The sequence below is a fragment of the Anopheles nili genome, chromosome 2 (assembly GCF_943737925.1).
Source record: "Anopheles nili chromosome 2, idAnoNiliSN_F5_01, whole genome shotgun sequence".
Lineage (NCBI taxonomy): Eukaryota > Metazoa > Arthropoda > Insecta > Diptera > Culicidae > Anopheles > Anopheles nili.
In genome coordinates, this window is record NC_071291.1 from 26,248,073 (window position 1) to 26,307,816 (window position 59,744).

General features: G+C 50.4%; 9 protein-coding genes across 9 annotated transcripts; 4 read left to right on the top strand and 5 right to left on the bottom strand.

Annotated features, from left to right (window-relative positions):
* Nucleotides 1-9,705: 9,705 nt before the first annotated feature.
* LOC128722154 (uncharacterized) lies at nucleotides 9,706-26,804 on the bottom strand. Its single transcript, XM_053815992.1, has 12 exons — nucleotides 26,667-26,804; nucleotides 23,813-24,627; nucleotides 23,582-23,748; nucleotides 23,272-23,511; nucleotides 23,012-23,205; nucleotides 15,770-15,870; nucleotides 14,512-15,457; nucleotides 14,291-14,433; nucleotides 14,063-14,219; nucleotides 13,546-13,977; nucleotides 13,156-13,474; nucleotides 9,706-13,073 (listed from the first exon to the last, which is right to left on the bottom strand). The coding sequence occupies exons 2-12, from the start codon at nucleotides 24,353-24,355 to the stop codon at nucleotides 10,082-10,084; spliced, it is 6,234 nt and encodes a 2,077-aa protein (XP_053671967.1). The 5' UTR covers nucleotides 24,356-24,627; nucleotides 26,667-26,804; the 3' UTR covers nucleotides 9,706-10,081.
* A 217-nt stretch (nucleotides 26,805-27,021) lies between these two features.
* LOC128731969 (39S ribosomal protein L1, mitochondrial) lies at nucleotides 27,022-28,329 on the bottom strand. Its single transcript, XM_053825128.1, has 3 exons — nucleotides 28,133-28,329; nucleotides 27,444-28,062; nucleotides 27,022-27,371 (listed from the first exon to the last, which is right to left on the bottom strand). Exons 1-3 carry the CDS (start codon nucleotides 28,327-28,329, stop codon nucleotides 27,099-27,101), a joined length of 1,089 nt encoding a protein of 362 aa, XP_053681103.1. The 3' UTR covers nucleotides 27,022-27,098.
* A 531-nt stretch (nucleotides 28,330-28,860) lies between these two features.
* On the top strand, nucleotides 28,861-30,776 carry LOC128730651 (adenylyltransferase and sulfurtransferase MOCS3). Its single transcript, XM_053823726.1, has 3 exons — nucleotides 28,861-28,866; nucleotides 28,996-29,131; nucleotides 29,507-30,776. The coding sequence occupies exons 2-3, from the start codon at nucleotides 29,012-29,014 to the stop codon at nucleotides 30,710-30,712; spliced, it is 1,326 nt and encodes a 441-aa protein (XP_053679701.1). The 5' UTR covers nucleotides 28,861-28,866; nucleotides 28,996-29,011; the 3' UTR covers nucleotides 30,713-30,776.
* Nucleotides 30,777-30,998: 222 nt separating this feature from the next.
* LOC128730653 (histone deacetylase 11) lies at nucleotides 30,999-32,228 on the top strand. Its single transcript, XM_053823727.1, has 3 exons — nucleotides 30,999-31,343; nucleotides 31,402-31,874; nucleotides 31,940-32,228. The coding sequence occupies exons 1-3, from the start codon at nucleotides 30,999-31,001 to the stop codon at nucleotides 32,208-32,210; spliced, it is 1,089 nt and encodes a 362-aa protein (XP_053679702.1). The 3' UTR covers nucleotides 32,211-32,228.
* Nucleotides 32,229-32,672: 444 nt separating this feature from the next.
* Nucleotides 32,673-33,901, top strand: LOC128721070 (RIB43A-like with coiled-coils protein 2). Its single transcript, XM_053814781.1, has 2 exons — nucleotides 32,673-32,795; nucleotides 32,879-33,901. The coding sequence occupies exons 1-2, from the start codon at nucleotides 32,673-32,675 to the stop codon at nucleotides 33,899-33,901; spliced, it is 1,146 nt and encodes a 381-aa protein (XP_053670756.1).
* A 229-nt stretch (nucleotides 33,902-34,130) lies between these two features.
* On the bottom strand, nucleotides 34,131-36,854 carry LOC128720477 (nicastrin). The gene is made up of 4 exons (XM_053814150.1): nucleotides 36,830-36,854; nucleotides 36,679-36,774; nucleotides 34,655-36,596; nucleotides 34,131-34,365 (listed from the first exon to the last, which is right to left on the bottom strand). The coding sequence occupies exons 1-4, from the start codon at nucleotides 36,852-36,854 to the stop codon at nucleotides 34,335-34,337; spliced, it is 2,094 nt and encodes a 697-aa protein (XP_053670125.1). The 3' UTR covers nucleotides 34,131-34,334.
* Nucleotides 36,855-37,558: 704 nt separating this feature from the next.
* Nucleotides 37,559-40,735, bottom strand: LOC128720028 (exocyst complex component 2). Its single transcript, XM_053813673.1, has 5 exons — nucleotides 40,627-40,735; nucleotides 39,737-40,566; nucleotides 38,033-39,669; nucleotides 37,903-37,959; nucleotides 37,559-37,835 (listed from the first exon to the last, which is right to left on the bottom strand). Exons 1-5 carry the CDS (start codon nucleotides 40,733-40,735, stop codon nucleotides 37,760-37,762), a joined length of 2,709 nt encoding a protein of 902 aa, XP_053669648.1. The 3' UTR covers nucleotides 37,559-37,759.
* A 1,626-nt stretch (nucleotides 40,736-42,361) lies between these two features.
* Nucleotides 42,362-44,130, top strand: LOC128731885 (adipocyte plasma membrane-associated protein Hemomucin-like). Its single transcript, XM_053825077.1, has 2 exons — nucleotides 42,362-42,731; nucleotides 42,944-44,130. Exons 1-2 carry the CDS (start codon nucleotides 42,419-42,421, stop codon nucleotides 43,990-43,992), a joined length of 1,362 nt encoding a protein of 453 aa, XP_053681052.1. The 5' UTR covers nucleotides 42,362-42,418; the 3' UTR covers nucleotides 43,993-44,130.
* A 6,315-nt stretch (nucleotides 44,131-50,445) lies between these two features.
* Nucleotides 50,446-56,841, bottom strand: LOC128731208 (F-box only protein 11). The gene is made up of 6 exons (XM_053824313.1): nucleotides 56,751-56,841; nucleotides 52,419-54,815; nucleotides 52,094-52,338; nucleotides 51,820-52,000; nucleotides 50,660-51,734; nucleotides 50,446-50,575 (listed from the first exon to the last, which is right to left on the bottom strand). The coding sequence occupies exons 1-6, from the start codon at nucleotides 56,839-56,841 to the stop codon at nucleotides 50,446-50,448; spliced, it is 4,119 nt and encodes a 1,372-aa protein (XP_053680288.1).
* Nucleotides 56,842-59,744: the final 2,903 nt, after the last annotated feature.

The window sequence follows — 59,744 nt, forward strand, 5'->3', positions numbered from 1 at the left end:
ATCCGTAGACAAAGGTGCGTGGATCTTCCTGGGAAACTCGAGACAGAAAATGCCCTCGTTGCATCGTGATCACCCTCAAAAAAAGAAGAAAAACTGTCTGGATGTAGAGCACGCGCTCAAGAGCTACTCGAAACACCGAGGCTTCCGCTAATCCAGTGACTCACACTCCAAAGCCTGCACACCCGAGAGGCTGCTCTCAAATTCAATTATCACGCCCCACAATGGGATCAGTTTATTGGAGCAATTACGCTGACATGTGCTCAGCTTCCGTAGCTACTGGCTGGCGACGACAAATCGGGATCACCACCGTTGGCCCGGGTGGCCATTGTTTGGTGGGTGCCCCTTTTATTTTTTCATTTCACCCTTGTGCGTTCACGACACGGTGGCCCACCTTCTCGGGCGATCGCGCGTTCGAAAGCAAGCCGGAGAGAGAAGCAAAAACGGCTGCTATCCAAACACCCGCGAGGCTCCATGATTCCCGTGATGAATTTACATAATCTCAAGTGCCCCGGGGTCCGCTCGAGAGCGTCCAGCGAAGCCAAGCCAAGCCGATGATGAGAACCGCCCGTTCGATGATGCCGATGATTAATCGCTTTCCCGGTCAGCGAGCGGCAAAGAAAGCGTCCACGGTGCGGGGCGCGTTTTGTTATGATTATTTTTATTGTTATTCTAACGAAACACACACACACACACGCACACGAAAAGGCGAAGACGATAGGGGCCAAGAATGCCGTGGCCATGGCGCACAAATCGAGAAGAGCCTCACGGAAGGAGCCCGATCCACTCGCGCGGGCGCGTTTGGGAATCAAACGAAAATCCTGCTCTAGTGGGTGCTCGTTTACATACTTACCGGCATCTCGGGGCTCTCGGGTGGAATCCTCGCCACCCCGTGAGCCTCTTTCCGCGCGGATTCACCATCTCGCGCTCCTGGAACGCTACTTGAACTCTATGGAATCCGTTCGTGGACGTCAGTCTCGCCGGTTCTGTCAGGCTCCGTGCGGTCCAGTTGTGTGGGACCGTCGTTGGGCATTCTCACTTGAGTGGGGGTGAATGAGGGGAGTGAAGAAGCCCTTCCATGAGGGGAGGAAACCTCCCGGGGGGGTTTTCAAAAGTGTCCGAAAACTCAGCCAACGAAAACAGGCAGCGCTCAATCGCTCCCGGGGGCTATTTGATTAGACATCAGGATTCCGTGTGGATTCGTGCCAAATATTCGCCCAAATTACGCCCTACGTCACACGCACGTGGTGTCCTGGCAAAAAGGGCGAAATGACCCCCAGGGGGCTAACGCCATCGCACGCGATTCCAACCGGCCGACGATTTGCATACGTAATGAAAGTGAATCGAAAAAAACAGGACTCCCGGACGCGCGACCGGTGCGCGTATCAAAAATCCGACCGATCAAGTGTGCCTCCGAAGGTCTCGTGGGTCCAGCGCCCTGAAGTGGCCCTGAAGTGGCCCCGGTTGGAGCAGTTAGAGCAGAAACAAAAACCCGACCAACGCGATCAAACCCTGGTGATCGCTATGGTTCGGCAGAAGCTCTCCAAAAAGCCGGCCCAAAAGCGGGCAGAATATAAAAAAACAGAAGAGGCACGTTTTTACTTCAATTTTTTTTTTCTCCAAAATCTGCTTCTCCAACATCTAGCGATGAAGCCTCAAGCGGTGCGTGTGTGTGTGTGTGTGTGTGGGTTTTTCTTATCTGCGGCATCCACGGTATTTTTCTTGTTACTCTAAACGTTCGTTCCAATCTGGAGCCTTCAACGTTACATCCGACGAGTTTTAGGTGCGTGATTGCGTTGTGAAGGTGCACTCGAGAATTTCAGTTTATTAGATCCCTATCCTTTCCCCTCCCTTCGAGATGAAATGAACAGGGAGGCCGTCCATCAGATGGCCGTCATTGTCCGCGACCGACACTTACGACTTCGTTTCAGGTGGCACCGAACGGAAGTACCGATAGTACACCGTCGCCGTTAGCAGCAACACCAGCGTTGTCTTCGCGACCTGCAAAACGGAGCGAACCACCGATCAGCGCCTATATATGACCCTATTAGCGCCCCTTCGATCCCACACTCTCACTTACGTTCGCTCGGCCACGGATAGTCCGGTTGTTAAGGTAGCGAGACCACCCGCGGATCGACGGATCATCGATCGGGATGCCGTCCTTATCGGTTTTAAGCTTCTGCTCCGACATGGTTGGCCCGTTGTCGCTGTCAAAATCGATACACTCTCTACACACGTCGACACGTCGCCAACGCCTACTGCACATGCTGCAAAGCGCTAACCCCTAGAGTCCCTAGCCTAGCAACGGAAACGCTGCTTGTACACCGGCGCTGGAGTAGGCTGATCGCATTTTGCCTCAAAACATCTTCCTAGTGGGTTTGGGCTTTTTTGATCATTTCGCGCTTCCCGGCCAAGGTCCCTGTCCTCCGGGGAGGGTGTTTCCTGGAAATGCACCTCTTTTCCCGCAAGGATCCAGGCGTCCGGCATCTCGCATGATGCCCACTGACGTTTGTCGAGGCCCTTTTCGGGCTGAAGGTGACCCCGGGGATGTGCCGAAGGGCGTTTTTTGTGTGTGTGTTGTGTTCGAGTGCTACTCATGCGGAAAAGGCTCGACTGTGGTGCCATACTGGAGTGACTGAAATTTGATCGATTTTCGGGTAACTCCAAACCGCGCGTCTGGGTGTGTTGGTGTGGATGTGTTATTTTTCTCTTCTTTTTTTTTGCTCGTTTTTGCTCCTTTGCCTCGCCAGCTCACGACGTTCAAAGTCCGGTTGGCGTGTCGTCTCGAACCTGAGCTGCTCCTGTAGAACATGGACTTTGGTGAAGTTCTAATTTTTCTCCATCTCTCTACCTTCTCTCGCTCTCTCTCTCTCTCTCTCTCTCTCTCTCTCTCTCTCTCTCTTCCTTCCACACTCTGATTTTGGGTTCATGTTTTTTTTTCCATTGCAGAGAGAATAAAAAGTGCAAACCAACGGTGAAAAAAAATATTGCAGGCGCACTTTGCTTACTACTCGATTCCAAACGGCAGAACCGTTCGATGTTAAACATTAAACTCCAATTACGTGTATTCTAACGTAGCACCTGCTGGGCTTACAGTTTGGTCCATCCCCACACTCGCCAGCCTCCGCCCTCAGCACGTGCCTTAGCCCTTTATTAGTGTCGCTGATGGGCAAACATTAATTACAAACGCATGCTCCCGGCCCGGCAGGCTACATTGTAGCGCATCCTAAGCTCCAAATGTCGGCACACAAACACCTCACAGGTCGGCCCCATGAACCGTATGATTAAAAGCTACTCACGCGGGGTTTCCGACTCGAGCGACGATTTGCAATGATTGATGGCGCGATGGTGAATATGCAAGGACCAAAAAAAAAGTGCTCCCGCCCGTCCCAGTAGCCGTGAAACTAGGTAGCCAGCCTCAGGTCGACGAGTGGTCGTCAAAGCAGAACAAAATGAATGTACCGAAAGGGATGCAAAACGCGAGCAGCCACCGTGACCGGGCCGATGTTCGCCGAAACCGATTTTTGATCACTGAATTAGTGACGTCTCATTTGGCAGCTTAACGTTCTAAACCACACACAGTTTATCTGAAATTTGACACACGCGCGTTTGCGCTCGACCCGGTGGCTGCAGTTGGATGGATCCTTTTTGGATGGATCCTTTCGGGGAGTTCCTATGCACGTACGCCTGCAGCAGAGTCACACGGCCAAGGAAGGCTTTATGGAGGGATCATTTTTTTGACCCTCCACCCATTGGCAATATCAATCTAGTAGCCAAATCGTGAAGACGCTTGTGAACGTGACTCGTAGCAGTAGCTTTGCTTATTGCAACCCCTGAATTTCTCATCATAAACTCCTGGAAGGGCAGAAACAACAGCATAAAGTCAACAAAAAAAACTCAATCGATCATTTAAATATGTTTCAGAAAATATGTATTCATTCGATTGCGTACGAGCATATTTTTTTATTGTTCAGTTTCATTCACTATTACGATATGCATCCCAGCACCGTGTCTATAGGCTTCCTCGTGACTTTTCATGACACCGCCCGGAACGAAAATCTGTTTGATAAATCAATCCAACGATCGGTCCGATCGACATCAAAAAAAGGAGCGCCTTCAATAGCCGAAACCGACTCCATTAACGATTTCACATAACCATTACAGGTCAATCGAATCCTTGTAATTTGGATTCGGCGCCCGGTAACGCCGACTTCAAGGACATCCACGAGACCACCCTGGACGCGGACACGCCACTTTCTAAACAGCCACTTTCTATTGACTGGTCGCCGAATGGAAATTGCCGTGAGTTGCGTGCATGCCCCAACGAAGAGAAAAAGGTCCTGGTGAAGGAAGGTTTCCAAACGCACCGCGTGCGTTTACGTTGGTAAGGACGATGGTATTAAAATTTTATTTCTATCGACTGCCCTAATTTGTCGAAACACACCCACCAAACATCGGAAAACGATCGTGGCCAGCCAACCGGGATGGGATCCTTTTGCGTCAGCTCGAGGTCCTGCACGGCTGGTACCCCTTTTTTCCCGCTGTCCGCAAGGATGCAGGCTCGTAAAAAAAAACAAAACTATTAACCTTCCGTCGGACCACTGGACTGAATGAAGGCGTAGGCGATGGAACAGACAGGCGAGCGCAGGGCAAGTGGCTGGAATGTTTATTTTTATTTTCCAAAAGAAATATTAAACAAAAGCGCCCTTTCCCGAGCCCCGAAACGATTACCACGCCGGCCGGAGCCGATCGCGCTAGCCTTTTATCGCACCACGAAGCGTTGCGGTGTAAGCCTGTAATTATCCTGTTCCTGCTGCGTTCCGCTCGTACCGGAGCGGTGCATCACCCTGAAGGTCCTGGCACGGTCGATAGCAAGCTCTCGGCTTAATCAGGACACTGTGCCGAGGGCGAACGCGCTCGAATCCGGTCCGATCATTATTCTACCACCGCAAGCTGTCCGCCACCGTCCGAATGACACCGGCCACGATCTGTAAAACAAACAATCCTAATCCAGACCCCGAGGGAGAATGGAAGCTGGACACAGGGATGCTGCTCGTTAAAAGGGCGCGATCGCGAATCTCGGTAATCATATGCAGTTGAGTTAGGCTGCATGCGGCGTGTCGCGCGTTTACACGCAACTTTGCCAATTGAACTAAGCTCCTAGCGCCTATGTTTCTGGTGTTTCAATTAGATGTTTTTTTTGCGAATTTCAACCCCCAGAGGGTAAGCGATTGGATGAATGTTTGCCGGCATACAAAGTGGCGTTAATTTGAACCTGTAAAAACAACAGCAAACGGTGACGGAAAACCCACGAAACGATCGTCATTCCCAGCGGCGTCGAACCGGTTCGCAGCAGTAAACCGGTTCACCGTTAGCTCCGTTGGCGTTGGCGTGCAGATTGCATACTTTTAGGGGCTTTTCGCCTTTTCGCCCGCTTTGGGCGTTGGCACTATTAACCGACCGGAAGCACACGCACACTCGTTTGGCTGGAAGGGTGTTGCGAACAGTTGATTCAACTAGATATGAATTAAGTCGGAGAAGTAGAATCTCACTTTTCTGAAACTAAGCGATGAGACCACTACTCCACTTATTCCATATCGTGATAATGAAGCGCCGCGCTTCGAGCGTTTCCATCCCGCCCTGGTTCCGGTTCCGTCAGACACACACACAAGACGGCGTGTACGATGAGTCACCGCCTGACGTCGAATCACGCCACCATTCATGGGTATGAAGTAGATCTGACAGCATGGGAAGGCTCTAGCGGGAGCAGATGCAGCCCTACTCCGGCTCCAGCTACACCTGCTCACCGAGAGCCTTATGAAACGTGGTCTGTCTATGATCTAAAATACCCACGATCGTAGCGTGAACATTTGCCGCACAAACTGTCCCCTAAAAATGCTCCACCCGTGTGGAGTATTTTCGGCCCTTTTCCCACATGCCTAAAAACACCACGTTTTCACGACACGCAGCCCGGGCTACGCTCACACTACGGCCGCGCATCCTGGTTAGAAAACCTTCGAACACCCCGCTTCCGGGAAAACCAAACACCACCCAAGATGGCTGCCACGTCGGTGGTGCCACTGTTCGCTCGAGTTTTGAACCCATTCACCGACGATCAACCACCGGTCCACCGAAAACCTCTCCACTCTAAGCGTTCCACGGCAATAGGAGTGCTTTAAAATGAGCACAGCTTTTATAACCGATAAACGGTCGAAGGTTTTTCGTACTGTCACCGCGTCGTGCACGCAACCAAAGGGCGCAACCAGACGATCGCCAGAATGAGACGCAACACCTTATCGCGAGGCGCAAACCGGCGCGAGGTGTCACAACGCAAATCGGCACCTCCAATCGATACCGAAATGGCCGCCCATCGGTACCATCACGCGGGTACCAATGTGTGCGAGAACCCTACCGACGCGCGTTATCAAATCACGCCGATCCCGGAGCGTCGAAATCGAACCACGGTTCCTGGCGTGATAACGAACACCAAGCCCCAAGTGGATGATTTTCCATGGTGCGGACCACCGCGGTCACAGATAAATGACTCAGTATCGATGTAAACGTGACATCGAGATATTTATACGGTGCGAGTGGGTCCAATCCAACCCCCGCCCAATTCACAACCCTCTCCGCAGTATCCGGCTAGGTCGGCTGATAAGGAAAATCGCTCATCGTCACCTCGAACCGCACCGCACAGCTGCCACGGTGTCGTACCACTTCCTGGTGCGGATGTGGGATTTTTTCGAGCGTTTATTTGACTGACACCCTTCCCGATGCCTAACCCCTAATCTTGAAAGGGGAGGGGGGCTGGAGGTTGCACACCCCCTCAGTCGATGGGTTCCAAAAAAAAATAGCCCGCCACTAACGAAAGGGAGTTTTTTTTATGATGGCTTCGCAGCACTTGCTCAAGCCCACTTTTCTTCCGGCCGTTACCGTGCGTTACCAGGACACCGATCGCCCCCGGGAATTGGATGTTGCGAAATTAAACCAAACCAACCAAACTTTATCGCCGATCGTCGATTGGTTCGCCGGTGTCACGAAGTTGCGCCATGAGTTGCAGCTTTTTTCCTTGTGGCTCACGCGTGTGCTTGTGTGCGCAGGCATCCGTGAGGTGTACCTGTCCCCGGAGCGCGGCACAGCTTTTTGCTTTTGCTCGAGCGACAAGAAGAAATCCTCAAGGATAGGATACGTGGAATGACGCCCTTTATCCCCGATATCGCTGGCTTTACGGACGTGGCTCAGCAGTTGGTGCGTGAGGCAACAAAACCACCCCAAATCGGGACAGTCACGTACGTTGCGCAACTGCACCCCGGTATTGCGGGTTGGGGCATTTTTTTTCATGTGAAGGAAAGGAAAGCTTATCGTGTTTCTCCGAAACCGGCGGATGCTTGTGCAACGGTGCGCTGATCGTGAACCGGAGAGACGAAAGCACAAGGAGTGGCGGGTGACGACACAAAGCCTGAAAGATAACGGCCAGAAGTTGATCAACCTTGCGCGGGCATCCCTATCGGTATCATAAATCGGAGTGGATGTGGACGAGAGCGGTGGTCAATAAAGTCCGTAATCTTCGTCCGGCTCTGGCCGTTCGGGCACACAATGCCGGCTAAATGAATTGTAAGAAGTTTGGGTTATTAGGCAGGATTTAGGGGCTTTTATTTTATCCCTTTTTTTGTTGGTAGGCTCCTTATCAGCTCAGCATAGTCTCCACACACAGTAGATAATGATGAAACGAACACTTTTTCGACATAATCCGAGGCGTTATCCTTCAAACCGAGTGTGCAAAATGAGTTTAAATCCAGGCGTGTAATTTTGATCCTACCAAAAGCCTCAATACAAACTAGTCGTCCAATTTAGCTTATGAAAATAGTTTGTTTTCCGATATACTGTTACATTGCGCTTTGCTAATCACGTCCGAACATGGACATTGTCTGGTAAAACATGATGAAAATTACACGCTCAGACGTGTAAAGCATTTTATTCCATTCTCGAGTTCTAGCAATAGAAAAAAAAGAAGCAGACGATTGCTTCATGTGCGGGAATAGTCATCCAGCAGCGAAGTTGATTCACGCTCCTCCAAAACGTGCGTCAAACCTAGCAACCACACATCCTGGCAACAAACGGACTACATTCGTGGAGGGTTCCAATCTCACAGCCTACTACTGCTTCACCGTACGCAAACTCGTATAATCGGCAAAATGGCGAAATTAAACCATTTCATTCGAACAAAAATTCGACCATGCATCCGGTAAGAAAATCCACCAACCATACTCGTACGTACTGACTTCGCCGAGGACAACAACAGAAAAAAAAGAAAAGTATAAAAATGGAATTTCGTTATCGCCGTACAAAATGATTGATACACACGAGCGCTACCATTTTCAGCCAGCGCTGTCCCCGCGGTCAGCTACGAGTTCCGTTCCCCTTCGTATTGCGCAGCCGGTTACTCTCGCCGAAGGGTCGCGTCTCCACCACGACGCCCTTTTCCGCGACGACGACGTGTTCCACGGTGCACCTTAAATAAACAGCGCCCGCGGTACCTGAGGCATCAATTGATAAGATAAAAGTGAAGCTCTTTTTTTATTCATCTCCAAGTCGCGCGTTCTTGACACGCTGGTGGCGAGCATTCGGTGGAGTTTAACGGCCGAATCACCGAAATGGTGACCTATGCTGAGGGGTTTAGTTCATACTTAGCATACTTAGAACCGCTGGCTCTCGAAAAGGATACACTCCCTTCGATGGTCGCATTGGAACAAAATGTATTTGTTACATTCTGGTGCAAAATTTATCAACCCCCGTTCATCAGGCGGGAATTGTTTCGTAAGCCACAAATGTTCCCGAAACGTCGTACCTCGAGAAGGTTTTATGAGTGGATCAATTTTACACCCGGCCCGATAAGATAGCTAAGCCTAAATCAATGTACCCCCAAGCCCTAAGGTTAATCTAACACGCCAGCGTGGTAAGGACGAGGCTCGTGAGATAGATAAACAAATTGGATTACAGTTCTTTCGCAGGGGTAAACATTTTGGGGGTCTCAATTTCAACCTTTGAGCTTACAAATGTCATATTTTTGCACTACTATTTGTGTATCCACCGATTGTGAAATGAACCGCCTGCTGTAGAGCGCACATGTATTTGGAGCACATACAATTGGGCCCGTTTGATCTGACTGGGTCGGTAGGTTGGAAAAACGTTCCCAGAGCTCTTACGAGACGGTGAGAATGCGACCCACTGTTTGTCCTGTCACCACCTGTCGATAAGCACTGGCCCCGTTGACACACTGCCGGAAGATGTTTGGTAATACAGTCATAAGTGTACGTATCTGCGCCAAACGGTGCCCGACCGCGAAACGGCCCGTCTGCCATCGCATTATCATGTGTACACCATCAATTGTACGGTATTTGGAATTTCCTTCGCGGTTGGAGGCCTTCCCGTACTGCACATTAGCGCTATCTAATGAGGTTGCGATCTGTATCTTGGTTAGGTCATGTGTGTTGTATGATTTACAGCATTTACTTCCCGAGGGCTTACGGGTTTAGAGGGTAGTTTATTTTTTTTTAAGAACGATCAGTCAAAATCAAAGCTGATGGGGATGATGAAGAAGTTCTACCTTTCGGATTCCAAAGCACTAAATGGTGTTGAATGGTTGGTAATTGATGCACCCACCTCGACAACGTTCAATTTAACCTCTGCAAAAATTTATCATTTCATTTCATTTATTTCGTTTTCATTCGAAGAAAAACATCAATGCCGCGTCCTACGGACGAGCGGAAACGTGGACAGTAGAACGAAAAAAAACCACGGAAGAGACGGAACATCAATAGAAACAGCAAGTTCAGAACATACGGGGCGCGGAACAGAACATATCTCTTGGACATCTTCACAGCCCGTCCAGGGCCGATCGAAAACCGATACCAGGATACTAACAACGCGGGCTAATCGGGAAATAATTTACATACACCACGTGGCTGTCTACAGCTGCGCCTTGTGATAAGTGTACACCCAACTACGGTCTGCCCAACAGGGCAGTAGTTTCTTGCTAAAGCGATAAGCTATAACTAGTATGTTCACTAGCCTACCCGCCCATTCAACCCGAACCCTTCCGATCCGGCTCGAGAAAGCCCAGACTGCGGCTTTTCTTCAACTCCTCGTTGCGTTCGCCACTGCGCCGGAACCGGTTGCAGATCGCCTGCACGCTACCGGACTTCTTCAACGGTTCACTTTCGCTGTCACGACCATCACCATCACCCGGTTCGCCTCGGCGACGACGGCCGGAACCCAAACTCTGCGCACTGCCCATCTTGGCCGTCGCTTCGCCACTAATATCCACCATCAGGCTCTGGCGGCAGAGCGTCGAAATGGCGTGCATCTTGCTGAGATCCTTACTACTGCGCCGTAGCTTCACCTTGCGCAGCTTCGACGCGAGATTCGAAAGACCACCGAAACGGCCTCCACTGCTGCTAGCTGCAATTGAACCACCTGCACCACCAAACCCGGTTGCACTGGTCGTACTGAGGCTATGGCGTGAGGTTGTTCCTATCACATCGCCTTCGACACACGATGATCCGGATTCGTCCCGTCGCAATACTAGCGATCCATCGGGGTCGACTGGTGATCGCACGCCAATAACACCTGCGCTAGCACTCTTCATCAGCAGCGTTAATTCGCCCTCTACCACGCTTGAGGATGCCGTGCTAGTGACACTGATCTGACTGACTCGATTACTCCAAGCCTGCTGATCCGCAGGTTCCGTTCGTGATGACACATCCTGTAGTACCGATCGATCACCGACAGGCGTTCGCAGGAACTCCTCTTTAGCCCTCTTGAGTTTGAGCGCTCGCTGGCTGAGTGGCACCAGAATACTGCGATTCTCCTCCTGGGGAGTTGTTGGAGCTGACCGCGACAACTCAATCCGTTGTTGGTCGAGATTAAGTCTTCGGCGTGCGATCAACCGTGGACTTGGAGGTTTGAGGGCTTTGGACGAGATCAACACCTCCTGGACGCACTCCTCGTTCGGGACGGATCGACACCGGGTGTACTTTTCGCCCCGGTTGGACACCTTCTTCATGCTACCTGTCGACGTGCCGGAACCGGTTGCGATTGGGGATTCGGTTCGTTTTTTGTACAGTCGCTCTTTCTTGATCGTACCTGTCGCGTTGGACGTCGCTTGACCGGTAGCTGAGGACGCGTTGGATAACTTCTGCTCCATCACGACCTGCTGCTCTTGTTCTATAGCAGCTCTTCGACTCTCCAACCGTGATAGCGTGTCACGCCGGCGAAGACTATCACACGCCAGGAACGTACCGAGCTCAGGCGATGGATCCTTGCGTGAGTTCTCGAGTCCGGATCGATCCAACGCCTCCTTACTAGCGCCCTCTATCTTGCTCGTACTGAACGACTTGATCACTCGCGTTCGATCACGAGTTTCACCATCCTCTGCTCCGGCACCATTGTTCGCTCCCCGACCCCGCACAACCTCCCGTTCTTTGTCCTCTTCCAACTGCTTTAAGGATTTGCGCAAACTCCCGGCACTGGCCGATTTCGAGAGCTGTATCGTCTCCTGGTACTTTTCCGTCTGCTTCCTCACGCGCCGATCGAGCACAGGTGATCGCCAGGCGACGGGTGAACACGATCCCGAGCTGTGCGGTGAAGCACCACTCTTTTCCGTGGTAAGCCGCTGATTGTACTTCGCTATCATCAACCGGATGTTGGGCGAAAGCTCCTTAATGGGCGCCCTCGAAGGATCCATCCGGCGCTGCATGCTCGGTGACTGTGGCAATGGTGGCAGATTCGTGACGACTTTTGGTTCCTGACTTGGAGCCACCACAACACTCACGGTCGCGTCCAATGCGTCATTCCGATCCGATGCACCTGATCCCGATTCGAGCTCCTGGCTGATGGCCACCGGTTGGCTTCCGGAACCACCCACAACCAACCCGTCACTTTCAACCGTGGTAAAGATTTTACGCTTCGTTTTTATCAACACGTTAGCCGAGCAGCTACCAACACTTTGACAGACCCCGATCGGGTGTGTGGCTTCCAACAACTCCACGCAGGTTTCCTGAGGTGATATCAGCACATCCTCCGACTCGCCAGCCTGCGTTACACCGAGCGATGCGTTCTGTGGGCGTTCCAACTGCTCGATCTTCTGACCCGGTTTGATCTTCAACACGTACACAACATCCTCGGCGACCTTCTCACCAGGTACGATTCCTACCAGCTTCTCCATGGAACCTGTGGATGGCTTTTTCGCACGGCTCGTTTTACGCTTCGCCTTTCGCGGCACATCCAGCGCGTAGTTCTGCGGGTTGTCATCGCTATCACTCTCCGTCTTGCTGCTTTGTCTCGATCCCATCCGCTTGATGCGTGCCTTCCGTCGGCTGCCATTGCTCAGATTGCGCTGTAGCTTTTCGCGCGCATCCTTTTCCGGTGAGTCCTTGCTTAGGTCCGCGCCAGTGGATGGAACACGCACAGATGCTTCCACCGGAACGGGTTCCGGTTCCGAGCTAAGCGGTAACCGATGTACCGGTCTGGGTTGCACCAACTCCACGGTGTTGACGCGAACCGCGTTACACACGAACGTCGGTGTAACGTTGATCGTGGCCATACTGCGGAAGGAATCATCTGTCCGCTGTATCGAGGTTGTTGCCTGCGCACCCACGGCTGGTGTAATACTGATCTGTGGTATCTCTTCGTCCTTGTTGCGTCCGTTTGCGTTGCTGGTGGCGTACTTCATGTACGAGTGGAGTGACTTCTTCAGTTCGGCCACCGAACCGTTGATGGTTTGCACGTTGCTCAGCACTTCGCCGGCGTCCTTAAGCGAACCATCCTCGAACCGGTGCAGGTACCGCAACACATCCAACGCGAGGTCCTTCATGTAGGCGAAAAATGCAATACTATTCCGCGAACCGGTCTCCACGAACTCGGGCAGTGTGGCGATGAGTGCCCGCAGGACGATCTTCAACCGGCGCACTTCGTCCCGATCTACCGAGTCCTGCTCGCTCAATCGTATCAGCAGCTTCGTGGAGTCCTTGAGGATGGTGCTGCTGTTGCTGGACGGTCTCGACGAATATCCAGGCCTGTTAGGGGTGGCAAAATAGAAAAGGTGTGAATGATCGTGTGTGCTATAACGCAGAAAGGATCCTGGTTTGTAACACCTACTCTTTGGCTTTCTGGTTCGCACCCAGTGAGACCGACCGTGTGCGTTCTTCCTCTGGCAGTAGCAATGGGTCTGCAACCTCCAACACCTCATCCTCGACCTCTACTAGGACCGCTCCCGGTTCCTCCCGGTCAGCCACCAGCTCCAGCTCGGGGTTTGACGACACGCGCCGGTTCGAGCCGCTATCCTTGTCGACGTCCTTCAGCTCATCGGCATCATTTAGCGACAGACTCGATGGTTGATGAGATATCGACGAAGCGGAAGGAATCGGCGCGATACTATCCATCGAGAGCGAACGCGCCAATGCTGGAGACTTTTCACCTGCAAGGAAACACCAAACACACTTAGCAAAAAACTTCCTCAGCATCCTGCAGGATCACCGAAACACCTACGCTTGTTCTCCAGCACAACACCGTGCGTCGTCTCAACCACCACCGGAGCGTAACCCGGATGAAGCAGCGCAATTGTGGACGCCTCCGGACCGATACCTTTCGCCTTTTCCCACTCGAACAGCTTGCGGGTGAACTTGCGCGAAATACCCTCGAACTTGATGAAGCCTTTGGTTGTCTGCACGACCAGCTCCTTTTTGGGCGCTTCTGAGGTGCTCACAAGTGCCTTCAGCTTCGATAGGCCAGCTTCGGCCTTCGGTTGCTGTTGGCGATCTTTCTCCAGCTCGTCGGACGTTTTGGACTTCTTCACCGCACCACCGGATGCTTTCGATTGTTGGCGTTTCATTGGACAGCCTCCCTCACTGGAACCACCCTGGGAGGATTGTGTCGTGTACGGTGGCACCTTGTTGGCCGCCTTCATCTGTTTCCATTCAGCTGAAATCGATAGACCAATTAGATAGACCATGGTGACCAGAATTAGACCTAGTATCCACAGACATAACGAGTTCCTGTCACTTACAGAGCTTTTTCTGGAACTCCTCCGGTAGGTCCTTCGCATCCGGCAACTGCTTCAAGCCCTGTCCTTCCAGCTTGATCTGTCCCGTCTTCCACAGCTGCCAATCGGTGGTCGGTTTCTTCTTCGTGTCGACCAGCTCCTTCGAGGTGCCTGGTTGGTGCTGCAAGCGACAAAAAAAACGAACAAAATCTCAGACCACGTCTCATGAAAGTCGCTCCAAAAGTCCTGTACCTTTGTGCGCCATTCGTTCAACTTCTTCTTGAAATCTGGCGTCAAATTGTCCTCCACGATCGGGGCCGGTTGGGGTTTCAAACTCGACCCATGCCCACCGGAACCGTCCTCCTTCAGCAGCAGCTGGCTCACTAGAAGCAAGGCTTAGAAGAATATACCCGATCGCTACAAATGTGTAGAGAGCCTGCTCCAAGCGGTCCCACCATCGAGCGGATACTTACGGGGGCTGCTGTTCAGCAAAAGCGCCGCCGGTCTCATCCGCTCCCACTCGTGCTGCTTCGCGTCGAACTCACGCTGCAACTTCTGCTGCAGTTCCTGGTACCGCCGTTCGATTTCCTCGCGCTGGCGCTGCAACGTCCGGTGTTTGGGCGAAGGTCGCCGTTTCGGTGTGTTCGGATCCGACACGTCCCCGCTCGAGTAATCCGGTTCGGCCAGTTCCACCACCCGATCGGTGGGGGCGAAAAAGTGAAACTGCTTCCCGGAAGGACTCGCCGGAAGTGATCCATCCGGATCGAGGCTCGCCAAACCCGCGTAACTTTTGCGCTTGGGTGAGTGTCTCGGTCCAGGGGAGGAGGACAACGAAAGGGCTGCCCCATCCGGAGGTTCACCCGGCGTGTCCTCCTGCCGTCCCAGACTCAACGGTTTGGGGGGTGATTTTCTTAGCTTACTAATACTGCTGCTGGTGCCGCTGTTGGTCGCCTCCACCGGGACGCCTTCAGGTACGGATGCGATATCAGGTATGTGTTTGCCTTTGCGAGAACCCCTGCTCGGTCCTGCAGGACTCGTGCCACTCGGTTTCCAGGACTCGGTGTCATCCCCACTCGAGAAGGTGCCCTGCGTGCCCGGAATGGATCCACACGGCGAGTTCGGTCCACTCGGTGCGCTATTATCACCGGTTCCGGTAGCCAATCCGCCAGCCGGAAGTAACAAAAAGGTAGGCGTCATCGCTGATGACCGGTGGCCGGGTGAAGCTTGACTCGAGGAGAACGAATCCGATCGATCCCGCTGAAGCTCGCAAGCGTCCATCGACTCGCAAGGACTCGCCTCTCGGCTACACCCGACACTGTTGGAGGGTTTCACGTTTCGGCGCGATTCGTTCGATTTTAGCGACCCACGGGAGTTCTTCACGATGCCTTTCACTTTGCTCCAGGCGGATTTGTTTTTGTTCTGCAATGGGTAGGAGGATAATGCAAAATGTTAGATGAGATGCATTCGTGTGATCGTGTGTGTCGGTTGGGGTTATGTAGACGTCGGACATTGAACCGGTACAGAAGAAGGATCTGTCATACAAAATGTCGATCGGTGGATTTTCCTCGGTTCTACCTTGCAGAGCCAGACTCAACTGATAAGGCTTTTGGTCTTCTTGCTTCTGAATAAGACCAGCAGAACCACAGGAACTCAACATCATACGTTTTGTATGACGACTTCTCATACTGTACTTCTGTCCAAGTACACTGACACAAACCTCCTTTAACTCACCTTATCCAGTTGCCGTAGCGGCTCAAGAATAGCCTCACCATCGAGCGACCTGGACCGTCGGGCGTCCTCCTCCGTACTCTTCACCGAGTCCCGCTTAGCATCTGTGAATAGCAAAAAAAAAGATCCGGAGACAGCGTGACACCAAAACCGCGTGACTCCACGTGACTCCAACCAAACCCACCCGAGCCCCGGGAAGAAGATCCACGACATTGCGTCCAGTAAACAATTAAGCAAATTGACGGTGACCAAACGATCGACGTTCGCAAGCCGTGGCCGTGCTGTCTCGAACCAACAGAAGCAGCTCAGCAGGCAGACCTCAGGCGAACGCGAGCATGTGCCGGGTGGGGCTATATTTAGCGAGATCGACGTGTCTTTTTCTCGCCGATTCCACACACCCACTGCACGCGCGGTGCGGTGCGGTTCCAGAGCAACCGTATTAGGCAGAGAAGCGGAAAACCCGAAAGAAGCCGGAAAAAAATACAGGACCTGAAGCAGAAATACGCCGAGATTCAAAGAAGCGCGTAGTCTCCAAAACCCTGGTCGCAGAAGGTCCACCCGATCGGCGTCACCATATGTTTTCACTTTCGAAATCCGCCATCCGCCATCCGCCAGGATCCACTACCTCCCCCCCTACCTGCCTCCCCCCCCCCCCCCGGATATCCTACCATATGCCGCGTCCTGCGCGCCGACGCGTTTGGATTCCCGAGTTTACGACTTGTTTACTTTGCGCTTAAACTGTTTACCCGCGCGCGCGTGTGGTTGTGTGCTTTTTTAGTGCGATTAAATGATCGTTTTCGTCGCGGTTCGGTTTTGCAACATGATTTTTCATTCCCCGTTTTCCGCACCACGCACACCATCACCTCCGGGTTGGTGTTTAGTGCTTTGTGGAATGGTTTTGTTGCAACCCGTCCGGAAGGCAACGGTTTTTCCACCGGAGTTCCGAATGGCGGGTTGCGTTTTTTTTTGTCGAATCGTTGCTAGTTCAGCGCTATCAGCTTTTGGGGGTGAAAAAAAACCAGGGCGTTATCCGGAGAGTGGCCAGTGGTGGGTTTGAAACATTTCTAAAATAAAGGAAAAGCGGCATCCCTGCGTTGGGTGCGTTTTCCCGCCTGCGGGAAATCGTTAAAAATCTCGCGCCCTGTGCGCCCAGGGTACACTTAGCTGCCGGGAATCCGGCGAGGGTGGGCCCTCGCGTTTGAACTCGGTTCGCTCGGGCAGGCGTCATATTTATTTTCCCACCCTTCCCGGGGCGGTCGGAAACACGTTTACGATTTACGCGAATTCCACCGCCACCGGTCGTGCGCTTTGATCGTGATCGTACCGAGGCGAGATGCGGTTTCGAAATTTCGACCACACTCAGCTAAAAGCTCCACTGCGTTTCGATGCGGGCGTGTTCGAGAGCCACGTGCCATCGGTCAGTTTACGCACATTTTGGGAGTCGGAAAATGAGTCGGTTTCATTCAATGGTTTGTGCTGAGAGGATCGTGTCTCGGTGGAGCGATCGAGGCACGATCTTTCACTTTTAGTGAAATGGTTTTGTTTGAAGTTTATCTTGAAACAATCACTGATGGGTCCCAGAATGATCCAACGCTCTTTTGGCGGGATTCAAGCAGCGACGATGTTCCAGAATTAAGCCACAAAGGTTTGCCAAAATTAAGGAAATGTTATTCAAAATATTTGAGCTCAAATTTGAGGACAATTGTACTTTGCTTCCGGAGCAATGTCATCAGCGAAACCCGCCCAAAACACCGTTGGGTTCCGTTCGTTCAGCATCTGCTTACATTTTACACCGATCCGCGATGGCATGAAGGCGTGAACCGAACGGAGGCACTATTTTTACATGACATCTAGAGCAGCAAGCGCGTCATCACGCGGGCCCGACCTTTGACACGCGAGCGGAACGCCAACGAAACCGATCGGGCCGGGGTATGCGGGTGCATCTGAACCACCCTTCCGTGCCAAAGGATGAACGATGGCGGGGTGATGCAGAAAAGGCACAAGCGTCCCACTAATGCGCCCTAATGGCCCAAACGCAGCGGGCCATCAAACGTTCATCGATCAAACGCGCGAGGCCTTTCAGCGTGCGATTAATGGCGATTTATTTATTGATCGGCTTGCATTTGGCAAAGGCTTGGTTTCGCTTGAGCACGCGTCCCGGCCGCGAACCATCGAAGGGACCGTTTGCCCTGGAGCCAAAGCAAACAAACCAACACTGGCGCTGCGGTGAAGCGATGCAACAATTAAACTAATTATTTGCCGCTCGTATTTATCGCGAGCGCGGATGAGTTGCAACCGGTTTGGAATCTTTGCGAGGGGGGTTGTGTAACGATCGCTGTGTGCACTGTGGATCGAGCTGGGTGCATTAAAAGTGGGCAGCGTGAATAATGTGATTTGTTCGCAAACGTTTCAAACGAATAAACGTTTCGTTAAAGAACAGAGCCAGTTATGAACAACGTCGAGGGGCATTTTTTCCATTTTTCCATCACAATCGGAGAGAACTAACCAAACTCTCGCATTTCGTAAACCTACTTCCTGGCCTCGTTTGCATCCTTTCGGGTTCACCCCCAACTCTCAGGAAGAAGGGCTGCAAATTCATCCACTAATCCCCCACACTGCACAAAACTGCGGGCGGTGACAAACACGCCATCACGATCGTGTGTCCAACAAAACAAACACCCATAGGAGGTGGGTGGAAAATCGCGCCCCCATCCCACCGCTTTTCGCGCGAAAAACTGCGCCGCGCGCGTGATAGAGGAACTTGCGTGGTGTGGAAAATAAATAAACATCAATGCCGCACGACGGCTCGCTGACTCGCTGTCTGACGAGATTTGGCGAATCCGATTGGCTCCCCAGCGGGTTCTGCTTTATCACGGACTTTATCAGCGTTCGCCAGGATGCGCCCGGTAGCATTCTGATCTCGAGCGCATCTCACAATGCTCTCAGCAAGCACGCTTTCAAGGACACGCTTGGAAAAACCCGACCACAAAAGTACACTCACCGGTGCGGTCGGAAAATCGCACACATTGCACACCGTTGCGGCCATGTTTGGGGCGTGCTTAAGCCCCGTCCATCGTACCTCCAGGGACGCCCGCTGGCCTGCACTTTTTGCGATTTTCCCCCATTTGCCTCCGTGCGCAGGGGGAAAAAAGGACCTGCCGGCCATTATTTATGGCCCGCTCGCCCCCAAAACGAGCAGTGGCGGGCGAAAATATTTCTTTCCTGGCCCATTCCGCGTTTTGATTTACGAGCTGTACTCCCGGGGGCGAGAAAGTACTGGCCCGCCCCAATTCCCCAGCCCCTTACACACATATACACACACACACACGCAAAACGAAACGCCTCAAACGCCAAGGGGTGGAAAAATGATCATTATCTATCGCCATTTCTGCCCGCCGCCTGGGACCGAGTGTGTGTTGTTTTTCCTTCGTTTTTTCCCTTTCCAATTCTCCACCACCCACCCACCTAAACGCACCCTCACCCAAGTGGGTTTGTTCCACTCACCGCCGTAGTCGAATTCCGACCGAATGGTGGATTTTTCACACACGCCCAACAGCCGAGACGGCTTCCCAGTCCGCCCAGTGCCAGGAAGTGAGACCGGCTGTAAATAGGCGGCCAGCGTGTGAGCTGGAATGTCTGGTCGCGCCATACGCCCGAAACCGCGGTACTCGATTGCGTAATCCCGCGTGAAAAGCGCCACCCTAACGGCCATTGTCCAACACCGAAATTCATCCGCGATTCCGATCGCCCCGGTGTCCTTCAGGGACCTTCCTCCCGGCACGCTGATACAGCTGGTCCCCGTCACGGAATCTGCGCACCGTTTTCCACCCCCAACGGCAAGTTCTTTTTCCACCGGAAGCCCGCCTTTTCATCGATACCGCGGTGTTACCGAATGCGCCGGCGAATTCGGGTTGCGCGATCGCACGGAAACCATACGGTCCCGGTCGAAGATCCGGATCGTAAATAATAACCGAACCGGGTGGTTGCCACAAGGATCCGCCTTTATCGACTGCCTTTTTGCCACGGTGCGCCCGTTCAAAGAGACGCCCCTAGGCTAATGGGTCCAGCCGCCGCCATTGTTCGCCATTTCACTAGCTGTTTGGGGTGTGTGTGTGTATGGGTGTTTTTTGCTTTATTTTCCCACCCCACTCACCGGGCATCTGATAAACAATCCCAAAGTGGTCGCGAACCGTACTCCAGGGCCCCCTTGTCGGAGCGAGCAGGAAAAAGGTGCTAGCTGATGCAAACCAGAACCAGCGAACTCGATGAAACGGATCATGCGATACGCGGGGGGAGGGGGGCGATTATTTTAAGCTTTGATTATTGTGCGATGCGCCTACAAAACCCCCGATCAGGGCACGTCCTCGCGCTAGCCCAGGAAACGCAGGAAACCACCAGGACGCAGGTGAAATGTCCAAAAACACGCACACCATCGCAACCGAAACGCGCACCTATCTGTGGTTCTGCGCGCAACACGGTTTGACCCAGTTTCCGTTAATGATGCGCTGTCGGGTGTGTCAATTGAAAGTAAAATCACCTGTTCACTACCCTTCGACATCACCACCACCCCCAAAAGCGCCAGAGAGAGAGAGAGAGGATGATGCAGTTCATCCCAACACGGGGATGCAGCGAAAACGCTTGAAGGAGAAAACTCCCTGTGCGGGGAGAGTTAGGAAAATCTCCGGTCCGCGGGTAGCGGTCACGAGGGTTGCTAGTAAACGTGCGTTTTCTTTATCGCTCCGTCCCGTTCTCGTTCTCTCTCTCTCTCTCACGTGCGCGCGCCCCCGAGATCGTTTTCCCAAACCCGCACTGAGAATCTGCTGGCGGTGTGGCGAATTGGCGGCAGCATGTGTAAAAATAGCGCGATTATGTCATAGCATAGCTTCACGCCTGGTGGCAACGCGTAAGCGCAAGACGCCTCAACACCCGTTCCACCGGTTCCTTCCCCTTCCCCCCACCGCTTTCACACGGAAACCAAAACCCACCCCAGCAGTTCCAAGGGTTTTGCGTCAAAACGGGCCACGCACATGAACCCGGAACCCTTTGCCGGATGGCACGCAATGCACGCTCTTTTCCACGCGTGTACGCAAGTCCGTCCGGTTGCGTTCCTGTGGTTCTGAAGCGGGGGATTATTTTTAAACCACTTCCCACCAAACGCGTCTTGGTGTTCTCGGGTAGGTTTTGTTGGGGAGACAAATCGGGCGCGGTCAATGCCGTTGGTGCAGCTTCGTGGCTGGCAACACTGTGCACCGCCTCATGGGGGGGCTCAATTGGAGGGCTAATCAGGCCCCAAACGCCCTACAGAGCCCGACGGCTGCCAGCCAGCTGGTGTTCGGCAACCGATGCGTGCCAGTGCAACGACACTGGTTCACTTTGCGCGATTGCGCCCTTTAGCTGCGCATCCCATCGCGTCCCAACCGTCAGCAAAGCGTACCCTCGATTTTCCCAATTTGGACCGCCACCACCACCGGTTGCTCCACACAGGTGTGGGCTAGGTAGCGCTAGCTAGCGAGCGAGCGGGAGAAGCGAGTTTTAAAAATAACCCCCAAATTCCTGCCACGCTCCATTCGATGCCGGTATTTCGGTGCCGCTGGTTCTGCACCCCAAAAACACGCCAGACATAACCCACATCTCACGGTGGGGGGAGGACGCCTGCTCGCAAGGATTGAAGAATAAAGGACCGTGACGCTGGGGCAAAAGTGCAGATCTTTAGCAGACCGCACCCAAAAACGCCACTCGTCGGTGCATCGCCGGAGCGCTCAACTAGCGCCCCTAAACCGGATTCCTGGCCCACGCAAAACGTCCATCGGATCTTCGCCTCCATCGCACGTAACGGCAGGAGGCGCACTTGAAAACGGGAACACACGGCTTCCAAATTGCGCCGCCAGCTTTATGGTGCCTCATGATTTTCCACTTTTTGACGCAAATCTTTGACCGCGGACCGGATGGGCGGACGTTTGGGGATCGATCCGGACGACCGGGTGTACATCGTATGGCGCCAGGTAGCAACGGCACAGGGGCACATTAGTAACCATCATCCTTTCAGCGGTACTCTAAACAAACCGGTTCGAACGGGGCGGGAACTTTCCGCGCTTGGTGCTTGCTGGGGAATCGATTCAGTGGACGAGAGACCGAGAGAGAAAGTGAGGGAACAAGCAGTGAGAAATACTAGAAGAGGATCCATAGCTTACGATCCAAATGGGGTTCTCCAGCGTCTATGTCGAGTGGTTCGAGTACATCGAAAGTGCCGGAGCCACTTACCCAGCTGAAATTGCTTGTTTAAATCCCTCCAAAACGCGCTGCTCTTCGAGAGTTGTATCCAGTCGTTGCCCAATCGTACTCCAGGACTTCCTATTTCCGTGGAACGTGCTTAACGCTAGCAAAATTTTTAGGTTAGCGCGGCACTTCTTTGACGCGAAAGCGTAGAAACAATAGCGCACGTTTTGTCACTATAGTGCAAGGATCTAAGGACTGTCAATGGACAGCAACAAACGGCTGTCAAGAAAGCGGAGATGTCAAGTATGTCCTGATCATTAGCTTCATGCGAGCTGCTAAGTAGATCTTTGCAAATGACACTTTAGAAAAGAGAAAGAATCCGGAAGTATGATATTCGCCGAACTAAAATGCTGTCATGAAAAGGATCAACCATTCTCCATTACGTCAACCGAACACCCGGGATCGTATAATGAATTGTTTGCCTTCAAACACGCTTCGATCACCGGTATCGCGGGCCGGAGTGCCAAATATCGCCCAGCCCGGCCGGAAAGTACCAGCAATAGCTCAAAATAGCAGGATTTGCTCCGAAAATAGCTCCACAAGTGCAATCGAAACCCTTCGCTAACATCAAAACAAACATTCGTGTCTACGTTTAGCCGCGGGGAGTCACGATTTGGCGAGAGCAACAACAACAAAAAAAAGGCCCCCCCCCCCACATTTCGGCAGGATGGCAGCGGAAAACTCATTTTCCCTCATTCCCGCGCCGATCGTTATTACGTGCGAAAGTAGTTGCGTGCGCTAAAAATATGCTCCAGTGGCGCGACGGCGTTCCGGCCGGACGATTGTTTGCAAAGTTGGCTCCCGTCAAACGCTCAGAGGCCACACCCAGTGCCAGCAAATGTAAGCAAGCAAAACCTTCAAGGACTCTTCGGTAGAGCGACCGATTGACGTCGCAAGATCCCGTAAGAGTTGGAGTAACCAGCGAGCGATGCGGAAGAAATAACAAAAATGCCATTTTATAGTGCTTACTTCGTTCTCGGCCAGACCCCGACGGGCCAGCCGTGTCCTCGTTCATATCGGTGAGGTTCTCCGCCGAACTGGCCAGGCTGTTCTCGCCCGGAGTACCCGGTGCTGATCCACCGCTGACGACGATACCAGACGATGAGCTGAATACCGAATCACCAGAGCTGCCAACGCACGGTATCGATGGTACTCGAAGATACCTGTGAATAAAGGACGTTTTACAGTCACTGGATCCTCCATCAGGTAGATCACCTGCGGCTTCTCACCTGGCCACCTCATTGTTCACCGGTATCATCATCGCCTCCGAACTCTTGATCTCATTCGCTGGCAGTGCACTGGTTTTCTCCCATTTAAAGGCCGCTTTGACCTTTGTCCATTTAGACACCTTGGGCTTAAAGTCGGAGATCGCGCTTTGACGACGCAGTGTGTAGCTGCGACCACCGCTTTCCTTCCGATGTAGCTGGAAGTTCCCGATCTCGTCGTTGATCACCGATTTGCTGCGTTCCCTACAATTCGCAAAAACCCCAAAGAACCGATGAAGGCACCATCAACGATGAACCAACATGCGCTGCGTACCTTTTCGAGCTGCTGCGCTTACTGCTGGCACTGTTCCCGGCTGCCAGGATCGTCTCGAGCAGTGCCAGGTTCTGTTCGATCTCGTTATCCAGCAGGTCATTGTCGGAGGTGTCCTCAGGCATCCCACCGGTACTACCCGCAATGAACGACTCCGGATCCTTCGCAATCTACGACAAAGCACACACATAAGCGGAACCATTCTTACGCGGAAACCCTCGCGGCAACACGTACCGCCATTTGCATCAGCTTCAGCTTTCGCAGCGTCTCCACATTCTTCAGCTGCCAGTGCATGCGCATATTCTGCTCCTGCAGTGTAAGAAACTGCCCGACCAGCCCGTGCAGCCGATCCAACTGATCGATGGCATCCTTCGTCGACAAAGCGGCGGCCACCGACGGACCGGCACGATTCAACAGCATCAGGAACTCGTTCGCCGACTCGAATCCTGGCGATCCGTCAGAGCCGGTTGCATCCTTCGCTGTGTCACCGACGGCACCACTAGGACCCGCGTTCCGGACACCCGGTGCTGACTCACTGTCACAGAGCAACCGCAGGAACTGTGCCTCACGCTCCCGGTACGTGAACAGACGCTTAAATGGGTCCGTTTCCGTGTAGCTGCCATCTCCCGGTGACGTTTCGAGCGTCGGCTGGGACGGAGTTGGATCCGGTGGTGGCGTTGGTAGCGTTTCCCGCCTCGTCGAGTGTGGCGGATGCTCGCCGGAACGTTTGCGATGTGCTTTCACCTTTTCCTTTTCTTTCTCCTCTTTCCGCTCCATAGGGGGGAGGGGACGTCGATTTGATCCGGAACACCGCGGTCAGCACCGCGGAAACCCACTCTCTTCTTTTTCTCTATCTCGCTCTCTTTCTCTCTCTCTCTCTCTCTCTCTCTCTCTCTCTCGTTCTCTTCACTCACTCACAAGCTAATGGAACGAACTGCACGATCGTTGTGGGTCTTAAAGTTTCGGTGATCACGGTCGGTGCATTCGTCGAGGACATATTACACTCACTGTACTCTGCTGTCCCACTCACAGATGACGGTGTGTCTGCACTAAGCGAAAATAAAGAAGTGTCCTTATAGGTTTTGTAAGCCGGTGCACGTTGGAAAAACGCATGAATGTCGCACAAAACACCTCAACTCGTTCGTAACACAGAGAGGAATGCATCCCTAACCCGCCGGAACTGGAGAATGCGCATTGGAATTTCTTCAACCCCGTTTTTGACACCCAGCAAAAGCGAAACGAACAGCATTCGAAACCACGCGTGACTATGAATCAGCAAATTTTGTGCCCCTTTTTTTTCAAAACCCACCATCCGGCCTTAAGATCGCACTTCCTTTCGCAAGTGAGTCATCACCCTGTTGCACGAGAACGACGACCAAACAGGAACCCTCCGTGAGGTTTTAACATGGAGTGGTTACATCCGTAGACCATCACCGTTAGTCTGCACATGGGGCGCATAAAACGAATCATTATCGAGTCGTGAAGTCTTCGGCGATCGGGTGAATTATGAGGTTCCTGTTGTCTGCCAGCAGCTGGTACGCTGTGGACCAAACGCACGTGTTAATCGTGGAAAATTCAAGCGCAAAGCGGAACTAATGCAACCCCGAAGCGACTTCTTAAATGGCGCCCTATTATCACGCAACTCTCGACGTTCCTTCGCTTCTCGGATCGCATGTAGAGGAGATGCTATGCATGTCGCGTAGAATGTCAACTACCCGTCACGGTAAGGTATGCGATCGTAAATTAGACGCTTTGAACACTAATCACTCGTGAGCTGGAAGCGATCGGGCACAGGGAAACTTCCCCAGTCTACGGGTACGGATACGGGTACCCGTGTAAACAGTCCAATTAAGCCCTGCACATCCGCTACACTCACCCGAAACATGCAACATGGGTGTTGCGAGCCCCGGCAAACCGAGCTGGCGAACGATCAAAAACCACCAGGCTTCTCCATGACCTTTTCGAAATGCATGTCACCGACGTCAACCTGGCAGATGTGGTCGCTTTTCCGGCATGGACGACCAATCACACGGCCACGGGAGCTCATTTTAGCTCACGACGATCACAAACATGCTTGATCTTTTACCGATCACCTCCCCCCGTCCTCCCTTTCCCCCTGTTCTAAAGGCCTTCTGCCGCAGTGATGTAAGCCGATGTTTGTCGGTGGACAATTTTCTTTTACACCCCCTGGCGTCAATGTAACGGCGACTGTCACCACGGCACGATCGCACACTGCACGCACGCACACGTACACCGAGAAACACGTGCCCAGGGTGCGATCACATCGCCAAACTGTCTCCCTAATCCTCAAGGCCCTAGGGGCTGCCTCGCGCCAAAGGAAACGCGCCTGCACACGGGACCACTTGATTGCGAGCGGCTCGTTTGTTGCCATAGACGATCTGCGGACACACACACCGATCGTCGACTCGCAGACAGCTTCAGTCGACGGCAAACACACACACACACACAAACGGCTGATCGGCGTTTTGCGGGAGAACCAACCCACTCGCCCAGCGGCAAGGTCTAAGAGCATTTGTTTTTTCTTTCCAATGCTCCCGCACGGTTGAAAGATCGCACCCCTAAAACTTCAACGTTACGAGCGATTTACGCACCAGCTTTTCCGGGGGTGCTTGGCTGAATGCTATTTGATAGCGACGTTTGCACAGGTACACGTCGGATGGACGAAATCTCGCCCACCTACACGCGGATCGAATCTACGCACGCCGCACGTCCGGACGGTTGTGCTGGACGGAGCAACGGCACCGGTTCGCACCACGGAACACATCGCGCGCCCGACCGGGTGTCTGCTTCATTCGGGCGGACGAATCGAACGGGACGGAATCGAAACGGCGAAAACTGAGGTCGAACTTGTGGAGGATAAAACCTCGGTGTATATTGCCCGAGCGTTTAATCCGAACAGCGCCAACAGCAACGGTCGACGGTTGACCGCGCAGCATGAAATGTGACCGCGCACGCGCCGTACACCGAACAAAACCACTCTCGCCAGTTGCGCCGGCGGGCACGAGACGATCACCGATTGCCGCGGAGAGGTTCAGGCGTAGGCGACGAGGAGAACGAGGAACTATACCGGGTGGAATGTGGGGCTCGAGGGCGCTAAAAGCGGGTGTAATTTGTAATAATCCGTAATTCAGCAGGGTACTATCGCGTCGAAACAGAAAAGCCAGCTTTCCACTTGCTCGAAGGACGCAACCGTTCTTTACATCGCAAACGTTCCCGATCGACTGTACGAGCGCCGTAGCCATGCTGGCAGCGCCGCCGTCGGTGGAAAACCCCAACACCGACGAAGAAAGATCGTGCGAACGAACGACGTGCCAAACACAGATGCACATCGTCCTAACGATGGAGCTCATTGCCGCCCATCCCCGCTGTGCGAATGAAAATTGCCACACATGGGTGAGAGGCGAGCGTGTGAGTGTGGAAAATTTCCATTTTTATTCTATTCCTACGGTGTACAGAGTGCGCTGCGTTGAATGGGCGTGCGTGGCATGGTCATCGTCGCTCATGACGCACCTCCGGCCACAGCGGCTTTGGGTTCTTCGTGTTCTTCCGTGTCATCTTCCTCGGCGTTGGATTCGGATTTGGCTGACTTTTTGCTGAACACACCCTCCGCCGGGATGTACACGAAGGGGTCAATTTTGAGGTTCTCGCCAGACGGAGGACATTTGAGCAGGACGCGCGTAACGAATTTCCCTTCACGCTTTGGTCGCATTGAGTTCACGTCCTGCAGCAACGAGACGAGGTTACTTTCCAGGTGCTTAGCATCCATTGGTAGCTGCAAAGAAATGAATTTATAGGAAAACCGCGTGTATTATCTCTCGCGTGTGTAAATTTGTTTGTCGCTTACCATGCCGATACAGGCGACGATGGAACCGAAGTCCTTCTGCTGTTCATCCTTCGTAGCACTGTAGTTAATGCCATGTGCGTACTTTTCGATCATTTCCGCCAAATTCACCCCAAGTGTGCCGGAGCGCGGATTAGGGAATCTGTTCTTTTTTAGCAAACCACGGATTACCACCAGCTCGGGCAGTATGTTAGGATGGGCCAACACGAACGGGTATTCGGCTAGCTGCAGATCACCGTTTTGAATTTCTTTTATCAGTTCCACGCCTCCCACGAGGGTCGCACCTGCATCGGTGGCCTCTTTCAGTGGCTCCTGTCCTTTGGCAAACACGATGATGTTTCTATTCTCGCCATGATCGAATCGGTGCGGTATCGCAACCATGCGCTGAAAGTTGTCCACGAATCGTGTCACCTTTTCCGCCTGCATGTTAAGCTCCACGTGGGCGAACAAGGGAGAATTCGGCAGATTGTACACCGTCGGATGGTGCGTTTCCCGGTGGCAGTGAATTGCTTCTTCGACCGAGTACACGCGCCATTTGTAGTATCTGCTCACCCAGCAATCATCCTTCGGGTCTTGCTTCCAGCTGTCGTCGATGTGCTTGTTCGCTACGACAAGGTTTAATCTAAAATGCATACAACAGAAGCCCTCTGGTATGGGTGTTTCTTTTTGCAATCAAAGAGTATCAGACATACTTTCCCTTCTTGCGCAAATCGTGCCGGATAAATTCTACCTTTTCTACGACTTTCTTCACCTTTGCCTTGCGTGCCTTTTCACGGGTACCCTTTCGGGCTGCTAAATCCAGCGAGGTCGTGTGTAGAAGCCGGGAACCTGCAACGATCAGCGGTGTCACCGACCATCGCACAAAACCGATATTTGTCAGCGAAAGCATTCCGGGAAATCTGTTTGATTATTTTCAGCGACGAAAACGATTATTGGAAATATTGAATAATCACAAACAACACGCATCCGACCCGGCTTGTTTTGACGTTTGCCGTCAACTGAAAAACGCTTCAAATGGCTAAGAGAAATTTGAAAAAACATTACAATAAAAGTTAATTTTTAAACGAAATTTTATGATCCTGTCGATCGGATGGTTTCAATTTTAACTACCAAATGCGCAAGCTTCTTCCTGAATATAGACTGCGAAAAAAAATGTTTTTGTGGGTTATAAACCCTACAGTATACACACATTCCACGGTTCAAAAGTTGGATGTCAAAAGAGGTCTGTTTACCATATGGTTGTCAACATATGGATGATTTTTAAGCGCTAGAACACGAAACTCTGAAGAAGCTGAAAAGTTAATTTAGTTCAAAATTAGTGAAAACACAAAAGTGCAAGAACAGATAAGAATGCGTGTGAATCTATAGCGGTACAAAATCTACATCCTGAAACACTGCATATCTAAACAGAAGGGGTGACGTACAGGTACATTGCATTTACTTTCTACTGGCTGCTAGTAAGTACTAGCCGTTTACCATTGCATTTCAAAAATTGCACAATTGGAAAAACTTATATCGTTTATCTGTATTAACGTGTTTGTCTTGTTTAACGAAGATCCCATCAACATAGGATGGGCGAAATGGACGGTGAAGGCGAGATCGAAGTGCTGGAGAATGACATACGCACATTGCGAAAGCAGCTGCAAGAGAAGGTTCAGCAACTGAAGGCCTTGAAAAAGCATTTTCAGAAAGTAAGTATCGTGTGTTGCGTTACACCGCTCTGTATGCTGCGAGCTGTATACACCGCTCTGTATACGTGAAAAGCTATAGCTGGTGTGGCCCCGTTGTTCTCGTGGGACCGGCTGTACGAGTGTGTAAGTGCGAATCTCCGTCGGTTAGCTTTATGGCCGGCCGTGGCGTGACGTCGGCGGTTGCAAAATAACACTTAGTCAAGAATTGCGACACCCGCAGTCACGGGGAATCGTATCTTTGGACTGGTCAGGCTGACCTTGATAGTGGAAAGTGTAATCGCTTTTCGAGGCAAATCCAGCCATGCAAAGCAGCCAGGACCCATGAATATTACTATCTGCTAGTAATATGTGCTAATTTGATCGTTTCTTTTGCAGAATTGTATCACCAAGTTGAATAACGATGAAATCGCTAGATACAGTCGGCAGATTATACTCTCGGAGATTGGCGTTCAAGGGCAGCTGAAACTAAAAAAGGCCTCGGTGTTGGTGGTTGGTGCCGGTGGCCTTGGATGTCCCGCTGCGCTGTATCTAGCTGGGGCTGGAATCGGACGTATCGGAGTGCTAGATTACGATGAAGTGGAACTTACGAATCTTCATCGACAGCTGCTGCACACGGAAGCCACTGTTGGCTTGACCAAAGTTACCTCGGCACAGTCCTATCTAGAGCAGCTGAATTCACAAATCGAAATTCAAACCCACTACACGCAACTGTCCAGTGACAACGCTTTCGGCATTCTGGATCAATACGATATTGTGGTCGATGCAACGGACAATGTGGCCACTCGGTACCTGCTGAACGATGCGTGCGTAATGCTCCGAAAGCCACTCGTTTCGGGCAGCGCCCTGCAGCTGGAAGGTCAGTTGACCGTGTACAACTATCGCGGAGGTCCGTGCTATCGCTGTCTCTTCCCAACGCCTCCGCCACCGGAATCCGTCACCAATTGCGGTGATGGCGGTGTTCTTGGAGCCATCACGGGCGTTATTGGTGCGCTGCAGGCTCTGGAAACGATTAAAATCATCCTCTCAAATGAGGGTGTCCTCAGCGGACGGTTGCTGCTGTTCGATGGCAAGCAGAGTGCTTTCCGAAATCTAAAACTTCGTCCAAAAAAGCCCAATTGTGCAGTTTGCTCCGACGCTCCCACGCTCACTAAGCTGATCGACTATGAACAGTTTTGTCAGATGAAAGCGACCGACAAGGACACTGCCCTGGCACTGTTGGACCCGTGTGAACGGATTTCCGTGCGCGAATACCACGACGAATGGTTGACCACCGGCCGGGCGCATCTGCTCATCGACGTTCGCGGCCAAAACCAGTTCGAGATGTGTCAACTGCCTGGTACACCAGTCAATATTCCCATTGAGGATATCCTGAACAACAGACGAACGGAAGAGATCCTGGCGCAAGTAGAACAGACGATGTTGCCAGTGTACGTTGTGTGTCGCCGAGGAAATGACTCGCAGCTGGCCGTGCGGCATCTCGAGCCAATGTTCAAGCAACGAAATATGCTAGCACCTCGTGACCTGATCGGTGGACTCCACGCTTGGACGAAAACGATCGATTCAAACTTCCCCATCTACTGACCGGCACGGTTGTTTATTATCTTTTTTTGTCTGTTTTACCTGTTCATGCACAATAAAAAAATCATGGTACAATTTTCTATGCGTTTTCCGATTTTTCCCAATGTTTATACTTTGCTTTGAGTGCAATGACCTTCTTTTTGTAGTTATTGTTTTTTTTCGTGTGCATAATGTAAACAATAACAACTGTCAATCGCAGTGACCTTGAACATTTCATCGATGGCCTCGAGAATCTGCGTATCAGCTGTTAGTGAAGCGAAAGTTGCGTGACTCCCAGAGTAATGAAAGCATGTGCCTGCGATTAAGTAGTTCGACCGGTACGGAATGCTTCATGAGCAACGGCACCGTCGAGGAAAAGAAAGATGAATCATCCACCGAAAAAACGCCGGCAGAGCCACACCTGGTGCCAATCAGCCGGGAACGCATCCCGATAGTCTACCGACGCGAGTACGGTGTGCGATTCTGCGGACTACAAAAGCTACATCCCTTCGATGCGGCCAAAGGAGGCAACATCTATCGACTACTGAAAGCGAACGGATTGATTCCTGCCGATGGTGACATTTACACTCCGAATGAAATCACCATCGAGGAGCTGCTAAACGTACACACGAAGCGCTACATAGCGAGCTTGAAGGTAAACCATACGAAACACTGGAAGATTTCCTTAATTCATTCACTTCCTATGTTTTCAGTGGAGCCTTAATGTGGCCAAAATAGCGGAAATTCCTCCGTTACTCTTCGTGCCAAACTGCTTCGTGCAGCGCAGCTACCTCCGGCCCATGCGCTACCAAACGGCCGGATCGATCCTAGCGGCCCGGGCCGCCCTACATTCCGGTCTCGGATGGGCCATCAATCTGGGCGGTGGGTTCCATCACTGCAGCGCCGACCGAGGCGGTGGCTTTTGTCCTTACGCTGACATCACGCTCACGGTGCGCATGCTGCAGGCTAGCGGCAGTGGCATCGAACGGATCCTTATTGTGGATCTGGACGCGCACCAGGGCAACGGATACGAACGCGATCTCATGGACGATGGGGGCGTTTTCATTATGGACATGTACAATTATCGCATTTATCCCCACGATCATTCGGCCAAGCTTGCCATCCGTCGGGCGGTCGAACTCAAACCGCACACGGAAGACGCGGAGTACATTAGGAAACTGAAGCAGTAGGAAGCAATCGGAAGGGGGATAAAAATGATGGAACACTGATGTATACTCATTTTCTTTTAAGATGTCTGCACCAGTCGTTGACAGAGTTTGAGCCGAACTTCATCATCTACAATGCTGGCACCGACGTCCTGAAGGGTGACCCATTGGGGCTGCTGGACATCACGCCCGAGGGTGTGATCGAGCGGGACGAGATAGTTTTTCGGTCGGCGATTGAACGATCCATTCCACTGGTGATGCTGTTAAGCGGAGGATATCTGCGCAGCTCGGCACGTGTTATCGCTAATTCAATCATAAATTTGCGCGATAAAGCCCTGTTGCCGACCGTAGAATAAACATACGTGCAGGGTTCGAAAATTGCTTGCAAAGATTAACGAAACGATATGTGATGCTATTTGTACCCTAAACGTGTTTCATCCACGATTGGTGCTCTATGATATTAGTATTGTCTTGTTCCATTGAATAAAAAGAAATATTTTAAAGGTTACTAGTAACGGGTGTATTTTCAACATTTTTTACGAATTTTACTTACTTTTCCGACACTACAGATCTAGGTTTTTTAATGAGATAAATAATTTCCAACATACATCGCGCATTGTACGATGGCATAAAAACCAGCATTATATTATGCGGAGACACATTCTTTTGCATTGATCGATGAAGCCGGTTACCATGGAGAAGCGCGTCTAGGTTGTTTAACCGTACAACTATCACGAGCTGGTAGTTTTGCATCCAGTCGTCCGTCCAGTCGGAACAACGCTCCTTTTATTTCTTTCGTGTGGCGCCAAGAAAAAAACATGCTAAACTCGCTTTTTATCAACCACCAAGACCAAAAGGAAGCTCTGGCCATCGAGCGGAGACGACGGTTCGAAGAAGCACGCAAAGCACGCATATTCAATGCAAGACGGCGTGTTATTGGGGTGAACAATTAGCAAACAAACAAACAAAATAAAACAATCGAGTGGTAAACGCTTTTTCTTCATCTACCTTTACTTCATTCCAGGTTGACGTCGATGCTCTGGGGTACCAGGTGCAAGAAAAGCACGAAGCTGAACAGGCCGAAGCGGAAAAACAACGCAAACTTGCCGAGGAAATTCACCGGCAGGAACAGGTGGTACAGTTAAAACAGTACGAACAACGGCAGGAACGGATACGGTTGGAGAATGAGCTGAATCGCTTTCGCGCTTCCCATCAAAAACCGGAGCAATCTCGCGATTTTGACCTTTTCGATCCGCAAGGTTTGAGGAAATCTCTACCGGCACGCATTGGCGATGATGATCCGCGGTTGAGCGTTTCCGGGGCGCAAAAGTTCGATGGAGAAGATCTCGCCGAGCGGCACCGGCGAAAGGTACAAACTGAGCAACAACGCTCCTGGCTGGAACAGCAGATCAGAGAGAAACGCCAGGCCGAAATCGATCGCCGTGCGGCCGAGAAGTTCCTCGAGGACACGTTGATTTCTCGGGAAAATCGACTCCACCAGCTTGCCTCCCAGGAGCGCTACGCGAGAGAGAAAATCCACGAAGCGGTCAATGAGTTTAATCGCAGACTGATGAGCGAACAGGAGAAACAGCGGATGCGCCGGGAACGCGAGGAACAGGAGGATAATCTTGCTGAAATCTACAACAACCTGACCAGCGACGTTTTGACGGAAAATCCGGATGCAGCGAAGAGTAGCTTTGGACCGAATCGTGTTATCACAGCCCAGTACAAGGGTATGTCCCCGGAGGAGATCGAGCAGATACGTCGAACGCAGCAGTTGCAGCTTGAGGAACTGAAGCGCAAGCGGCAGAGTGAGGCCAACACGAAAGAGTCCTGGGACCAGTTGGCCAACGGTTTCGACCGCATGGCGACTGCTAAGGAGCGTGAACTTAACCGCAGGCGTCATTCCCTTGCCGAACAAATACGCCAAGAAAACCATTTGCTCTCACTCGAGCAACAACGCAAACTGGACCATCTCGATAAGGTGATCTACCAGAACAAGCCCACTCAGGCGTATTTTGACCAATTTAACACCTGTTCACGATGAATGTTTGCGGCCTTTGCTTGAATAGCACGAGTTTGAAATATTTTCTCCGCTTCTAGTGTGGTTGTAGAAAATTGGGTTTTAAATAAATTCAAATGTGTGCCCCCCGTATAGTGTCTTCTTGCGTTACGTGTTACATTGGGACGAGTATCAAAAGTACCAAAAGCGCATCATTTTGTTATAAATATCATTTATATATTACGACACTATCATAGGTAGTATTATCAGTAGTTTCATTCGTTTAAGTAAGCTAAAGTCTGATGGAATAGTGTTATTGCCTAAGGGACAGGGCAACGGCGATGAAGACCAGGACGATGACCACAACGAAAACGGCTGCACTGGAAATGTGCTGTACCATAACGCCTACGGACTGTTCCTCCATCACGCTCTGACATTGCCGGATGGATTCGTTTGGGTGGAACTATCCTGCATTTGTTCAGCACTGCGTCGGTTGTGTAGCAACGATACTAAAACGAAGGAAGAAGAAAGAAATAAATACATATTCGTCAAGTATTTGCTGAATATACGAAGCAATGACCAGAAGCATAACAACACACAGTTACCATGGAAACGAAAGGATATATGGATAGCTGTTGTTGTAGTACATGCTAGTAGGAAGGTTAAACAGGTATAGGAGGAAGACGAACGGGGTTTTCGTTTATGAATCTAAAGGCAATCTAGACGGGAACGAAGAAATGCGATTATGGCTAGTTTTATTGGAAACGATAGGTGCGAAAGTTGTATCCTAAAACTTACGGTTTTGGTGAAGAGCTCTGATTGAACAGCACATCCGACCGGCTGTTGATCAGAAACACGAGCACAAATGAGATCACCATCACGACAATGCCTATCGAAAGCGTAAGTGTTTCGTGCCAGGGTGATGGTCGCAGGAAAATCCGTGCCGACATCTCCGACCACGTCGACTCGGTCCAGGTTGAGTAGCGGTAGGATGTGAAGTCATACGTCTCATTCAGGAACGCCGGCGACAACGCCAAGCTCATGTTTTGCGTCGTCCGCCGACATTCACCGCCACCGCCATATCCGGCCATCCATTGGTACGGGTAGTGTAGCGCCGCACAGTCCGCTTTGGTTGCATTTTCCACCTTTCGACCGAGCAGCAGCGCGAGCACGCGGTACGTCCAACCCGTCGCATCCGCCGTGATCGTTGTATGCACGCTTATGTATCGAGAAGGCGGTGCTGGGTAGACACGGGGCGCGTCCGGTTTCAGAGTTGCACGGAACAACGGACAATCAGATGACTCCAAAAAGCAGTGCAGGAACTCATCGATCAGCACACTATTTGTTCCATTCCGTTGGTCGTACGCCCGACCCACCAACAGTTCGTAGATACTCATGCCGATAAGCGTGGATGCATTACGAATGCGCATCTGGATCGAATCCTTTCCGTATAGCTCACTTCGGTCGCCTAAATCGAGACTTTCGAGCTGCGTAAAGTTGTAATTGCTCGAGTGGTTTCCATAGCGATAGTTTAGGTTTTCCAAATCATCGTAGATCGAATGATAGAAACGATTGCCGGGCCGAGAGGCGATAATCACGGCCGGGAATGTGATGTTCTCCCGAAGGAAGGATTGTGCAGACACGGGAGGTAGATTACCGGTGAGAATTGGCTGGCTCGACTGAATGCCAAAATCGTACGACAGGTTGATTTTGCGAAGCAATTCCGCTATCTTTGTAGCCATCGGTTGTGGAGCTGCGTGGTACACTTGCAGGTCCGTCAAATCATCCAACGAACCGATGTCAATCATTAGCTCAATGTTGTCCATCGAAATTGGTTTCGTTTGTGTGCTACGTGAAGGGAAGGCACCCGTTTGCAGGTCAAATACGAAGCGTTGCGAACCGATATAGTCATACGATTCGCCGTTGAAAAAAACAAACAGCACGTTCCGATCGTTGCTTGGGAGAACCTGAGCAAGAAAATGCGCCACTGATATGAGAACCGAAAACGGTACAACGGAATCCATTGCACCTAAACCCCAGCCATCGAACATCGTGGTCGTATCAGTACGAGCAGAAACGAGCACAATCCGTTCCGATCCCTCGACGCGCTGCTCCTCGGGCACCACTGGCCTAGGAAAGAGAGTGGCGTACACGTTCTTTCCTTGCAGCGGATCACAGAACTTGGTTGCTGGTATGAGCGAATTGTACGTGTTCGATCGTCGCATACAAATATCCGTGCTGACGGCGGCCGACATAAACGCCTTTACCTCGATGGCACATAAGCTGCGCTGATGTTGCCGGTCGAGATCATAAGCATTGAATTTTTCATAGCATTCGATCAGTTTTTCCATCTCAGCCACATCCGCGACGTAGAAAATGGGGAACGGGAAGTCTTCCAATAGCAAACCGCTACCCCACGGGTTCCAGCTGTCCTCGGCACGATCCACGCTGCAGCGTTGGTCATCACTGTTCAACTTAAAAACCGACGAAAGCCCGCTATACTGATTGGGACAGCGTGACTCTTGACTGAATTGCTGCAGGCCGCTGGCGTTGTTCATCAGAAGCAACACTGACACATACGGACCGGCTTCGTTTCGCAGGCGCAGAATGTTTTCTCGCGTGAACAAGGCTGGAGGAACGATCGGTGCGTAAGGCGGCGAAGGGTGTTTTTGTACGAGAAAATCTATGTCCGCCTTGCTATTGATCATGTGTAGTACTCCAACTGATCCTCCATTTTTTGCTAAAATTATATGGGCGTAAGTTAATCCCTCGTAATCAATATTCGTGCGTATCGGAAGCGTTAGATTCGCTGTGCCACTTACAGCTACAACCGGTTACGTGCGTTCCATTTAATCGCCGGAAGCAATGGGCACCGTTTATCGGTGTGTACATGTTATCCTTCATACGCTGTCCATTGACTATCCAGGAATGAGAATCAAATCAATATAAATAGTCGAAAATGTACAAGTAGACCAGCATTCTGCGGTTGACTCACCATCTTGACCAAGTAGCCCTAATAAAAACAGCCCTACAGCAATCCAAAAATAACGCCACCCTACGCCGACTGATTGATGCATATTCCTGCAACAAGTTCTTATGCTAGGGCACTTTCCTATCACAACCAAAACCGGACTGAAGAGCGATAAAATTATTAAAAATACACTAAACAAACCTTTTCACCTTTTTTATTGTTTACATTCCTGTAAAGTGTCAAAACCTGCCAGAAGCGTCATTTGACAGCTGGTACATAGCGGATTTCAAACTGTGCAAAATCCTCACTGCCAGCATGGTTCAGCGGTTACGATGAATTTGAACAGGTGACCGAATAGAAAAGTAGTGAAAAGCGAGCAATGCATCATCAACATAAAACGTAATATGGTAGAAATGATTTTATTGGATTCGGGCAAGAAGAAAACCCTACTATTTTAACTATTACCCTAAACCTACTATACCCTAAACTATTTTGGGGTGGTGGTGAACTACGCACCAGCTGGTCAAGAAAGATAAAAATCTAATCAGTTACCAGTCAAAGTTCCGCTTACTATGGCCTCAATAGCTTGATGAATTAGTAAACCATCAACTTACTTAGTCTACCTCCTTTTCAACATCGCGCTAGAAAGGGCCATTCAATACTCAAGTGTGATAATTTCCTTTGGATTCAAAATCAGATAGTTACATCAACCTAGTATGATTATTTCTGTATTTGAGTTTTATATGCGGTACACAATTTGGTTTTATCATAAATACTACAATGTTATAATATCGGCCATTCTTATATCGTAGTTACAACATTTTAGTAACAAGTTTCTTTTCGTTGCTAGTATTTCCTCCTGCATCACTGCTGGTGCCTCCAGCTATGGATTTTCTATTCGTACGATATGAAATCCATATGAACGCATCCAATCAAGGATCCACCACCTGCAAGCACATGATCTGTAGGCGAATATTGTTCTTAATTAGCTTAACTGTATCTGATATCCTGCAAAAAGCATAAGAAGAAAGTCAGATTAAAATTTACACCAAACACATTTTTCATCCCCACGAACCGTGGTTCGCTGTCCGGTACTTGTGGAATGGCATCCAATGCCTCAACGAAGAAGCTCCTGAAAAAAAACAATGGTATGTTTATATCGAAATACCTACAGCATTTTACCAAACAATAGTAACATCACTTACTTAGCCGTCTCATTGCTGTAAACCCGCACTGCGTCTCGTATGACATGAATATCGACCGTCGCTTGCAGAGCTCCGTTCACGTTAAACTTTTGTACGCACGTCATCAGTCGAGCTAACTCTTCGGCTACAGTTTGCACGATCGGTTCCAAAATGGGACGGAGCAGAGACGGCGAGATAGCAAAAATTTCCGAGTACACTGATACTAGATTATCGAGACACTCGTGCGCGTATGGGCTCAACTTCTCCGAAGGGCCCACCTGGTCCCACTGGAATCGTCCCAAATACATCGACGGCTCGATCGTACCCACGAGAGGATCACTTTTATGCTCCACGTACATATCAAGTAAGCTTGAAAACAGGCCGTTAATTGTGGACCGTGAGTTCTCGATAGCCAATGTCGGCACGGGAAGGCTGTGACGTGTGAACAGATTGCCCAGCTTCGGGAAGAAAATGCGATTGCAGTAGATGCAATTGGACAGGCAACAAAGTAGCCGCTGCTCCCACGTTATCGAAGGACTACCCCAGTCCTGTTTATCTCCCGTGCTCATCTGCTGCTGCAACAGTGCCGCCGGGAAGCCGATAAGCTGGGAAAGCATCGGCGCCTGTTGAGGATCCTCGTCTGAGCGTTGTAAGGCGAGCGTTTCGATCACAGTGCAGAAGGACGATAGAATCTCCTGTAACCGCTTCGACAGCTCGCGCTGACCGTCGGATTGAGGCTCGAGGAGCGTCGTTTCCCGCACTTCAGGTGTAAGACACGCAGATTGAGCATCGTCGATGGCTTCCACCAAAATTTCTTCCAACTTTGCGGGCAGATTCGTGGCACCGGCAAACTCCGTCACCGTTAGCTCCCACTGCTCTTTCTCGTGCAGTTTCTTCACACGCTCGTTCGATTTCTTCAGGATCGTTGACATACAGTAGAGGCGCAATTCATCGATAAACTTGAGCACTATGTCAAGCGCCTCGTTGGGTAGATCAAGTCGAATTAACGTGGCGTACGATACCCGAACATACCGCAAACAGTGTGGCAGCCAGGTGATGAGAAAATTCAACGATGGGCTTGCCGAAGGCCACGCCGGAAGTCCCTTTACTGCACTTACTACGGCCACCAGTGACCGATGGGCACTGGAGGTAGCAAGTAAGGCCGACCGAAGGTATGAGCAGAACTGCTCTATCGACGTTAGGATGATTCGCTTGAAATTCCCCGGTTTCGGCGGGGCCGCACCACGAAGTTCACCATTGAAGTGCGCTTGACCCAAACGCCAAAGATCTGGAAACTGGCTGGCGGCAATTTCGGTCATTTCTTCACAGAACTGCACCCGTATCGGTGTAACGTTGGCGTCCGTGCGCGACTTCGACTCACTGCCATGCATTTCTTTACCGGTATACTGCTCGTACGCTTTCAGGAACGTTTCCTCAAGATGTTTCGCGCGTGCCTCAATCGCATCCCAGGCTGGATCTTCGATCTTAAGCTTGCCCGCGACGGTAGTGCCGGCTTGCTGTGCTTCCAGACTAATCAGTGCTTTGATCATCTTTTTCTGCTGTTCCACGCCTTGTGGCATCTCCTTGATCTTACCGTGCAACTGCTGTCGAATGGCTAATATCTTTACGTCCACTTCCTCCAGTACCTTTCGGAAGATCTGCAAAAAAAAAGCAACTGTCAGAACGCGTAACTTTTGGCACACTTTTCTTGCTATGAGCACTTACCGGAACATCCGTCTTGCCAAACAAATTCTTCACACGTGCATAATCGTTCACGACGATGTCGAATTCGTTTTTGAGTGCCGCTTTTTCTACCGTGTTCGGTAGGCAGAACAAAAATTTGTGCCGTGACATCCCTGAAAGGGCGGCCCGTGTCGCATCGGCTTTCTCCTTCCGCACCAGCACATCCTTGAACAGCTCGTGTGAGGCATCGATCGACCCGCGAATGGTTACATCCAGCTGACGTACTGGTTCCTTGCCGTGTACCTTATTATCCTGCGTGATGCGATCGCGAAGCGTCATCAGTGTGTCTAGCTGATCGATCACCGAGCCGGCATTTGACTTAAGAAAAGAAAGTTGTCCTTCCTTCTGACTTTCAACGCGGCGCCGAAGGTAAGAGAGGCCCGCCTTCAAGTCCTCGAATGACGTAGCGTGATGGTTTTCAAGCAGAAACCAGCCGGGCGTGAAATTCTCTTGCGATAAGTCCCCCGAACCCTCCGGAAATAGATCGCGTAAATCCTCGGGAAACTTCTTCTCATTGCCCTCGTTGGAAAGACCGAGCGGATCCTCCTGTGTGTAGCCCGTTGGAGCCAGTGAGCGTCGTCCCCAAGCCAACGATTGCATCGGTGACTCTTCGATCCACACGGCGGACTCCTTCATGGGGCCAATGGTTTCGTAGTACGCCCGGAACTGTACCGTGCAGGTGCCCGGCCCGCCCATACGGATAGTAACGATGATGTCACCTTTTCCTTTGGCCGCCCCGGTTCGTGCTATTATCTTTTTATCAGATTTCCATTCCGCCGACAGCAGACAATCACAATCGCAGATAGTCAAACCTACAACAGTGAAGAATTAGTAAGAGAGATTTCCTGTGTAATCCTGTACAGAAGACTCACCGATCAGATCCGTTGCCTTGTTACCGAGAAACTCGCCACGTATCGTTACCCTCGTACCGGGTGGGCCTTCTTTGGGCGAAATGCCCGTTACTACTGGGCTTTTCACCATCCCTTAGCGTTAATTGTGAGAATTAAATTAACGCAAACCTTTCCGATTATGCCAGTTTACTTAATTTCACTAAAATACAATTTCAAAAAGGGGTTACAGAACTTTGCTTAGTTGTAATTCACGATACATAAGCAAAACGTATCGATGCTAGACTATTATCGGCTGGGGAATTGAAAGAAGTATATAATATGATCGCTCTTACTCCGATTATGAATCACTATGTTACTAAATAACTGTTTACTAACGCAATCTAGCATTAATGGCTGATAATGTTACTAAATTCCCTTTTTATGTTCTTGTCGATCTTTTGTTGTTTTGGTTTGCTTGCTGTCAAATATAGAGGGTGGAAAAGGTGCATCCTGTCAAACTGCATTACACCACACGGGTGGTGTAAATTCGAAAACATGAAAAATACATCTCATCAAGAGAAAAAAAACTATGTTTGGGCCATTTATTTCTAAAATTCATCATTTATTCTATATTCAAATGGTTTATAGAAATAAACCTCGAAAGTTGCATCACATTCGATGACAATGGCAGACAAATGATTTACGAGCTGATGAAATAGCATGTACATTTGTTTGGAATGCTAGTAATTATGATTAAACTGCGATAAATAAACCCCCGCACAGTCGTCTTATCAACCGATAACTCAGTTTGGGTGGGGCTTAGCTCATCATAGAACATCACCCGTTTTAGGTACCAATTTTCCTTTACAACAGCTGCTACACTAGCAAGCCAGCTGACCAACATGTTTCGTCTATGAAGACGCTTAACTAGACAGGCGTCTGTGATAGCCCTAAACCTTACAGCTCCCACACAAGTCCGCGAGGGATTCTCCTACGAATGAGCTTACTTGGTGTGGAGAATTAAAAACCGGTACTCGTTACCTTCTTGGCACGGTTCTGAAGTGTTTTCCACGCCGCCGCAAAGAAACGCATCCAGCAGACCTGGAAAGCTTCCAGCACGACGGTTGCTTGCATGATCATTTTTTAAACGATTCTTCTCGGCAACCAAGCGCAGGGGTGTCGAATTTTGCCAATCAAACACCACCCTCTTGCAGGTAGGCATTATTTGAATGGAAACAATGAATGTAATTAAGCATTAGTTTGGCCTTTCAACCCAACGATAGGTGGGCCGGTTTTTTTTTACGTTGCAATCATCACGCCACACTAGAACCTGTTTGACGCTCCTGCGCTTTGTGCTTCGCTGGATAGAACGGATTGATGGCCACCTGGACGTAAAAACGGACCGCTGCGGTATTATCGGAAACAAAACGCAAGAAGAAACCTCAAACAGCGCCAGGCGCAGGTTCCACGGCCAAAGTCAACCAACACCGCGGTCAGTCGCGATTGCTCGCAAGCAGCGTGGAGGCGTGACGTACTCAAGTGTTCGGCTCAATCGGTGCGCGATTCGATTATTTATCCTGCAGCGGGTGATGTAATCCGTTCGAAATAAACATTTGTGCGTCGACAATACACCTCGTCATCGTCATCATTACCAACGCGCAAAAGCATTGCCCGCTGGACGAGGGTGGACGAAATTTATAAATAATAATTTGCATCAGACACGAAGCACACCGCTCGGTTTGGGTGCATTTTGCGGAAGATTTTTGTAACTGGAAGCGAACATTGTTAGTGAGTTTGTTTTGTCTTCACGCGGCGTACACCAGAGCGCAGAAGAATGGGTCTCCGGAGTAAGCTGCTGAAGATCACCCTGGTGCTAATACTGATCGCCGTGCTGCCCGGTTTGCCACCGAAAACGGCATATCCGTTTCGACCGATTACCGTCAGTCCACCGCGACCCCTGACGGGAGTGCTGGCCCCGAACCAGCTGCTTAACGGCGCCGAACGGTTGCACGAGGGTGGCCTACTACAACCGGAAAGCGTGCTGGTGCGTGGCAACGCTACCTACGTCTCGGTGTACGGTGGCAAGATCATCGAGCTGGGCGACCATGGTGCGATACGAACTGTGGCCAAGCTTGGTCCCGAATGTGGTAAGAAAGACACGCTAAAGAATAAGAGGCAATTGTGGCTTAATTTCACACGTTCACATATTAGTTCGTAAAATTCAAGCGTGACCATTTGTGCTTGATGTTCTTGAGGACCTCGCCATCTTGGCCATACGCGCACAATAAAACGTGTGTCCATGATCACGCAACATAAAACGCATACCGAGCTGACCCTTACACGTACTCTACTTCCACAGTCGGCACATTCTCGGAGCGAATTTGTGGACGGCCGCTAGGGATGGACTTCGACACCAAGGGAAACAATCTCATAGTGGCCGATCCGTACCTAGGCATCTGGCAGGTGCACATTAAAACCGGCGAGCTGAAGCTGCTCGTCTCGAAGACGAACGCCATCATCGAGGACGGTACCGGAAAGCCCTTCGAAACGGCAACCACCCACCGCACGATCATTCGACCTCCGAACATCCCGAACGGTGTGGCCGTAGCCCGGAACGGTGACTTCTACTGGTCGGATACGGCATCCGACTTTATCTTCGAGGACGCAATCCAGGCGCTGCTGTGCAATCCTTCCGGTCGGTTGTTGCACTACTCGCGTGCCACCGGCAAGAACCGTGTCCTGATCGATGAGGTTTACGGTGCCAATGGTGTGGTGCTTAGCCCCGACGAAAGCTTCGTGCTGGTGGGTGAGCTGGGTGGTCAGTTGATCCGTCGGTACTACCTTAAGGGTGCCAAAGCTGGCACCCACGACGTGTTCATCGATGGATTACCCGGAGCGGTGGATAACCTAAACGGAGATGCGACCGGTTTGTGGGCCGGATTGGTGATCACCGCCGACAAGAACAATCCGTCCTTCATCGGGATGTTGGCACCGTTCCCGAACCTGCGCCGGTTGCTGGTGCGTCTGTTTGTGCTGGCTGAGGCACCATTTTGGTTGCTGTACGGTACGACCGGAAGTGAGTTCGCACTCTGGGCAACGCATCACATTGGCCATTTGGGTGGGTTGGTAGGGTTGTTCCCTGACCGTGGGACCGTTCTGCGTCTCGATTGGGAGGGTAATATCGTGCTGGCGCTTCACAACGACGACAAGTCGAGTCACGTCATCTCGCAGGCGGTTCTACAGGGTAAGGATCACCTGCTGCTCGGTTCACCCGTCAATCCGTGGCTTGGCCGTGTTCGGCTCAGCCCGGAAACGATGGCCGCGCTGCAAGGACAACGTCCTCCGACAAAACCGTCGCAAAAGGACGCTAGTCCGGTGGAAAAGCCCGTTCCGCGGGGTGAGCTATAATATGCTAGACTTAAGGAGGTTTTAGTGGGTCTAAAACAGACAAAATAAAGAATAAAATACAAACCATCCGACATAGCTTCCTAAACGTTAAACTCTACGACGACGTGCGAGAGGAACAACCCAAACAGTAACACTCGACCAAGTACAATTTACATTTATTTAAATTTTCTTTTCGGTTTAGTTTATAAATATCAGTTTGTTCTTGTGGAGTTTCCGGCCTTTTTCGCCGTGACCAAGACGTCCTAGATTTTTCCTCCTAGCCCAGCTCCTTCTCCTTGGCCGGTCGGTTCCACAATTGCATTATGCGGTACGGGGTTTCCTTTCACCCAGAATGTGAATGACTTCCGGTTCACTTTCCCACGCATTTTCTCATTTTCCTCGTCGCTATCGCATTTCCCCCTCGATTCCATTATTCAGACACACAAATAAACACAAGTTCAATCAATCCTGCGCCATGGCGCTACGGTTACGATCGCTTTGGTGGATTTGCCTACACGAGCACGTGCGCACGCTTTGCTCTAGTCAAAGTTAGTCCTCTTTTTATGAAGTCTTCCGATTTAAATTTCCCGCCCGATCGATTCGCAATCACCTGCTCTGCGATTGGTTGTGTGATTCTAATTACGCCCCCATAATCCTTCGTCGATGGTTGCTAGCATTTGTTTGCATTTGCTTACTTCAGAATTTCATTAGTTTAAGCTTAACTACTTTCTTGATTTGTTTCTTGTGCCTTTTACTGGGGTTAGTTTCGTATTCGCGATCCACGCTCACGATCACATACACACACACACACACTGCGCGTCATACCATCGGTTCGGTAATATTATTAGTAGGTTTTGGTAAGTTATTTGCTTATTCGCATTTAATTTTAATACGCATTTTCTCATCTTTTCGCTTCCCGCGCCACTGTCTATCCTCTATTATCCTTTCGGGTTTCGGGTGCAGACATGCAATTTGGTGATCTATGTTCCACTCGTGACGTGACGCCTGCGCAAACCGATTTACCTTTGCGGTTTCGTTTTTACCGTATATCAGTTTTAAAATCAACCCCCCTCCCCAGCCCATAGATTCCGTTGCAAAACATCCTTTGGGAAGCGCAGCTGATATTGTTTCCTTCGTCCTGCCACACGTGCCTGAGCGTTGTTTTTTTTCTCGTTTGCGTGTCCCAAGTTTCCCCCCCGTATGCGTTTATTTTCTTGCCATAATTTTACTGAATTCAATATTAAGTTACGAACGATGCCAAGTGTTACTTTTGATTAGTGTACTACCATACTGCTACTGACGCGCATGTAATCAATGATAACGCGCCAGGGGCTTCACATTCGTCCTAAGCTTGCCCCCCGCTGAATCGGGGTCACTCAAACACATATACATTCACAACATGAGGGATAGAGATTTCGGTAGTTGGATAGTATCGAGTTCAATCGTCCTTGCGCCCGTCCGCTGCCTTGCAACAACCTAGAAGTCCTTGCTCAATTTGACTACAACAGTAACGGCTACTATTCGGATTGGGCGTCTTCCTTACCAGGTTAGGTTGTTTCGATGCGCAACTACAGATTGTTGCTGAGTCCTGTGGCCCTCTCTCGGAGATACCTATGTACAGAGTGGTGTTTGGGGAGCTACTGGATGGCCAGGATATCGTGCATTCGTAAAATAGCGCACGTGGCTTTGGAGTTTTTTGAAGACAAGCCGCAAGCGTATATATATTTTGGACTTCCAGGAAGTAGGTTTCAGTCCATTGCAGTATTCCAGTTTCGGTGTAGGCCACCAGTTAAAGAGCTACAAGTTGTAAACGGAAGGTGTGCAAACTGGGAGCTGGCCAACCTAATGCTACCTCTTGTCGCTCACGTGTCGTGAGTTCAAATTTTTGAGACGATTCCGATACGTCGTAATGCGAACGATTGCTTTTAAATGGTCAAACTACCATTGCGCACCACCTAAAAGCTGTACCCTTCGATATTTCATAACTATTTCCGGCGATGCAACAATCAAGGTGCCCTTGCATTTTACTTTTTCCTTTCCGCTTTCGTATGTCTTGAAGTGTATGGGTATGTGATTAGTTCAGGCGCCTGTGCTGCGTATAAATGTTAATTCTAACCGTATTTTCGCGACAATTGGTAGTTACCGTTCAGTAGTTTCTTGTTTTACCTTTCCGGGGTTCTTTTCTACTTTAATGGTTATGCAAAGTTGCTCTCCTGAACCGTTGCATAGCAGATCAAAGTCCCGAGGGGATCAGTTATAATATTCATAATGTTGCTTTTTCACGTATTTCTCAAGTCCTCACTTAGTCCTACTCTTTTTTGTGTTCTTTCAAGTACTCATTACCAAATCGCTGAACGTTACCAACACTCATTTTATATAGCAATGGTTTGGCTTTACATCTCTAAATAGCTAGCTCAAAGTTGGTGCGTTTTTCGTTCAACAAAACCTCCATTAGCATCCTCTAATCTATGTCTACGGTTTTAAATCGATCGCCCCCGATTGATGAATTGCTTATCTGGATTTTTCTTGCTCTTGTTCTCAATTGTTTTTTTTTGTTGCCACATGCATTCCTATGACATAATGTTACAGTTCCGAAATGTATCTCGCATGTGTTGTAAAATAAATAGTGTCATTTTCTGCATCAAACTTCCTGATCTGAAGTATAGCTGAGGCGAACAAGCATCGTTTCTTTCACTGCATAACGGATGCACTTTCGATACTGTTTTCCCGATTCTGTTTTTTTTTTGACATTTTCAAGAAAGAAAATTGGGATACACATAAGAGCTCAAAATGATGCGAAACGAATAAAAGGGATGTAACCAATAACGCACCCACAATCACGGAAACAAACAAGCTGACAGTGAAAATAAATAAAAAACACAAAACTCGCTTTCTGGTACACGTATTTATATATGTATAAAAATAAATCGGTAAGCATTTATCAGTTTAGTATTGTTCCCCCCAAAAAACACTGCAGTTAACTAGGCATTCTTCCCGATTGGATACAGTTATTCCGCTGCTGGCAGTAGGAGAAATGGGATTACATATTAAAATACGAATATAGCTGGTATTTAGAGAGACACAAATCGTACGCGTGCGGGAAGAATGAATAGTTCAGTGTATGCAAAGCCTACGTGTATATATATATATATATAATACGTACATATTATGCATTTTTAAAACTATAATTCGAACCTATAAATATTTGTCTACTATCAAAATGAGAGCATTTTAGAACTAAAATAAAAAAAAGAATAGAAAGACATTACAATAATTTACACAACGTTACGATACGCTCTTTTCCCTCTTCCCACGTACCAAGCCGCAAGGTCTGGAGTCCTGGCAAGGTCCTTACTAAAGCTAACGCTTGGAATATGTTTAAAAGTGCACTGCAAAACGGCCACATACTCCTCTCCACGCATATGGCCGCACGGCGATCGGATTCGCTGCCGCTCATTACAGGCGCTGCAAGAGTTCGATCGCGTTTGACTACTCTTAAAATAGCATAAAACTAAAATCATGATAACACAGAATTAAAACACGTCAAACGTTATTCGACATTTTGCAACGGGCGTTCGCAGCGCCGAAACGCGCCGAATGTCGGGGCCGCACCTTAATTGCTTCATTTGTATTTGCTCTCTTTTTCCTGCGTGGATTCCTACGCACTTTCCACCATCATTAAATTACCCCTCTGACCAACGCCAGGACCATTTACTGCGAGAAGCGTTTCATGTACACCTAGATGAGGGCGCCTAGTAAAGTAGTATACAGACAAGCATAATATCATACAGTAGGGGGTTGGCGATAGCGTAGAACGAAGGATGAAGTGACAGCAGTGAATGCAGTGATGGATTTAAAGTTAAGCTTTAGATTTTACGTAAAGTACAGCGTTATAATAATAGAAATACGATCACGAATCAGACGATAAGATCCTGTAGTAACACAGATAAATGCACTGGGACGCGGGATTGCTTGCTTTTCGCTCGATTTTCGGGCAGATTTTCATACGCCGCCGTATCAGCGTGTTTTCCCCTTAGATGTTTCTTGCGTTCTTCCACGAACGAATCGATGCGCGTCTCCTTCCCACTCGAAGTGAAAGTGTGACTCGGTAAGTTCGATCGAGGAGCAATGGTTGTGTTTGTACTTTTTAAAATTAATTGTAACTTAATAGTGGTTTTGTGCATTTATAACACGCCAGTACTTTTGGGCAAGGCAAACAAGCTGCGACACCACCAAATTGTAGGTGATGGCAAGCAACGGAAGCGGGAACCTTTGTTGTAGTAACGACAACAAAAAATGCGTATTCTGAAGCACCAATAGGGAGCACATTTTTCCTTCATCGATAATGTTAAGACCGACATTTGCGATGCACAAAGGGAAGAATGATTATTACGATTTTAATACTTTATCAATTCCACTCTTCACTCTAGCGTGTGTGTGTGTTTTTTTTGATGGTGCATGCTACCGTCTTTGCGATGGAAGGAAATTTTTCTGCTATTGCATTATGTTAAATGATTGCCATCGATGAATAACGAGTCTGGAGTTAAACAGTCTTGATGCGAAAAAACAACACTCACAGAACAGATACTCAACAACAAAGTGTGATGTTTAACTGTGGAGCGCGTGTGTTCTTTTCTAAAACTACTTTTTTGAAAGCATGTTGCGCAGAAGTTGATTGTATACGCTACATAATTATTCGTGAAACCCGCAGGTCAGATCCGAAGCTCTTGTCTCACAAAAAAAAGCGTGCTGAATAAAACATAGATTAAAACCGTTGATGTGGCGCTTTTGGTTTTTGCCAAAATTGCAATTAAAAAAAAAAATTAAGGACATAAGCAAGATCAACACTTGATAGTGTTACAATCAAATTTCATGTACGCTTTCTTCGAGAGTTTCGTTTGAAATTGTGATTAATTTTTTTCACCGTTGAGCTTTCAAATTTTACGAGGGATAGAGTAATGTACCAGAGGAGGATTGTGCACTGTCTGACTTTACGACTTGTTGATGACAACAACTTGTACATGCTTGTTTACCGGGCCAAGACTGCCTGCAGTTGTAGAGCCGATAAAAAAAGAGGAAAATACAGAGATTCACTACGTTAGAAAAACCTAAGCGAGCTCCACTCTCTCATAATAACACATTAAACTATAATAATATTTTTTTTGTTCAAGAATCGGGAGGCAAGGATGAAATTATTCGCTGTATAACGTTCACAATTTACACGATCAAGTTTCCGCCCCCAGAAGCTGCCAAGAACTGTTTTTTTTTCACTCACCACTTAGTTGGCGAAATTAAAACCTTAGCGTATCGTAACTTAAAACAAATAGTTTGCTTTCGCTGTAAGTCGTCCTAAATGTTATGATATGACTACGTGCAGGACCATACACGATGGGCCAAGGCCAGGGGATGGGTAAACAATGCTACCGATCGGTTTTACACCGCGCTCTATCATCCAGCCAAGGCTTCTTCCATTTGGAAAGGTTTGAACTACGCCACCACACACGTCTGTACACCGAAGGAATACCTCGATCAGAGCGATCAGTTGCATTACGCAAACGTTTTAGTACGATTCGAGCGCATTATTGAGCGCAACCCGATAATAAGTCGAGAAGCGCATCTGAATGAACACCGCGATCCGACGGCGAAAGATACCGTAAGAAACTCAATTTGACGAAACTATGATATCTACCTTGTACGCCAGAAAACAACAACAAATAGTAATACTATACATCACTGCGTGCACTCTCTCTCTCTCTTTGCCTGGTGTTTACATGAAATTCGCATCGATATTTAGCGCTTTTGAGGTGGTGCTCTCAAAAAATTTACGATAAATCAAAAATAACGTAAAATTCAATTCTTGGATTAGTACAGAATCTGACGATCCTACGATCTTCTATGGTCAGATACGTTGTGCGACCACGCAGCGCCGTACTGGTCCTGGTTTCCAAATTTTGCCTCACTTCTTTGTGAAAATCATTCGTGATGCACCGGCATTTAAGGATAAAGGGGGCATGCATTTGTTTTTTTTTTCATTTCAAAACCACACGCATTCACGCACGCGCACATACACACATCCACACTGAGAGAAATGGCCACAAGCACAAAACACAAGTTACTAGCATATGCAGACACACTCGAGCGTGCACACCCACCCACATCCACACACATACATAAAAAGGGAGTCCTGGAGAAGGGAGCTTTTAGTGTGCGAACTCTCCGTGTCCCTTACCGCGAGCGTATTCCACACGAGTGCTCGGGATTCTTAAAGGTAAAATACTATCGCTTATTACTGTATCATTCAACCCCGGTTTGCTCGTGTCCTGTGTGTGTGTGTTTGCCGTCACACACCACCAGGGTACCTATCCGGCTGTAGGCTGTGTTTGCGCAGCTGCCCTGCCCCGACCACTGCGGCGGCCTCATCCAATTGCATTTATTGCCGTGCCTAAGTTACGCGCCTCTCCTGGTGGTGTGCTTCTAGTTTACCATCAGTGTGTGCGATTCCATCGGAGCTGCCGAGTCGTACAGGGTGTCGGTGTCCTGCGTAGGTTCGCCCTGGAGCTGGCACTGGTTTGTTAGCGTACCGGCACCGCAGTCACAGAAAAATCTAAAACCGAGAATACATGTCAGAATAAAAAGTATTCCTCTTTTCTTTTGATTCACGATGTCCTGTGACCGATCCGATCCTTACCTGTCATGGCGAATAAACTCGACGTCATGACCAGAGTGGCACGTTTTGATGCAATTCACACAGATTGCATTTCGATCGGTGGTATTGCACGTATGGCAGCGATAGAAATCATGCATCGGGAACGAGGTGTACGACGAGATTTTGTACAAACACTGCCCACCCGACACGGCCTTCTCCACCTCGTCCTGATTGTTGAAGATCTTGTTCCCACCCACGATGGGCTGGACGCCGCTGGCCAAGCACAGGCCACCGAACTTGTTGTTGAAGATCTGGTTGTACTCCAGCGTGGCGGTCGCATTGTTTGTTATCTCCACACCGGCCGCAAGACCATCGAAGATCCGGTTACGCTTTAGCACCGGGTGGCTCTGGGTCGAGATCAACACTCCCGCCTGCGTGTTGCGGAAGATGTCGTTCTCCTCGAGGATACCCTTGCCACTGTTAAAGATACAGATGCCACCGTCCCGGCCGTCGTAGATTTTGTTCCGCCGCAGTGTCGGATTCGAGTCCGTCTTGATCCACACGCCCGCCATCGCATTGTCGAAAATCTCGTTCTGCTCCAGCAACCCGAGTCCACCGTTGTACACCAACACGCCACCATTCTGGCCACCCCAGATCTTGTTGCCCCGTATCACCGGGTTGCTTCCGGTGCGTATCTGCACGCCCGAGTACAGATGGTTAAAGATGTCGTTGTCCTCGAGCTTACCGTGCCCGTTATCGTAGAAGTACACGCCGACCTGCTTGCCCGAATGGATACGGTTCCGCCGCAACACCGGTGTGCTACCCGTCGTGATCCACACACCGGCCAGCGTGTTGGCGTACACCTCGTTCTCCTCGATCAAACCCTGGCCCTTCTCGTGCACGTAAATGCCACCATGCTGCCCGTGGTGGATCTTATTGTGGCGCACAATCGGATCGCTGGTCGTGCGTATCTGGATCCCGGCCAACGCATTCCCATAGATGTTGTTGTGCTCGATCAAGCCTCGACCCTCACCAAAGATGTACACACCTCCCTGGTGGCCGTTGTAGATTTCATTCTTCCTGATCGTGGGATTACTATTCGACGTGATCCACACACCTACGAGGAGGCACAGAAAAGAGTGTCACGGTAAAAATCTGTCTAACGGACGGACGGTCCCGCATCCGCACCCACGTGCACTTACCCGCGAAGTTGTTGGAATGGATTTTATTCTCTATGAACTGGCCCAGTCCATTCTCGTGCACGTAAATGCCACCCGTCTGGCCGTGGTGTATTTCACACTTGACCACAGTTGGATTGGCGCCCGCTTTCACTTCGAAGCCCGCTATTCGGTTGTTGTGGATGTCGTTCTTCTCGAAGTAACCCTACACGGCACCGAGAGAAAAGGGAAAAACAAAAGTCCTCATTGCTGTAGCGCTACTCGTAAGCCACCATAAAGGGCCAAAAGCAACACGTACCATGCCATTGTCGAATGTAAAGATGCCTACGTCACGCCCGTGGTGGATGTGGTTTTCGCGCATGATTGGACTAGCGTAATTCTTCACCCAAATGCCGGCTAACGCGTTCCGGCTAATCTCGTTGTGCTCGTACGTGCCTTGCGCATAATCCGTCACGTACAGGCCGACGTTCTCGCAGTCGCTGATGTCGCAGTACTTGATCAGCGGGTTGGCACCGACACCACTCACGCAAACGGCCGCTCCAACTGCAATGGAAGGACAAGCACATCAGTTATGGGGAAATCTGCAGTGCTGGTGCCACACAACAACAAAAAAAAACACTTACCAACGGAAGTACTCCTGATGATGCAGTGATCGATGGTGGGGCTGCAGTTTTCGCTCACCTCGAGACAGTAGTGCTTATGGTGCGGTACCGTCGACGTCACATCCGGCGAGAACTTTAGCGTCATGTGACCAACGTACGCGTGTTTCGCACCCTCGACAAACATCACCGTCGATTCCGATTCCCGCTCGAGGATGATCGATTCGGCCACGTTACCCGGGGCTGCCCCAATCAGTGCGACATCCGAATCGATCACCAAAAACTCCCCCCTATACGTGCCGCTGTGCAGGAATATTAAGCTACCGCTCACGATCAAATCGGATCCTGCGCCCCCTGCGCCACCTGCTCCACCGAGGTCATCACCGCCGCCGCCGTTGTTACTATTGCTATTGTTACCACCCAGACCGTTCCCGCTGGCAGGACCACCACCCGCTCCACCGATGGTTACTCCACCTGTGTTGCCCGTCGAACCGGCCGGGCCAGATGCGGTCGCCGGATTGTTCCCAACCGAGTTCTTTTCGTCGGCATAATCTAGCGCCCCCTGGACCGTGTTGAAGTACGCAATCGTACGGCCCTGGTACCGTCGGTCCTGGTAGCCCGGCCGCACGTGTATGCCCCGGTACAGCTGCCGGAAGCTTTCCTTCCACGGGTTCGCGTACTCGGCCTCGTCCGGCTTCACGAACAGGAACTTCCACGGTTCCGGGTTGAACAGCGGCAGATCGTACTCGTACACGTTCTGGTAGAGCCGCTTCCACAGCTCCTTGTCGTTGGCGATCGTCTGGAAGCGCTTGCAGACCAGTGCCACCCTGCAGAGATCCTGCTCGTACAGGTAGGAAAAGATCGTCAGCAGCACCTCGTCCGGCATCTCGTACTGCAGGTAGTGGGCGGCCGATTGCATACACATCGTCCCGGCCATGGCTACCGAAGCCGTCGCCATCGGTGGTGACGGAGTGGCCGGTGATGTGAGCGCCACTACGGCGGCCGTTGCGGCTGGTCGGCATGCCACGGAGGATGAAGTCGGTGAGCCACCGCCGGTGGCTGCGAGCAGAGCGGCTGCAGCGGCCGTGGGTTGCTGTGGCATTGTGGCCGCCATGGATGTTCCGACCTCGTTGCTGGTGGAGTAAGTACGCCGTGGGCGCTTGCGCGCCGGAAGCATGTAAGCGGCCGCATTTGGGTCATACCCGACCGACGATTGGTACTGGTGCGATTGGTGCAGGTGATTGTGGTGAAGAAGATTACTGCCGCTTCCGGCACCGGTGTTGTTGCTGCTAGTGCCGCCACTTACGTTGCCCTGGCCGCAGCTCGTGTTAGCGTTAATACTACTGGATAGAGTGGGTAAGGATCCCAGATCGATGAGTGCTCCGATCGTGGAGGACAGTAGTCCGCCGGATCCGTTACCACCGGAAGACGAACATCCGGCCAGGGAGTTGCCCGCCACCACGCTCGTTGAAGTCGAGGAAGACGCCGTTGTTGAAGGTGCGTTTCCGCCTCCACTCGTCAACCACCCTCCTCCTCCTCCTCCTCCTCCTCCTCCTCCTCCTCCTCCTCCACCACCTCCACTTCCTCCTCCACCACCAGCACCGGCACTGCTGGCATTCGTCGAGTCGTGTGCCGTGAGAGGTGACTTTTTGCGCAGATCATATGGCGAATTGGAGCTCTGCTTCACCTCGGACAGCGTGACCGAGGAAACCGGACCGGCCAGCCCGGTGGGAGACGAACCGCTTCCTGCTGCTGCGCCACCCGTCGTCGCCGTACCGGACGAGGACGTTGCACCGGCGGATGCGCAGGATCCGGATCCACCGAATGATCCGGCACCCGCCGACGAGGTGCTGCCTCCGAACGAATACAGCGAGGCCGATATCGCCGAGATGCACTGCGAAGACGTGCTCGTTGCGGATGTCCCGGAGGAACCGCTTGAACCACCACCGCCACCGCCTCCTCCTCCACACGCCATTGGCGATGGTGATCCGTCGATGTTGATATTTGTCGCGCTCGTGCTGCCGTACGAACCACTAAAGTTGACCAACCCGGCGGCGGTGGTTGACACGCCCGGTGGCACCAAGGAAGTGGTCGATGACGCGGCAGCTGTTAGGCCGGCGATTGTGGATGAACTACTTGTTGCTAGTGCCGTTGAGGACGTGGTTGAGGACGATGACGGCGTTGACGAGGACGAGGACGTCGAGGCGCACGATGAGGTGGAAGGAGCGATCGAGGTGGACGAGCTAGTGGTGCTGTTGTTTGTGGAGTTGGTGGAGGAAGCCGCACCGGGTCCGGTTGGTGGTGCTGCCGCCGTTACGGCTGGTCCTCCTCCGTTGGCTCCACCACTGCCGCCACCATTCGTTGACAAGGCTGCACCAACGTTTGGCGCTGGAATGTTCTGTCCTGGTGGTTCGCAGAGCGCTAAAAGAAAGGTAGAATACAAAAAGGACGAGATTAGTTATGCGTACTAAAGCAAAATCAATCTTTAGCCGCTTCTTGATCGATCGAAATGATTTTTTGAAGCTATCCGAACCACGATGCATTACTCATATTAAATATTCCCTCACGTTCGGGGATCCAACAACGGCTCTCAACTAATTTAAACAACTGCGATCTCGCGCCTCTATATTTGGGAGCTCTTCGTTTCGGAACGAGAAGGACGGAAAACGTCGACCAGACGGCTGGAGACGGTTGGGAGAGGATCCGATAGAAAAGTGATTCGATATTTAGTGTATTCCATACAGCAGCAAACAGCGCGTCCCCCTGCGGCACCAATTTATCGGATCCGCGTCTGGTAGGGATATTTTGAGTGAATGTCGCTCCCTTCCATCCCTCTTCACTTTCTGGCTGCTTCTCGTATCTCGGTGACTGAAACATCTCCCCCAGAGATCGACGCAAACACCCTCAACCGAGTGTTCGTGGGTTACAAGGAGGAGAAAGGTGCACTGGTGCCTCGCAGTAGTTAGAATTTATTTCGGTACGCGCTCCTCCTGAAAAGCCGAAGATGGCGTTCTGCTTCGCACGCGCCCACATACACTTTCTATCCGGTCTCTTTAGGGGCTGCATGTCGTCTGATGATCCCTTGCAGTTTGCAGGCAGTGCGCGTACGAGTCAGGCGAGGCGAGAGGCTTGTTCCTGGTGCAGCAAACGCGGTGCACCATCTCCGGAAACTATTAATAATGAAAATGCATCTTGCGGCTTGGTTCGTTGGCCGACGGGCGGCCTGGGGGTAAATCCGCGCACTAAGGGACACATTTCCTCGTCTGAAATCATACTTCCTTTGCTTTACATATCAAAAACAAATTCGAATCTTATGGACAAGCCTACAGAGAGTGGAGATACTCCGTCTGATCGTAGGTACGATCAACTTATGAACCGAATTAACCGAAACTATCGAAAGAGCTTCATACTACTTCAATCCAACAGTCATGCAGCATTAATGCAGAACAACAAATGTGTAACAGACAAAATGGATAACTTGGCATTTAGTGCAGAAAAAGGATATCTTTCGGGAATAACAACAATATCCCTTTTCTTAGACCATACTAACTTGATCAACTGGCCTCGAAGTGAAAGTGGGGGAAAACGGCTTAATCATAGGAATAATTTTTCCGTTACTTTATCGGGCACGTTTGGTTTTGCGTGGTTTCTCTTTCTCTGTACTTTTTGTCGTGTATAAAAATTCGTTACTGATCATTATCATCGGAAATGGTCTGTCGCGTGTTCAAACCGCAACTATCGAGCGTGTTGCTTATGCTAAGGTTTTTCCGAGGAAACAGGACGCATCAAACATACAGAAGGTAACGTGAGGCAATGTGGCTCAATTTCCAGTTGGTTTTTAAATAATCAAATTATTTTACAAACTTGCGGAGATTACTAAAGGAAACAAAACGCACAAATTCGATTCGTAAGCGATTCGAGAGCTGCGGTTGCGAATCACATTTTCGTGGAAAAGAAACATTGTCTGTGCATCGGATTTCGACTGAATTCAATGGAAACTCGGTTCGTTGTTGAACCTGCAAAATTCCACCAACTTCCTGGATGCATTAAAATTTGCCTGTGAGCTGGAGAGTGCACGTTAATGTGCCAAAATCTGTGAGAGTACAAAGGTGGAAATTGTGTACTAACAATCATATGCTATATGTCGCTATCCATGCCACAACGTAGACGGAGTAATACCTTAGTGCATCTCCCATATGGAGTGGATCAAAGTCGCCTATTGCATGTCGCGTTTAAATTAAATCAGATAAATTACTTTTATCCCTTTATTTTCTATGCTAACTCCTCAGCATAAATCCCCCTTCGATAGAAAAAAAAATGACAAAAAAGCACATGATACCAATTTTGCACACTTACCAGAAGTTCTCGATGGCAGCGGAATACGGTTGCCCTTTCGCCGGGAACGCCGGACATATGATCGGGACGAGGAGAAGGAAGCGCTCGGCATTTTTGCTGTTCCCAAGGCGCTTTAAGGGCTGCTGCAAACGCGCTCCGGGGTTCACGCCAATCGGTATTGATCGTGAGAGATGAGGCACAGCTCACGAAGGACAACTTTTCACGCGAGCAGGCTGGCCTTCTTTACGGTTTCTGCATTCCCGGACGCGCCCCGGATGAAGGTTGACGATGCAAGATGCAGTCAAGATGCGACCAAGATGTGATAACTTTCGACGGTACAATTGGCCCCGCGTACAACTGGCCAATCACAGCGACCCGGAGCCGTTCCGGACGAATCCACCGAAATCCGTTCTGCGAACACTCACGCTTCTCTGACACTCTCACTCTTGATCCTCAGCACCCGCAACCTGTCGCACGATTATGCGCCCCTGTTCTGTGTCCTGCAGCTGCACAGAGAAAACGGTAGAGATGTGAAAACAATACACACAAAGCACTGTCTGGCAATCAATAATGCCGATGGAGGAGAGCCGTTCGGTTCTGTATCGTTCGAACGTGAACGTGGAAGGGAAATATACATGGGTGGGAGAAGGGGGACCCTATTGGCAAAAAGGCTGCTTTTCGCCGCTTGCTCTCACAATCGTGTATGCAAGGAACTGGTGTTCCTTCACGGGTTACTTCTCGTGCCGAAAAAAAACCGACATGCCATGGTCGCAATTTAACTCATTTCAGACACGGCATATTTTGGGCGTGCGTTTTCCTTTGTTACGTACGTATCTTGATAATTTCTTCCCGCGAACAAGGATCCCAGTGGATGGTTGCTCTTTGCAAGCACGGTTCGTTGCATATCGGCTTAATGCTAGAAACCGCATCCAACAAGGAGCGCACTCCAGCGCCTACTCCGTGCAATGCTCCGTTCAACACCCATATACCGGGGAGGGAAAACCAAAACAACTAAGCATAAGAACGGGCGTTGTTAGAGGGTTGAGCGGAAGGAGAAAAAAAAACAACAAACAATTCGTTCACAATAGGGTCCTCGCGACAGGCGCCTTTCACACACACGCACACACCACACCTTTGTTTTCCCTCTTTGTTGAGCGGTGCACAGGCTGCAGACCGCGGACACTGGACTGATACGCTGACGGAAGCAGTTTGCGGGTATGCCTTTTGGCTTACGATTTCCGATTCATGATTCTGCTGCTGGCACGCACAGATTTCTTCCACCCTCTGCGAGACCACCAGGACCGAGAGTTGAATTTTTTTTTTGCAACAGCCGAAAAAGCCAGCTCGATGCCTGCGTGCGTGCGTTTGTGCATGCGTGTGGATGTATTTTTTTTTGTTGACAGCTTCGCCAAACAAAGAAGTACCTTCTCAGTCGCAGAAGCGTACAGCGCGAAGCAGGCAATGACGTTTGCAGTGACAATGTTGTCGTACTTCCTGCGAAGCGGCCATTTTTAATGTTTAAACCAGCTCGCCTCCTTTTCAGCTGCTTGCTCTGATCCTGCTGTTCCGCCGCCGGCAGGCCGATGCTGCTGATGCTGCTGCTATTGTTGCGGCCTTCCTCCGTGTGCGCCTCGGTAACAGAAATCCTGTCTGTGTTCGGTTGGAAATTATCATTGATCCTGCCGTGTGTCGTTTACCGCGATTGCGGTTCACTAGTGCTCTTCAGTTTCGTCCTGGCACTAACTGCCTCCATCACCACACACCACCCTGCGTTCATCGCCAGCCCATTTTTTGCAGCACAATTATAACAATTTCTTTCCCAACCACGACGGCGATGAACGTCGACCACCGAAAATCGAGATGAATCGTACTTTGTCAGTGGCGGAGTACTCGTACAACCATTTGCTGCGCACGATGCCGTTTGCTGCCTGCCGTCTCTTTCACGCGCACAGTCCGCAGCGGGGCACACTGCTTCCGTCCCGTCTCGCTCCGACGACTACGCTGCTTGGCCAGTTGCCTTTCGAAAAACACAACTCTACTACAGACGCACACTCGCTCGTCAGTCTATAGGACCTTTCGCTCTCTCCGCAACGAACGCCCAGTCCCTTGGAATGCTGTCGTTTCGGCTATCTCTTTCTCCCGCCCCAGACCAGATTCTCACGGATTGCGCTCGTCCGTTTCACTTCCCCGTGGTGAAACGGATGAATCCGCTACCTTTTTGCTTCCCTGCGCTCTCTCGCTCGCACACTCGCCCCTCGTGCAAGCGTTTCCTCCTCACCTAGCTACCGCACGATGCCATACACACAGCACGCTTCTTTTTCCTCTTGTTCTTCTCTCTCTCGCACACCCCTTCCCACACACGTACCATATACACGCAAGAAAAAAAAATCACCACTGTTTTCGCCCTGTATTATGCACGAGCTGCATCGTTTCCAGCCTGCACTTCACGACAATCACACGCACGACCACTTTCGACACCCGTTGTCGCACTTTACGACCACGAACGGGGCGAAAATCATGATGCAAATTGCATAATTTTCCACAGACTTTTCGCACACGACCAGCTCCTTCTCTTTTCTCTCCTTCTTCTGCTTCTTCTTCTACTTCTGTTTCTTCTTCTTCGTCCGAGGCCTTAAGCCACGGTACAGATTGGGAAGCTCTCGCTGCTTCCTAGATCTTTGCTGGATGGGCTGACCAAAAGACGCGCACAAAGCCGTCGTACCTCGTAGCGAAAAGATACCTATTAGACACTACGTTCTTAAAATCCACGCAGAACTTTTTAGCGAAACAGATTTTGTTATAACTTTACCCTTCTAATCCAACGGTGTGTCCAAGAGTTTAGTAAACAATCACATTTTGACAGCTTCGTAGAATGCGTATACAGAGGCAGGTCCAGTGCTTCCTACCAACACTGCACGTGGGTTGGTTGTCCGCGTATGGATGTACTTTTTCGGTCCTACGTGCAAGCATTATTTAAAAAATATTAACCTGCGATATTGCAGTAAAGGTACCTCA

Excerpts from the sequence above, each read along its gene's own strand:
- LOC128731208 (XM_053824313.1), bottom strand. The coding sequence starts at position 56,841 with ATGCCGAGCGCTTCCTTCTCCTCGTCCCGATCATATGTCCGGCGTTCC. Across the intron at positions 52,339-52,418 it reads CATCAGGAGTACTTCCGTTG|TTGGAGCGGCCGTTTGCGTG; the intron begins GTAAGTGTTTTT and ends CTTCCATTGCAG. Across the intron at positions 51,735-51,819 it reads CCATTCCAACAACTTCGCGG|GTGTGTGGATCACGTCGAAT; the intron begins GTAAGTGCACGT and ends GCCTCCTCGTAG.
- LOC128720477 (XM_053814150.1), bottom strand. The coding sequence starts at position 36,854 with ATGGTGAGTCAACCGCAGAATGCTG. Across the intron at positions 36,597-36,678 it reads GCACGTAACCGGTTGTAGCT|CAAAAAATGGAGGATCAGTT; the intron begins GTAAGTGGCACA and ends ATATAATTTTAG. Across the intron at positions 34,366-34,654 it reads CAGAGCTCTTCACCAAAACC|TATCGTTGCTACACAACCGA; the intron begins GTAAGTTTTAGG and ends CCTTCGTTTTAG.
- LOC128721070 (XM_053814781.1), top strand. The coding sequence starts at position 32,673 with ATGCTAAACTCGCTTTTTATCAACCACCAAGACCAAAAGGAAGCTCTG. Across the intron at positions 32,796-32,878 it reads CAAGACGGCGTGTTATTGGG|GTTGACGTCGATGCTCTGGG; the intron begins GTGAACAATTAG and ends ACTTCATTCCAG.
- LOC128731885 (XM_053825077.1), top strand. The coding sequence starts at position 42,419 with ATGGGTCTCCGGAGTAAGCTGCTGAAGATCACCCTGGTGCTAATACTG. Across the intron at positions 42,732-42,943 it reads CAAGCTTGGTCCCGAATGTG|TCGGCACATTCTCGGAGCGA; the intron begins GTAAGAAAGACA and ends CTACTTCCACAG.
- LOC128730651 (XM_053823726.1), top strand. The coding sequence starts at position 29,012 with ATGGGCGAAATGGACGGTGAAGGCGAGATCGAAGTGCTGGAGAATGAC. Across the intron at positions 29,132-29,506 it reads TGAAAAAGCATTTTCAGAAA|AATTGTATCACCAAGTTGAA; the intron begins GTAAGTATCGTG and ends TTTCTTTTGCAG.
- LOC128720028 (XM_053813673.1), bottom strand. The coding sequence starts at position 40,735 with ATGGTGAAAAGCCCAGTAGTAACGGGCATTTCGCCCAAAGAAGGCCCA. Across the intron at positions 40,567-40,626 it reads CAAGGCAACGGATCTGATCG|GTTTGACTATCTGCGATTGT; the intron begins GTGAGTCTTCTG and ends TCACTGTTGTAG. Across the intron at positions 37,836-37,902 it reads GTACCGGACAGCGAACCACG|GATATCAGATACAGTTAAGC; the intron begins GTTCGTGGGGAT and ends TGCTTTTTGCAG.
- LOC128722154 (XM_053815992.1), bottom strand. The coding sequence starts at position 24,355 with ATGGAGCGGAAAGAGGAGAAAGAAAAGGAAAAGGTGAAAGCACATCGC. Across the intron at positions 23,206-23,271 it reads GTGAACAATGAGGTGGCCAG|GTATCTTCGAGTACCATCGA; the intron begins GTGAGAAGCCGC and ends CTTTATTCACAG. Across the intron at positions 14,434-14,511 it reads TTTGCTGAACAGCAGCCCCC|CCTTGCTTCTAGTGAGCCAG; the intron begins GTAAGTATCCGC and ends TATTCTTCTAAG.
- LOC128731969 (XM_053825128.1), bottom strand. The coding sequence starts at position 28,329 with ATGCTTTCGCTGACAAATATCGGTTTTGTGCGATGGTCGGTGACACCG. Across the intron at positions 28,063-28,132 it reads GATTTGCGCAAGAAGGGAAA|ATTAAACCTTGTCGTAGCGA; the intron begins GTATGTCTGATA and ends TATGCATTTTAG. Across the intron at positions 27,372-27,443 it reads TCGTCGCCTGTATCGGCATG|CTACCAATGGATGCTAAGCA; the intron begins GTAAGCGACAAA and ends ATTTCTTTGCAG.
- LOC128730653 (XM_053823727.1), top strand. The coding sequence starts at position 30,999 with ATGTGCCTGCGATTAAGTAGTTCGACCGGTACGGAATGCTTCATGAGC. Across the intron at positions 31,344-31,401 it reads GCTACATAGCGAGCTTGAAG|TGGAGCCTTAATGTGGCCAA; the intron begins GTAAACCATACG and ends CTATGTTTTCAG. Across the intron at positions 31,875-31,939 it reads TACATTAGGAAACTGAAGCA|ATGTCTGCACCAGTCGTTGA; the intron begins GTAGGAAGCAAT and ends TTTTCTTTTAAG.